Genomic DNA, 72089 nt, shown 5'->3' with positions numbered 1-72089 from the left:
GCACAAATTAGAGTGTACAACTTCACGGTAGACACACCCCGGTGGTAGCCCCGTAGTAATGCCCAATGAGCCGTCAAATCACAACCCCCCTTTCCAGCTTTAGCAGTTAGCTGGACGGACGAAGCGGCAATATTTCACTGGGCCTGAATCCCCTTCTCCCTCGTCTGCTTGTTCAGAGAAAACCCCCTCTCGGCGATTGCATAGGGTTTTCTCATGGAGAACCAGGTACAAATTCTTCATCCATCCCCGATAAACCCAATTCCCTTGGTCGCAGGTAATCCTAGGATGGCAGCTGCCGCCGTTGATGCATTTTTCTTCCTACTGAATCTAGTGTGTTTCATTTCCAGTGCCCAAAGTGCGAGTACCCTACAGGTTTCTGCGCCCTCGGCGAGATGCCACACTTGTTCCTTCTCATCCTAACATAGCATTTTGAAACACGCACAGTATGTTCCTAGAATCCTCTTTTCTATCCGGGAGGGTGGGTTTTTTTGAACATGCTGTGTTCTCATATTATTTTTCCTGCAGTGTATTATTTGCTCTGCTAGAACGCATGTACTCAAGATGCTCGTCCTTGCCATAATTGAATACACTAGTTTAATGGTCACAATGAAGACAAGCCATGGATATAAGTTCCGAGTTGGGTTCATGAACCAAGAAGATCGCTGCTTTTTTTATGGCCCAACTTGGGTAAACTTTCTCAAGTGTTACAGACTGAAAGTTGGCGCACGAATGTTGATGGAAATAGCAGAACCTGGTCTCATCTTCACTGCGATCTTCCACCCCGACGTCGTTCCAATTGTTCATCCATGTTAGTTTTGTATCTAGTTCTTGCTTGTTGCCTCGATTACTTCTTAATCCACCTATGCTGTCTAACTAATCATAATTTAACTTTAGAAGTAGCAACGAATCTCTCACGAAGATGCTACTTCTAACTAATATTTTCTTATAATTGGTGGCACGTGTAGGTTTTTTCAGAGTTAAGCAGTCTGCTCGTTTGTTACTCTATAATAACTCGGCTGTTACTAATGGCACTGAAGTTGACTGGATCGACATCCACAAGTTCCTACAATCGTCTTGAGGTCCTTGTGGGGCGTTTCAATGGTGGAAGGCCACGTGGGATATGTGTGCCACTGCTGCACTCGTTGAACAGGTCCAACTGTGTCGAGAAACTTATGGTACGAGCTGTTTTCTGTTATATATGTTGTTCATAAACTATTGCTTATACACAGTTTTACAGCTGTGATCTTCTTGAAACACGAACTGCCGAGTTCTATTGTTCCTATACAGATGCCTGACCATGGTCGGGTCAGACTTGCGCTTGGTCACAACATGATGTTTATGTCGACCTACTCAATTCCCCTTGGAGGTGAAAAGATACTTATTCATGGGTGGTCTCAAATAATGAAGGCCCGTCCATCTTGGAGAATAGGACAGAAGATTATGTTCATGCTTTTCCATGGCTCTAAAGCGAATATCCTATTTATTGACCACATTGCGAGATGAAGCCGCTTTCAGAAGGTTGTGGATGCGCGGGGTGGCGCCTGGGCCTTGTCCTGGGGCTTGGCGGCCTCACCCTTGGTTAACTGTAGGCAAAGTAGCACTGTTCGAGGCGTGCTTTGTACGGTTGAACCTGTATAAGTACTCATACTGCTTTCAGCTTTGGTTGTTAAGTGCCCCTGCTAGTTTCAGTTAAGGTTGTTAAGTACTCCTGCTGCTTTTACAGTCTGTCGTGTTTCTTCAGTCCTGTCTTCATCCAGCCGCCAAAACCGAACCGGCGCTGGCGGGGCCGCCTGCTTCCGCCTCCCACGGCTGGCTACGCCTCAGCGCACGCATCGCCACCCACCGCCTCCTAAATCGTTAACGCCGACGTCCTCCGCGCGCTTTGGTGCGCTCGCCGCGGCGCTGCCCTCTCGCGTTGTCAACATGGTCAACAAACAACAGGAATCAGCAGAAGTACGTGGAGAGGATGATAGTAGGGGCCCACCACGTTAGCGTATGGAAAAATAAAATGCTTCCTCCTAGTGTTTTCCTGACATCTGGGACCCACGACATTGTGTGCGTATATAGTCAATAGACAAGAGAACAACATAAGATCGGCTGACACCTGGGACGTAGCTAGTCGAGCAGTATCTTTTTTTGTTTGGTATTATTGAGACGGAGCAGGGTTTGAACTGGGCTCTGGCCCGTCTAGCCCAGGCTTATATTTTATGTTCACCATGTGACCAGCCCAGCTATTTTTTCTTTGTGAAAATGAGCCCAGTTTATTTTTTCTGAAGAATACCCAATCCAGGCCTACTTATTTTTCTACGCCCTGATGGGCTGAAACTCTTTCAAGACGCCTGCAAATCTTGAAAGTAATATGAAATGGGTTGTAAATATAAAAACAGATGACAAATTGGCAATTACATTATAATTACTGAATTTTATCACATTTTCAGATTCCTATTTCACCGGGCATTAACCTAATTTAAATATATCTTCAAAGTACTTTAAATCTGGCTGGACATTTTGGTATTAAAAATAGTTTGGAACCCACAGAAATATGCGAAATTGGCCCTGGCCAACCAAAAAAACGTCTGTAATAAATTGCATAAGAAGTTTCCATGACCTATATATAAATTATTAAAAAAAAGAGGGAGTGGTCTGACTTGTGGGCCTGTTTAGTTGACGCGTATGCAAGATTTTTTTAGTTATTATATACGTCAACAAACGATTCTAGCAGACATAACCGTTGGATGTCAATCCAACTGCCGTCGTGTTTCTTCAATCTCTGATCTTCTTGCTCCAGCCGCCAAAGCAGCGCCGGCGGGACCGCCTACTCCTGCCTCCCGTGGCCGGCTGTGCTACCGCGCAGGCCTCAGCACCACCTACTACTCCCACCGCTGGCCAGGGCATCCCTCTACTCTCCCACACCCCCTGTTATTCTGCGGCGACGGCAGCCTCACACCGCAGCCGAACCAGTGAACGCTCGTACTCCTCTCCGCGTGGGCATCCACTGCCGTGTCTTCCCCGGCTCTGCGTCATCCCCTTCCTATGCCTCGCCATCGTCCACCGCCGTGGTGCTCTCGGCGCGGCGTGGTCAAAGTTGTCAACGACCGACTTCCATCAGAAGAGTACTGTACGTGGAGAGGCTGACAGCTGGGTCCATGGCAGCCGCAAGGAAGTGCCTCCTTATTACGCGGAAAATAATTATTCCTCCACCTGACAGCGGGGACCCACCGGACGGGCCACCAGTATTTTGCGAAAAAATCGTTTCCCCCTATCTTCTGGGACCCATCGGATGGGCCACCGTATTTCGTGAAAAAAACATTCCCCCCACTGTCAGCTCAGACCCACCGGAAGTGCCTCCTTATTATGCACAAAAAAATGAATACTCCCCCGGCTAGCTGGGACCCACCTTGCTGGGAGGCTGACTTGTGGGCCTACTAAGTTGACGGGGACGAAGGTTTTGTCAACTTAGTCAATATGAACGATTCTAGCTCCATTGACCGTACGATGTCCATCCAACGGCCGTAGTGCTTCTTCAACCTCTGGTCTTCTTGCTCTAGCCGCCTAAAGCAGCGCCGGTCGTGCCGCATGCTCCTGCCTCCCGTGGCCGGCTGTGCTGCCGCAGAGGCCTCACCGCCCCCTACTATTCCCACCGCCGGCCAGGCCCTGCGGCGACGGCAGCCTCACACCGCAGCCGAACCAGTGAACCCTCGTAGTCCTCTCCGCGCGGGCTTCCACTGCCGCGTCGTCCCCTTCCTAGTACTCGCCGTCGTCCACCGCCGTGGTGCTCTCCGCGCGGTGTGGTCAACGTGGTCAAGGAATGCCTTCCATCGGAAGAGTATTGTATGTGGAGAGGCTGACAGCTGGGTCCACGGCCACAACCCAGTTTTTTTGTGATTTGCCAAGTAAGTCGCTTTGTCAGGCCTGTTGGGCTGCAAATCTTTCACGACAAGGAGAGCTTTCATTCGGCTGGCCGAGAAAATGGCCCATCAGTAATGAGAAATGGGTTGTACATTTTTAAAACACATCAAACCGGCAATTAGTTTCAAATATCTTTTTTTATTTCAAGATTTTAAATGACATTAATTTTTATGCGTGGAGAATTTGTTGGATTTTATATTGATATAAATTTATTTTTAAAATCAGTTTGAATATGAGTCCAAATTTCAGGATTAAAAACAGTTCGGACCGCACTGAAATATGCAAAATTTCGTATAATTTTTTAACTGTTGCCACAATATGGGCTGTAATGCTAAAAAAAAGAATATGGGCTCCAAAAAAACCTTAAGAATTAGCAAATGGGCTGCAAATTATTAGAAATAATGGCAGATGGGTTGTATGCTGTTTTCCACAGATTTGAGGCTTTCCTAAAAAAAGGTTGACCCACAAGCACTGACTGTTGGATGTCCATCCAACGGCCGTCGTGCTTCTTCAATTTCTGCTCTTTCTGCTCGAGCCGCTCAAACAAGCGCCGGCGGGACTGCCTGCTCCCTCCTCCGTGTGGCCGGATGTGCTGCCGTGCAGGCCTCACCGCCCGACCGTACTCCCATCGCTGGCCTAGCCATCCCTCTACTCACCCACACCTGCTGTTATTCTCCGGTGATGGCAGACGAACCAGTAAACCTTCGTACAGTCGTACTCCCCTCCGCATGGGAAACAACTGCCGAGTCTTCCCTGCCTCCGTGTCGTCCCCTTCCTAGGCCTCGCCGTCGTCCACCGCCCTGGTGCTCTCAGCGCGGTGTGGTCAACGTGGTCAAGGAACGACTTCCATCGGACGTGGACTGTACGTGGAGAGGCTGACAGCTGGGTCCACGGAGGCAGCAAGGAAGTGCCTCCTTATTACGCGGAAAATAATGATTCCTCCACCTGACAGCAGGGACCCACCGGACGGGCCACCGTATTTCGCGAAAAAACGTTTCCCCCTGACTGCTGGGACCCACCAGCTACACCTTCGCACGCAAGGAAGTGCGTCCGGGCAAAAAAAAACGATTCGCCCCCCTGGCTGCTGGGACCCACCAGCTACATCTTCGCACGCAAGGAAGTGCGTCCGGGCAAAAAAAAAGAAAACCAAAACGATTCGCCCCCCTGACTGCTGGGACCCACCAGCTACATCTTCGCATGCAAGGAAGTGTGTCTTGGCTAAAAAAACGATTCGCCCCCTGACTGCTGGGACCCACCAGCTACATCTTCGCAGGCAAGGAAGTGCCTGACAGTCGGGACCCACCTGGTCGAAGCGCACATAGCGTTGTCATTCTGGTTGCGAACGTGTACATACATACTGGTCGATGTAGAGGTGCGCACGTGTCATAATAGAGGCGTGCACGTGTCGTAGTAGAGGCGCGCACGTAGCATGTACACGTATGTACAGCGGCCAGGGTGCAAGAAAGAAAATACGGCCACGTATGTGTACATACGGGTGGGGTCTCGAACGCCTACTCACGCATACGTACGGCGAGGGCTCGTTGACATGGCTGGGTCGGAACGAAGAAACAGCGTCGTCGTCGTCTTCATGGGGAGGCAACGGAATGCGTGGTCGTGTTCATCGGGAGGGCTTGGGCGGAACAGGCGATGGAAACAACGCCTGGCGTATCGCAGAACGGAGGAAACGGCCTTGTGTTCGACCGGCCACGTTCGAAACAGGATCCTGTTCATGGGAGGGGTCTGGCGTACGGCAAAACAGAGGAAACGGACCTCCTATGGTCTAAACGGGGGTCCTGTTGATCGGGAGGGGTGTGGCGTACCGCAAAACGGAGGAAATGGACTTGTGTTGGAGCGCTACGGTCGAAACGGGGGTCCTGTTCATCGGGAGGGGTGTGGCGTACCGCAAAACGGGACTCCACGGGATACTGTTCATCTCCACCGTCAACCCCCTCCAGCTTCCACGAGCTACTGTTCATCCACCGTCGACCTCCTCCAGCCTCCACGGGCTCCTGTTCATCTAGCCTCCACCGCACGCTACTCCACCAGCTATTGTTCAACCACCCCTCCACCGTCTACTGTTCATCCAGCCCTCCACACCACGGGGTCCTGTTCAACCACCCCTCCACGGGCACCCCTCCACCGTCTACTGTTCATCCTGCCCTCCACATCACGGGGTCCTGTCCATCCACCCCTCCACGGGCACCCCTCCACTGTCTACTGTTCATCCAGCCCTCCACCACACCACGGGGTCCTGTTCATCTAGAGGAAACGCCACCGCTCACTGTTAATCCAAACCCCCTCGCAACGTTCACTGTTCATCCCATCGATCGGCTTCAGTTAGCAACAGTAGCCAAGGAATCACTCGATCGGGTTCAGTTAACAGCCATCGATCGATCGCTCGGTGTCGGTGTACAAAAAGGGGGTGCACTTCTTGTACCCCTATAACTGTGCACGGGCAGTCTGAGCCACGGGCACCACCACACCAAGCAAGGCAAGGGAGGTGAGCCAGGGTAAGACCGAAGCTCAAGGGAACTAGAACGACGCCAAGGCCAACACCACGAAGAGCAAAAGGGACGAAGCGGACTCCCCCGGCAAGATCCTTGCCGGGAGACAGTTTTAGCAACCCCAGCAAGACCCTTGCCGCGGCAACTCGCTCCACGCCTATGGAGCAAATTACCCCTGAGTCCACTGCCCCCATGGGGCAAGGATTCGGGAGACCCCTCCGAGGTGGCATGGTGATCTTTGTAAAGAAACATTCACAATCAGATATAGAAGATGACGACCCTTGGCGGGATCCCAGCCGAGGAAGACCACAAGACCCCCGGCAAGCGCCTTGCCGGGGATGACAGCAAGCGCCTCGGCAAGACCCTTGCCGGGGCCCCGGCAAGGCCCTTGCCGAGGACATCCGCAGGGCCACCATCAGGACCACGCCGACTAAACCTCCACCGCCGTATGCATGCAGCTGCCGACCCAACCAGCTGGGCAGGCACCTGCGTGGCGGCTTGCAGATCTTTGTGAAGACCCACCACTGTGCCACCTCAGCTGCCTGCCTACCTACATGGCATCACAGGCATCGCTGGCCAGGGCGCGTGTCGACACAAGAAGGAACGGCGACGGACGAGACGGATTTCTCCCCCGTCCCCGATAAAGCAAGGACACCTAAGCGAGACACATTAAATGCGCCTTGTCATGTAATGCGAGACATAACCTCGCGTCACTGTACCCTTTCCACCTCCTGTGTGCCACTGTGGCGACCCCTTTTTCTATAAAAGGAGGCCCGAGGCGACCAGGAGGAGGATTCGGCTTTTTGGAGCTCCTCACGCCCCATAGCTAGCTGAAGAACACAGATATACAATCCACCAAAGCAGGAGTAGGGTTTTACGCATCCTCGCGGCCCGAACCTGGATAAATGAACCGTGTGCTATCTCTTTGATCCGCTCTTCTCTCAACCCCGCGCCCCGCTAACCGTAGTAGGGATTCTTGTGATCCCATAGGTGTCGTTCGCAGCGACATCTTTGGCGCGCCAGGTAGGGGGCACAGTTGTGAGAATCGGCTTTAGCAGTTAGTTCGACGCTTCTTTGTCATCATGGCGCCCAAGAAGAAGACGACGGTGGTGGTTGGCAAGTTCGAAGCCGGACAGCCCGTTCCGACGCGGGCGAGCAGCGGACCGGTCGTAGAAAGGACCCGGGGCGCTGCTCGCGAACACCAACGCCGTCCCAGCAGCCGGAGTTTGGGAGGTGGCGATGTTTGTGCGCCTGGTAACGGCCACGCATCGCCAAATCCAAAGACGGAGCCAGGCCCTCCGCGGGTGGCGCGGGGCCTTCCAAGGTCGCTGCCGCATCACCCGAAGGCGACGCAAGGGCCTCCAAGACACCCACGCCGGCACCAACAGCGCGCTCTTCCCAAGCAGTGCGCGACGAACGGCGTCATCACGCCGAAGATCCCGGGCGTCGCCACGGGAAGAGCCCCGAGCGCCACTCCCGGGACGTAGAAGACCTGCCCGCCCACCGAAGCGCTGGTGAAAACGGCATGTGACCGCAGGATCGTGATAGAGCTCCTTCTTACATGGTCAGAAGTCGAAGCGCGTCACGATCCGTGCAGGTTTCGCTGCCGCTAACCTCAGCAGAAGCCCTGGCGCGCGCAGTTGCTCCTCGACTTTCCTCCCGCTACGGGGAAACTCGACGAATAGAGAGCCACCATCCGAAGCCTTGTTGCGGTCGCCAACAAGGAAGAACCAAGTCCAGCGAAGCCCCCGGGTCGACGCTTCGATGGAGCCCCGCGCACCAGTGGCGGGAGGACCGGCGGCGCCGCGGCCATGATGCATTCACCTCCTCCTCGCCCGGTACCGTGGGTGTCGACTCGTCGGGACGTCACGGGCGACGACATCTCCATAGCGTCGTCCGACCCACGGACCCACGGCGACCAACGTCAAGTTCTTCAGGAGCGAGCTCATGAAGACGCTCGAACCACCATCGAGCGCCGGCGCGGAGTGTGCCACCAGTCAGACAGGCGAGCAGGGCCTGCTGTGAACCGCCCAGCACCGGAGAGCCCTGGAGGTGCACCTTACAAGGTAGGCTATCCGGCTTTTACCCATGAGCTGCGACAGTTCCAGTGGCCCACTCACCGCACCTTCAAGCCTGACGTTGGCGAGAAGTACAACGGCAAGACCCACCTGTCGGAGTTCCTCGGCATCTAGACCATCGCGATACAAGCTGCCGGAGCCCGCGACGATAAGGTGCTTGCAAATTACTTCCCATTGGGTCTTAAACCCAACGCCATGTCATGGTCGATGCACTTGCCGGTAGACTCTATTTCCTCCTGGTTGGATTTGTGCCATGAGTTTGTTGGCACCTTTACTGGAGGTCACCAAGTCCATGGCCAAGCGAGCGACCTGCACGTCATCCCCCAGAAGGGAGGCGAGAGTATGCGCAAATATATACAGAGGTTCAGCCGTGTCCAGTACAATATCCATGATGTTCACCCTGCCGCCATCATCAGCGTGTTCCATCAGAACGTGCGTAACCGCAAGATGCGTGAAGAGCTGGCAATGAACAAGGTGAAAGATGTGGTGGAACTCTATGTTCTTGCTGACAGATGTGCCCGGGCTGAAGAGGGAAGGAAGTACCCCGGCGAAGATGCTGGCGTGGAAACCGACTCTTTAGATGAGGATACTGCCGCCCCGGCGAAGAAGGGCCGGCGCCACGACAGGAAGCGCAAGGGTAAAACCGTGCTTGCCGTCGAGGGATCTGATGACGCCGGCTCCGCCAAGAAAACCAAGGCGGATGACCCCGGCAAGGAAATTGCCGGATGTGTCGCCTGCCGAGCCTTGGCGGCTGCCGAAAAGCCAGGAAACTCCGACAAGCAATACTGCAAGATCCATCGCACCAAAGGCCATGATCTCCAAAACTGCCGACAGGTTGAGCTCCTTGCCGAGAAGCAGAGGGCTGAATATGAGAGGCGGGACAAGGAGAAGGGCCAGGACGGGGTTGAGGGGTCCGGCAAGAAGCGTGACGGCCAAGCAGGCCGTCGCGGCAAGGATAAACAGCAGGAGAGGCCCGCCCGGGGCCGTGATAGAAAGCCAGAAGACGACGATCACGAAGAGGACGACGAGTCCGGCGACCAAGAGTTTCAGAAATCTACGGAGGCCATGTGCGTCGATGGCAGCGCCTCGCTGCATACTTCTCACCGCCAGCTTAAACAGTGGGTGCGTGAGATTATAGTGGCGGAGCCATCATTTGGTGCCTAAAAGCCGCTGAAGTGGTCCAGCACGCCTATCATTTTTGACACTGAGGATCACCCCGATCGCACTACTGCGGTCGGGTGCTTGCCATTGTTGGTTTCACCAACAATACGCAACCTCAAGGTGACAAATATGCTAGTCGATGGCGGGGCCGGTCTGAACTTAATCTCGCCTACCGTGATCGAGAAGCTATAGTTTCCTGACGGAGACCTCGAAGAGACGGGCACATTTCAGGGGGTCAACCCGGGAAGAAGCCAACCAAAGGGGAAGGTCACGCTGCCCGTGACTTTTGGAAGGGATCTGAACTACAGGACAAAAAGGATCGTGTTCGATGTTGCCAAGATCCCCTTGCCTTACAACGGGATCCTTGGCCGCCCAGCGCTGGCCAAGTTCATGGCGGCATCACACTACGCCTACAACACCCTGAAGATGCCAGGACCTGTGACGATCATCACCATCCCCTCCGATAAGAAAGATGCACTGATTTGCGCTGACCAACTCTACCAACAAGCAGTTGCAGCAGCTGCCGCCACTAGGGCACTTGCTCCTGCCACTGGAGCCCTGGGAGGGAAGAAGAAGAAGATCGGTGAGACCTCGGACACCCACTCCGGTAAGCGCACCTCTTCGGAGTGTAGTGCTCCCGTCGAGGACGTGCCAGAGAGCTCCACCGGCAGAAACAAGAAGTCCAGGGCCACGCCGCCAAAAACCAAGAAAGTTTCTATCAAGGAGGACGGCACGGGAGGGGCTTTCACCATAAGCTCCGCCCTTGATGACAAATAGGAAGACGCGCTCGTCACCTTCCTGCGGGCGAATGTCGATGTGTTTGCATGGCAAGCATTCGACATCCCTAGCGTTCCCAGGTAGGTGATTGAGCACCACCTTGCTGTTTGTCCTCATGCGCGGCCCGTCAAGCAGAAGGTCAGGAAGCAAGCTTTAGAACGACAAGAGTTCATCACAGAGGAGATCCAGAAATTGGAAGCAGCGGGTTTGGTAAGAGGAGTGCTCCATCCATCATGGTTGGCCAGTCCAGTGGTAGTGCGCAAGGCAAATGGGAAGTGGAGGCTGTGTATTGATTACACAGATATCAATAAGGCTTGTCCCAAAGACCCTTTCTCGTTGCCGCACATTGACCAGATTGTTGACTCCACGGCTGGGTGTGACCTGTTGTCTTTCCTCGATGCCTACTCCGGCTACCACCAGATCTTCATGACAAGAGAAGACGAAGAGAAGACAGCATTCATCACCCCATGTGGTACATATTGTTTCGTACGGATGCCTTTCGGGTTGAAGAGTGCTGGCTTAATGTTTGCAAGGGCAGTCCAGATTGGTTTTGAACCCCAGATCCATAGAAACATGGAGGCTTATATGGATGATATAGTGGTCAAAACCAAGAATAGGGAAACCCTCATACCGGATCTACAAGAGACGTTTGCAAACCTACGCAAGATCAATATCAAGCTAAATCCTGAGAAGTGCGTCTTTGGCGTCCCGTCCGGCAAGCTTCTCGGGTTCTTTGTGTCACAGCGTGGGATAGAGGCCAACCGGACAAGATCAAGGCTATAGAACAGATTAAAGCACCCAAACGGGTCAAGGATGTGCGTCGGCTTGCTGGCTCCGTTGCCGCCATGAGCAGATTCATTTCCAAGTCTGCCGAGGGCGCCCTTCCCTTTTTCAAGATTTTGAAAAAGGCAGGCCCAATTTAGTGGACGCAAGAGGCCGAAGCAGCATTGCAAGATTTGAAGAAGTATCTCTCCTCCACGCCAGTGCTAGTTGCGCCCAGGCCACAGGAACCGTGTCAGGACCGGTTTTTCGGGATATTAATTTATCGGAAGAGGCCCTTATGCTCATCAGCCCCAGGATTACTGTTAGCTGATGAGTCACCAACTTCATACAGAAAACTCCAAGCAAAGTACATGATATGTAGTACAAGACCATTCTGGCCTATGGGTACAACAATTGGTTTCTAGTGGTTGTTGGTGGAAGCGGTTTGCGGATCATCAGCGTCTATGGGACTCCATTTCCCACAGGAACAGCTGACCAGGATAACTCCTATCTTTGCGAGGCTGCTATAACCATTGCGTAGGTTCCGGGGCTGTCATCGCAACGCTCCTTTCCACGCAAGAAATCTGGCCAAGACAATAGCCAGGGACAAGCCAGTGAGTACTTTGAATGTACTCGCAAACATTATGAACACAGATATAACATGCCCTAAAATATTCTATGATCACAACGTCAGTCACAAAAATAAAATCCATGATGCATGCAAGCAAGTTATTCACAATACATATGAGTAATGAAATTAGGGAGTAGAAATAGAATGCCTCAGTCGGGCGTCTGAGCGACACCACAGAAAGGGCTTATATATAAAACAAAATAACAAGCCTGCCACAGTCGGGCGTCTGTGCGACACCACATAAAGGGCTTATAATGAAATGTAAATAACAGAACGTGCCACAGTCGGGCGTCTGGGCGACACCACAGAAAGGGCTTATATATATAAAAGAAATAACAAGCATGCCACAGTCGGGCGTCTGAGCGACACCACATAAAGGGCTTATATATAAAAGGAATAACAAGCAGGCCACAGTCGGGCGTCTGTGCGACACCACATAAAGGGCTTATATATAAACATAATCACAGTGAATATCCAGGAGGTAGAACCGTCCCAGGGATATTCATTATTTCGATTAATACAAATGGTTAGTCCATAAAAATAATAATCATAACCATCATATATCACAAGTCATAATCAATGTTCTGGTTTAGTAGTTTCTCCTCCGAAGACCGACACTAAGACCGACACTTGACCCATCCCAGACTGTAATCCTTAACCATGGACACGGCTATTCGAATAGGTTTAATCTCTGCAGAGGGTGTACACTTTACCCACTAGCAACGGATTCCTTTAGTCCATCGGGACTAATTCCGTCCTTGGTCTTTCGTTCGGAAACACACCTGACCGCACACACCATCCTAACTTACCGGTGTCAGGAATCACCCTTGACACCTGTTAAGCAAAACTCTAAGTGGGGAGGCTACAACCTCGACTAGCATGGGATCACAAAATTTATACCGCGCGCAAACTAGGGGAGCTACCCCTTCGGCTACAACCGAAACACCCGTGCCCCCGGACCAGGTGGCATGCCTACCGGATGCAGCCGGTATCTTCCACCATGGCCTCTCTGTATGGTGTGTGCTAGGAAAGGGGTTGACAACTTACTGAACCGTGCCCTACCCATGGTAGGGACAAGTGGTAGCATGAAACAAGTATGTGGGTTACCGGAAAACACTCGATCTATGGTGGACTCAGGAGGTTTAGGTATTCCCTACATGATTAGTATAGCAAATATATTTCAATCCAATAGACAGAATCACCGCTCATCATACCTCATCATGCCATACCGGACGCAACTACATCGATGAGGAATTGGAGACAAGCATCGTGTCTACCCAAGACAGAGGCTTTCCCGGTTTCCTTCCGGTATGGATGAAAGGCATACGATGGTGATTACTATCACCATGTGTCCATTTCCAATAGTTCAAAATCATCAATATACACTTATGAGTATGTTCATATCATCACATAAAATAATGAAAGCTCCGAAACGAGGGGTGTTGTAACCGTATTAAACAACACACGACAATATTATGCCCGGGTTCAGAATGCTTGCCTTCAAGGTGTGGAGAGGTGAGGTGCAATCCAATACCTTTTGAAAGCTCTCTTCCCTCTCTCCAAAATCCTATTTCGAAAATATGCAAATAACACATACTTTTAAAAATAGTACAAAAAGTTGTCCTAATTATTTTTGAAATAAATCTTAAAATAAACTAGGTGAAATTTGAGAGAGGTAGGAAAACGAATCAATTCATTTGGAGTTTTATTTATAAAGATATAGCCAGTCAAAGTTTTGGTCAAATTCTGTTTTTAAAAATAAAACAGAAAAAGAAAACGTTTCAGATAGAATTACGCTTCCGGGGAAGAGGAGACGTACTTCTAAAGTTTATGCCTTCACTTAAAACACGTGGAGGCGGGGCTGGGTCACTGACAGTGGGTCCACGGGGCCCACTGGTCAGGTTTGACCAGTCGCCTCTCCCTCCTTTTCCCCTGCCCGAGCGGGGGCGGGATTCCGGTGATCATCGCTGGCGAACGGAGGCTCCTTGAGGGCACCCGAGGCCAGGGATGTATCCGCCACTCCTAGGCGGTCCTCCCGGTGGTCGACTGGCCGGCGGGGACGGAGGGAATCGCCGGCGGCGAGCTCCGCGACGGAGGGAGCTTCGGGCATGATTGGGGATTTCTCTCGGGTGGCTACCGATCAAAATTGAGCTTTGGGGTGGACTCACGAGATGAAGAGAGGGCCTCTGGTGAAGAGGGTGGAGAGGGGGAGGCCCTGGTGGCGCCGGAGTGATCGAGACAGTGGCGGCGGCTGTGGTTGCCGGAGAAGAAGACGACCACCTCTGGTCTTCCTACTGCTACGGCGGGGTCAATGAGGGAGTGAGATAAGTTGCTTGAGGGCCTGACGAGCTCGGGGGCTTCTTATATAGGCGGGCAATGGCGGTTCTGTGGGGGGCTAAGATCGTCGGCGACCGATGTTCTGTAGCTAGGGGGCGCGTGGCGATGGTTGGCGAGGTCTGGCAGGGCGAGAGGATAAGGGCGAACTGCTCAGGGGCGAGCTGGCGAGCGCTCGTGGCTTGGGCGCCGCCGTCCACGGCAGGGCGCACTGTGGCCGTCGGCGTGCCGCCAAGAGGGCCCTGGCGGCGGTGCAGTAGGGCGCCAGGGGCGAGCTGGCGTGCTTTGGTGAGTGGATGAGGTCGGGGGTGCGGCTCTGCAGGCGAGCAAGGGAGGGGGCGCGACACGGTGACCCGAGCGCACGCACTTGCAAAACGCGCGCTCTGGGCGCGCCTAGAGCATGCACGCTACGTGTTCGACAATATGCCAAGGCATGCTAGGGGGCTCCAATCCACAAGAGAGTTAGCAGGGTGGGTCTATAGGCTAGGTCAAGTCCATGGGACATGCTGGTCTGGTCAGGGGATCAAGTTCACAATGTAAACTTGAAATCATGCCAAATCTGGCTATGCACACAGGGTGTTTGACAAAATGCCAAGGGCATCTAGGCAATTCTTGGGGTGGCCAAATTCTCCAGATCAGTGTCTTCTTGGATGGACAAGCGGGTGGTGAAGTTAGTTTGACAAAATCAGAAACTTGTTAGTGCAAGCTTTGCAAAACTTCAGTTTTGGACAGAAAGGAAAAGGCATGGTTGCATGCACTAAAAATGCTCCAATGGGTCCACTCTTCTGGACTTAAGGGTTTTGTAGCATGGGCTATGAGCAAGAGAAAGCACATGGTCACTAGAGCAGAAATAATTAGGGTTGCTGTAGAAATCACCAGGTTGGACCAGAATGAAAAAGAGGTTGTTTCACTCAAATTTTTCAAGGAACATAACTGGGTTTTTGCATAAAGTTGAATAATATACTTCTATTAACATCCCATAATTTTGGTGGAAGCTTTAAAGAAATATTTAAATAGGTTGCAGTGCAAAATTGCTCTCTGGACCAGATTTGAAAACTTGGTGTAGAGCCCAAAATATCCAAAGAATGAAATATATTACTGCATAAAAGTGATTTCAAAAACATCACATGACATCTCCAAATTTTGGTTGGAATTTTAGATGAATTTATAAAAGGGTTGCAGTGCAAATGGGGCCCTAAAACCAAAGAAAACTCATTTTAAGGAATGAAACTCAGAGAGAAATAATTATGTAATTAAATCGACTTTTAATAGAAGTGTTTTTCTTGGGGGGAAAAACAAGTCCAATAATATATTTGGAAAGTTCTCACTTGGGGTAAAAACTCCATAATAACAAACAAAAAGAATGGCTCTGAAATTAAAGAAAAATCCAGAAAATAAGAGTTTGAATTTCCTGGCAAAATTTTAGTTAATAAAACAAGGTCAAAAATTGTGGGGTGTCACAACACTACCCCCTTAAGAAAAATCTCGTCCTCGAGATTTGGTAAAAGCTATTTTAAGAAAAATATGCAATAAAATGTGGCTACAGTGAGAGGGTAATAAGTGCTGTAAAACCATAGTGTGGAACACTGGCGCTGCGTGGAAAAATCTACGGTTAGGGGGAAAATGAGAGATTTCTACGTTGGATACAGTAAATTTAGAATAAATTCTAAATTTAAAATACGCTGGTCGTACCCGAGAGCACAGTGTCTCTCTGGCTGACAGGTGGACCCGAGGCTACTGTCAACCTCTTCTTCTTCCTCTGGCTCTCTCTTCTTCCTCTCCCCAGCGCGCTTTCCCACACTTTTTCCACCGGCGACGTCTAGCGCATAGGGCATCTAGGCCGTACCTACGGTAGTGCGCGGCGTGCTAGCTGCCGGTGCAGCGTGCACTCACCTCGCGGGCCAGCGTGCTGTCAGCACTGCTCGCGGATTCGCCTCCGAACACCGGCGATCGGGCGACGAGCGGCGCTGGTAGACTTCGCCCACCGTACACCGAGCTTGAGCTATAAAACGGCCGAGGTGCTTCTCTCTTCTTCCTCACACCTGGCCTCGCTCCTCCTTTTCCTCCTCCCTCCTCCATTTCTGCTTACAGAAGCTTGAGACGAGGCTCTAATTGCTGGGGCGGTGCCGGACTGGTACGTGATCCTGGTGTGCGGAGGGCTGGCGGCATTGCTGGCACTCTCCGTGCTCCTGTGTGCGATGATCCTCGATGATCATCGTGATGCTGCCGCTCGAGTGTTGGCTCTTCGCGGTGGCGGTGATCACGAGGAGTAGGTGTGGTGTCGGGTGCTAACCGTTGTCGGTATGCTGGGTAACTTGTACCTGGATGATTACCCACTAATCTCTCCTTCAGAGACTGTGGTGTATTAAGGAGATGATTAGTCAGGTGCAACACGGTTACGTGGTGTTGTGAGTAGTGTATGTGTTCGAGTGGTTGTGGTTGTGAGTCTGTTGCCGTGGTGCTGTGTGGATAAAAATCCATGTCGTGAGGAGATATATGCCGTAGTAACTCAGGGAAAAGAAATCTCACTCTAGGATTTTTCGCGACAGAAAATTAGTTAATCAAAAGTTACAGCAGCAAAAACTACTCACCACAATCGAAGCCAAATATTTAACTCATCGCACAAGATTTATAAAAACACGTATGAGTTACAACACTTAGCTAAATGTGGGAATAAAAGGACATAGTAGTGACGTCTAGAATGAAAACGACAACTGGACGGGGTCCCGAGAAAACGTCTCTTGTACTAGGGCACACTCTTCTTCTATCGGGGGAAGCGGATTGATCAGTCGATGAACGCGTCTCTCCTGGCCGGGCCTCAGTGGTCTGCCGATGGCGATCTGAGGATTTAAGTCAGCGAGGCTCTGGAGATAACCCATCACTCGCTGGGTCAAACGCTCTTGAGCGATGACATACTGGACAAGGTTGGTCAGTACTGGGTCTCTCTCAATTCGTCCCCCGGGAAAAGATGTTACTCCTCCGAGTGCTGCTCGACTCGGGAAGTAGTAATACCCTCGTTTGCTGGCATAGGGTACCGCGAATCGAAGGCGAACAAGCGCTTCGTGTGCAGCCGCTTCTATGGCCATCTGCGGAGTTGGCATAGATTTCCCCAGGAAGGAGACTTTCGTTGGGTCTTGGTTTGAGTTTACGGGAGGGATGTGCACTACTGCCCAATATTTCGAGGTGGAAGAGGTGATCCTCGATTTGAGCAGATCGTACTGGGGTGGCTGGGTAGAACCCATGGTACTGCAGGTAAAGTCCCACAATAGTTTAACGAAACTACCCGGTGTTGCATCTGGGGTTCTCAGATAAATGCTAGGGCTCGGCATGGCAAGAAGTGGTTGTGAGGGTTGTGCACAAGATGAGGGGTACTCGGCAAGGTCACGAGGTGGCCTTTTATATAGTGACTGGGCTGGGTTATTTACCGCGGTGAGGGGCACTAGCTTGCTGGTTCTACTCCCATGGGGGTCGGGGTCAAAGCCATAGATACACACATCTCACAAAAGTGACGAGTTACTATGGGTGCCGTCGGGGTTGGTTTTGGTAGCTACGCCCGGAATTAAAAATGTAACCGTACATCAATACGGCTACTATTTAAATAAGGGGCGCACATGCAGATAACATTGCGGTAATACAAGATCACACAACTACAGGTTGTGGACATATTGAGACTCGGTACTACTCGAGCGACTTAGTCCACCTCGTTTATATCTAGGCGGGCGTGCCTTGTGGCTGTCGAGGTTTCTCCATGGACTTCACCGTCGGAGTTAGCTGCAGGGGGGTTGAGGAACTGCAGGGTCGGGGTAGCGATGATGACCATCGCGGGGATTGTTGGCCACAATCCCGTTGGAGTGTGTTCCAAAAAGGCAACGAAGCACTTCTAGGGTCATCAAAGCACCTTGGTTGATGGCTGGGGCTGACCTCAAGGTCTCGATCGGTTGTCCGAACAACACGACTGGGTTGTCGGCGTCGGGCTCATCTTCTCTTCTTGCCGGGGCTCGGCGGGGCAGTTCTCCACGAGCTGCGATCAGATCAAGGGTGATTTGATCGAACAGTCCCTCTAGTGTACTTACATAGCGCACCGGATGCAATAATGCAGGATCCGTCTCGTGATCACCATTGGCAACTTGGGGTGGTCTACCATACCCGTCACGGCTGGGGTAGTAGTAGAATTAGCGATAGTTAACTCTGGGCGACAAGTGCCGGAGTTGAACTATAGCTTCTCGAGCAGCTAGTTTGATGGCGTGTGGCTCAAAGGAAGTTGTCCTTCCGGTGAACCTGTAGGGGCGTTCTGGCGATAGACCCCTACCATAGACGTGCACAGTGGCCCAAAATTGACGGCTCTCACCGCTCATGGACCCTTGGTACACAACATATTCTGGGGGCTCTTCCAATGGAAAGGCACGGCGGGTGAGGTTTGCTAGCACGGTCACAAAACCTCCATGGTTGGTTGCTGTGGTCTCATTGTGAACAATGGGTCCTGGCATTTTAGCTTGGTTTGGGGTAGAGGCTGTGCTGTGCTGGGTCGAGGCTAGCGTGCCCTTTTATAGAAAAAGGGACAGAGTCTTCCTTCTCACGCTTGCGAAAAAGACTATTCAGGGGCCGGTCACTGGCGTGTGATCGACATGCTAGGCTGATAGGTTGGGCACCGACTGCCAAAAGGTGTCGGGTCACTGTGTGGCTATCTTACATGAGAAGCTTAGCCGGGGTTTGGTTAAGGTCTGGTGGGTTGGTTTACCTAGGTTTTTCGACCTGGCTAAGATAGGATTAGCCAATGGTCAGCCTGGCTCTGATACCAAGTTTGTTAGGACCGGTTTTTCAGGATATTAATTTCCCAGAAGAGGCCCTTATGCTCATCAGCCCCAGTATTACTGTTAGCTGATGAGTCACCAACTTGATACAGAAAACTCCAAGCAAAGAACATGATATGTAGTACAAGACCATTCTGGCCTATGGGTACAACAATTGGTTTCTAGTGGTTGTTGGCAGAATCGGTTTGCGGATCATCAGCGTCTATGGGCTCCATTTCCCACAGGAACAGCTGACCAGGATAACTCCTATCTTTGCGAGGCTGCTATCACCATTGCGTAGGTTCCGGGGCTTTCATCGCAACGCACCTTTCGATGCAAGAAATCTGGCCAAGACAATAGCCAGGGACAAGCCAGTGAGTACTTTGAATGTACTCGCAAACATTATGAACACATGTATAACATGTCCTAAAATATTCTATGATCACAATGTCAGTCACAAAAATAAAATCCATGATGCACGCAAGCAAGTTATTCACAATACACATGATTAATGCAATTAGGGAGTAGAAATAGAATGCCTCAGTCGGGCGTCTGAGCAACACCACAGAAAGGGCTTATATATAAAAGAAATAACAAGCCTGCCACAGTCGGGCGTCTATGCGACACCACATAAAGGGCTTATAATGAAATGTAAATATCAGAACGTGCCACAGTCGGGCGTCTGGGCGACACCACAGAAAGGGCTTATATATATATAAAAGAAATAACAAGCATGCCACAGTCGGGCGTCTGAGCGACACCACATAAAGGGCTTATATATAAAAGGAATAACAAGCATGCCACAGTCGGGCGTCTGTGCGACACCACATAAAGGGCTTATATATAAACATAATCGCAGTGAATATCCAGGAGGTAGAACCGTCCCAGGGATATTCATTATTTCGATTAATACAAATGGTTAGTCCATAAAAATAATAATCATAACCATCATATATCACAAGTCGTAATCAATGTTCTGGTTTAGTAGTTTCTCCTCCGAAGACCGACACTAAGACCGACACTTGACCCATCCTAGACTGTAATCCTTAACCATGGACACGGCTATTCGAATAGGTTTAATCTCTGCAGAGGGTGTACACTTTACCCACTAGCAACGGATTCCTTTAGTCCATCGGGACTAATTCCGTCCTCGGTCTTTCGTTCGGAAACACACCTGACCGCACACACCATCCTAACTTACCGGTGTCAGGAATCACCCTTGACACCTGTTAAGAAAAACTCTAAGTGGGGAGGCTACAACCTCGACTAGCATGGAATCACAAAATTTATACCGCGCGCAAACTAGGGGAGCTACCCCTTCGGCTACAACCGAAACACCCGTGCCCCCGGACCAGGTGGCATGCCTACCGGATGCACCCGGTATCTTCCACCATGGCCTCTCTGTATGGTGTGTGCTAGGAAAGGGGTTGACAACTTACTGAACCGTGCCCTACCCATGGTAGGGACAAGTGGTAGCATGAAACAAGTATGTGGGTTACCGAAAAACACTCGATCTATGGTGGACTCAGGAGGTTTAGGTATTCCCTGCATGATTAGTGTAGCAAATATATTTCAATCCAATAGACAGAATCACCGCTCATCATACCTCATCATGCCATACCGGACGCAACTGCATCGATGAGGAACTGGAGACAAGCATCGTGTCTACCCAAGACAGAGGCTTTCCCGGTTTCCTTCCGGTATGGATGAAAGGCATACGATGGTGATTACTATCACCACGTGTCCATTTCCAATAGTTCAAAATCATCAATACACACTTATGAGTATGTTCATATCATCACATAAAATAATGAAAGCTCCGAAACAAGGGGTGTTGTAACCGTATTAAACAACACACGACAATATTATGCCCGGGTTCAGAATGCTTGCCTTCAAGGTGTGGAGAAGTGAGGTGCAATCCAATACCTTTTGAAAGCTCTCTTCCCTCTCTCCAAAATCCTATTTCGAAAATATGCAAATAACAAATACTTTTAAAAACAGTACAAAAATTTGTCCTAATTATTTTTGAAATAAATCTTAAAATAAACTAGGTGAAATTTGAGAGAGGTAGGAAAAAGAATCAATCCATTTGGAGTTTTATTTATAAAGATATAGCCAGTCAAAGTTTTGGTTAAATTCTGTTTTTAAAAATAAAACAGAAAAAGAAAACGTTTCAGATAGAATTACGCTTCCGGGGAAGAGGAGACGTACTTCTGAAGTTTATGCGTTCACTTAAAACACGTGGAGGCGGGGCTGGGTCACTGACAGTGGGTCCACGGGGCCCACTGGTCCGGTTTGACAAGTCGCCTCTCCCTCCTTTTCCTCTGCCCGTGCGGGGGCGGGATTCCGGTGATCGTCGCCGGCGAACGGAGGCTCCTCGAGGGCACCCGAGGCCAGGGATGGATCCGCCACTCCTAGGCGGTCCTCCCGGAGGTCGATTTGCCGGCGGGGACGGAGGGAATCGCCGGCGGCGATCTCCGCAGCGGAGGGAACTTCGGGCATGATTGGGGATTTGTCTCTGGTGGCTCCCGATCAAAATTGAGCTAGGGGGTGGACTCACGAGATGAAGAGAGGGCCTCTGGTGAAGAGGGTGGAGAGAGGGAGGCCCTGGTGGCGCTGGAGTGATCGAGACAGTGGCGGCGGCTGTGGTTGCCGGAGAAGAAGAAGACGACCACCTCTGGTCTTCCTACTGCTACGTGGGGGTCAGTGAGGGAGTGAGATAACTTGCTTGAGGGCCTGACGAGCTCGGAGGCTTCTTATATAGCCGGGAAATGGTGGTTCCGCGGCGGTCGGGGATAAGATCGTCGGCGACCGACGTTCTGTAGCTAGGGGGTGCGTGGCGATGGTTGGCGAGGTCTGGCAGGGCGAGAGGATAAGCGCGAACTGCTCAGGGGCGAGCTGGCGAGCGCTCGTGGCTTGGGCGGCGCTGTCCACGGCAGGGCGCACTGTGGCCGTCGGCGTGCCGCCAAGAGGGCCCTGGTGGCGGCGCTGTCGGGCGCCAGGGGCGAGCTGGCATGTTCTAGTGAGTGGATGAGGTCGGGGGTGCGGCTCTCCAGGCGAGCAAGGGCCGGGGCGCGACGCGGCGACCCGAGCGCACGCACGTGCAAAACGCGCGCTCTAGGCGCGCCTAGAGCACACACGCTACGTGTTCGACAATATGCCAAGGCATGCTAGGGGGCTCCAATCCACAAGAGAGTTAGCAGGGTGGGGCTATAGGCTAGGTCAAGTCCATGGGACATGCTGGTCTGGTCAGGGGATCAAGTTCACAATGTAAACTTGAAATCATGCCAAATCTGGCTATGCACACAGGGTATTTGACAAAATGCCAAGGGCATCTGGGCAATTCTTAGGGTGGCCAAATTGTCCAGATCAGTGTCTTCTTGGATGAACAAGGGGGTGGTGAAGTTAGTTTGACAAAATCAGAAACTTGTTAGTGCAAGCTTTGCAAAACTTCAGTTTTGGACAGAAAGGAAAAGGCATGGTTGCATGCACTAAAAATCCTCCAATGGGTCCACTCTTCTGGACTTAAGGGTTTTGTAGCATGGGCTATAAGCAGGAGAAAGCACATGCTCACTAGAGTAAAAATAATTAGGGTTGCTGTAGAAATCACCAGGTTGGACCAGAATGAAAAAGAGGTCATTTCACTCAAATTTTTCAAGTAACATAACTGGGTTTTTGCATAAAGTTGAATAATATACTTCTATTAACATCCCATAATTTTGGTGGAAGCTTTAAAGAAATATTTAAATAGGTTGCAGTGCAAAATTGCTCTCTGGACCAGATTTGAAAACTTGGTGTAGAGCCCAAAATATCCAAAGAATGAAATATATTATTGCATAAAAGTGATTTAAAAACATCACATGACATCTCCAAATTTTGGTCGGAATTTTAGATGAATTTATAAAAGGGTTGCAGTGCAAATGGGGCCCTAAAACCAAAGAGAACTCATTTTAAGGAATAAAACTCAGAGAGAAATAATTATGCAATTAAATCCACTTTTAATAGAAGTGTTTTTCTTCGGGGGGGGAAACAAGTCCAATAATATATTTGTAAAGTTTTCACTTGGGGTAAAAACTCCATAATAACAAAGAAAAGAATGGCTCTGAAATCAAAGAAAAATCCAGAAGATAAGAGTTTGAATTTCCTGGCAAAATTTTAATTAATAAAACAAGGTCAAAAATTTTGGGGTGTCACAAACCGTTGCTGCTGTACCTGGCGGCGATGAACCAGGTGTTCAGCGCCGCGCTAGTGGCACAGAGAGAAATTGGCGACGAGGTGATAGCAGCGACAGAGCCTGATGCCATTGGTACAAAGACGACACAGCCGGTTGGAGTGCCGCCAAGGAAGAAAATGATGCAGCACCCGGTCTACTTTGTTAGCTCCCTCTTACAGGGAGCTAGATCAAGGTACTCCGGTGTGCAGAAATTGCTCTTCGGCCTTCTTATGGCCTCGAGGAAGCTGCGTCACTACTTCCAGGCACACGAGATCACTGTCGTCACTCGCCTCCCCCTGCAACGGATACTGCACAATCCAGATGCAACGGGGAGAATTGTAGAGTGGGCACTGGAGCTGTCCAGCTTTGGCCTCAAGTTTGAAAGTACCTCGACGATTCAAAGCCGAGTCCTGGCGGAGTTCGTTGCAGGATGGACCGCGACGCCTGATGAAGAAGCCCAGGAGACTGCTCTCCCTGGCAAAGAGGCATGTTGCGACTGGATCATGTACTTTGATGGAGCTTTCTCCTTACAGGGCGCCGGGGCTGGCGTACTGCTTGTTGCGCCCACCAGAGAGCACCTCAAGTACGTGGTCCAGATGCACTTCCCCAGGGAGGTATCAACGAACAATACTGCTGAATACGAGGGGCTGCTTGCTAGTCTTAGGATCGTGGCAGACCTCAGAATCAAGAAACTCATTGTCAGGGGCGATTCGCAGCTTGTCGTCAAACAAGTCAACAAAGATTACCAGGGCCCGTTGATGAAGGCCTACGTCGATGAAGTGAGAAAGCTGGAAGAGCGTTTTGATGGTATATAGGCGGAGCACGTTCCCCGAGCGGAGAACGACATCGCCGATTACCTGTCAAAGCGCGCTGCCCTCAAGTTACCTGTGGAACCAGGTACCTTTGTGCTTCAGCTAACTCAGCCATCCGTTGATCCATCAACAGAGCAAAACAAGAGGAGGAAATCAGGGCCCGGCAAGTACTTTCCCGCCGAGCTCCCCAGAGCCGCCGGCAAGGATGTTGCCGGGGACACTGAGCCCGCCACGGGACGGCTAGATCCGGCGGAGCGTCAAGCTCTTGTCGTCGAGACAGCCGCTCCTATAGCGGAGGAGATGCCTTTAGTCCTCGCCGTCGAGCCCCAGGCTCCAGCGTGGGCACAACATACCATCTGATTCCTCCAAACTGGGGAACTTCCTGAGGAATAGGAAGAAGCGGAAAAAGTAGCCCGTCGATCTGCTATGTACAAGTTCGTTGATGACGTCCTATACAGAAAGAGACCGAACAGCGTGAAATTGAAGTGTATTCCTCAAGAGGAAGGACTGGGGCTGTTGGCAGAGATACATGGAGGCATATGTGGATCCCACATAGGGTCAAGAGCCCTTGCTGGCAAGGCATTTCGGTAGGGCTTCTTCTGGCCCACTGCCCTCCAGGATGCGACGGCACTAGTCACTAGGTGTGAAGCGTGCCAGTTCCATTCAAAGAAGCTTCATCAGCCGACTCAAGCCCTTCAAACCATTCCTCTCTCCTGACCCTTCTCGGTCTGGGGGCTCGACATACTGGGCCCTTTCCCCCGCGCTGTCGGGGGCTTTGAGTACTTGTACGTCGCAATCGACAAGTTCACAAAGTGGCCAGAAGTGGAGGCAGTGAGGAAGGTCACAGCTCAGTCAGCCGTCAAGTTCTTCAAAGGACTGGTGTGCCATTTTGGTGTACCCAACAGGGTCATCACCGACAACGGCACACAGTTCACAAGCCGCACCTTCATGCAATATACCCAAGACCTCGGCAGCAAAGTCTGTTTCGCTTTCGTTGCTCACCCACGAAGCAATGGTCAAGCTGAGAGGGCAAACGCTGAAGTGCTGCGAGGCCTAAGGACAAAGACCTTTGACAGGCTGCACAAGAGTGGAAGGCGCTGGATTGATGAGTTGCCGACGGTTCTTTGGTCGATCAGAACGACGCCAAATCGAGCCACCGGCCAGACACCCTTTGCCCTAGTATACGGGGCAGAAGCAGTTCTCCCCACTGAACTCATATACGGGCCACCTCGAGTGCTCGCTTATGATGAGCTTGAGCAAGAGCAACTGCAGCAAGATGATGCAACGCTCCTCGAGGAAGATCATCTTCGGGCGGCTGTGAGAGCAGTGCGCTACCAGCAAGCCTTGCGCCGCTACCATAGCCGCAAGGTTCATGCCCGAAGCTTTGAGGAAGGTGACCTTGTTCTTCGGCGCGTTCAATCGGCCAAGAATTCCAACAAGTTGACGCCAAAGTGGGAAGGCCCGTATCGGGTAATACGAGTCACCAGGCCTGGCGCAGTCCACCTGGAGACCGAAGATGCCGTTCCGGTGAGTAACTCCTAGAACAATGAGCATCTTCGCAAGTTTTACCCGTGAGGCGCGGCTTGCCAGGCCCCCCGGCAAGACACCTTTTGTACGAGCCTTGCCGATGATGCATGTGACCCTTTGTACAAAGCCAGGAGCAGACACTGAGCATAAATAAATGAAGCGCTCGTGCCCTAAGTTATAGCATGCATGCTAGGTGAAGTCTCGTCCTCGATTAGGGTTGATAGAGCTTAGCAGCGACTAACCCCTAGCTTAGAGGTCGAGTGTGCGTCTCTTTGTATTTCTTCTTTGGTTCGCAGGACACACAGATATCCTTGCCAAACCACCTGAAAAGGAGAGGAACATACCAGCATCTGGGCCCCGGCAAGCCAGTATTGCCGGGGGCTGCAAGAGCAAAGATTCACCCACGGCAAACCAGGGTCGCCGGGGACTGCGACTTCAGATAAGTTCTTCATCCCTTATCATGCATTCCATTATGGACTGAGGTATGTGAAACCTCGTTTTTCCCTAAGCTACCGTGCTCCCCTAACTCTAGGACCTAGGGATCGATCCTGGGGCCAAGTTTGGTCGTAGTCGCGGCAGCGAAAGGATGAAACAAGGAGCCTGGACCCGCCTCGTCCCTGCCTCCGCCAAACGCGTGAGAAAGGTCGAGCAGAGTGGGGAGAGGGCAAGGCCTGTTGCCGGGCAAGGAAATGTTTATCTTAGAGATATCAAGGATTTACTCCTTGTCGTGGGTTTCACCCACAAACAAATGACCCGGCAAACATCCCTTTTTCATTAAAAACATTCCACTCAGGTACAGTCCATAGGGAATGAAAAACATGAATGATGGGATTACAAGATTTAAGGTGCCCGTAATCCCTTTCTTGTCCCTCTCCCCAGGAGGCAGGTCAAGGAGGCGGAAAGGGCGAAAGGAGCGCCTAGCCGAGCTACGGGTGGCAGAAGACACCAAGAGAACATCTCGGTGGTCGTCCGAAGGCTGGGTGGTGATGGCGGCGCCGGAAGCAGAGCTCGAAGACGAGGCAGCAGGACGTCAGCACGCGTCGAAGGCGTCGGTGCCCGCGTACTCCGACTTGATGGCCTTGCCGCCCGCCCTCTTCCTCTTCCGTAACCTCCCAACGCCAGCCGCCCAAGGAGACGACCCCGAGAAGTTCAAGGGGCCGGCCACACAGATGATGGGGTCGCCGGTGCCGTACGGAGCGGCGTCCGACACCTAGTCGGACCCGTCATCCTGCCGCCTACCGCCCTCGTCGTCGCTGCCGCTGTCCTCCTCGTCACTCCCACCCAAGGAGGAGTCTTCACTATCAGAAGAGCTCTCCACGCAGCACCTTGCACGGTTCCCGAAGAGCCCGTAGACCTTGAAGGAGAGAAGGCCACCCTCCATCAGCTTAAAATGGAGAGTGAGCCCCTCCATCAAGCGGTGGATATGAGCAAACGTCTTCCATCCCCGACGAAGATACATCACGTGAGGAGCGGGGAAGTCGACACGGACCCGCGTGCCGCTGATCCCGCAACCCCTCATGTGCAGTCGCAATGACTCCGGCGGATCCAGCTCCATCTCCCGCGCAAATGGAGTTGGGAGATGAAGGCGACGGCGCGGCGGCCGGCGCAGCCTGACGAAGAACTCACAAGGGTCGGCCCCAACATGGCCCACCATTGGAGGAGGAACTGCTGGCGGAGGCGAGGCCGGCGCGCCACCCCATCCTCCTCTTCCCCGAGCGCCCCGGCCTCGCCCACGGCCTCACCCCCTCCCCCTTCCCCTCGCGGCCGGCTCTGCCACCGCAGGCGCGGGAGAAGGAGGGACGCGTTGTTGAGCGGCGACCCTCGCCGCCACCATTGAAGGACCAAGATTCCCTCTCTCCATGACAGATGGAAGGGAGGAGCAGAAGCTGAAGGAAGGAGAAGATAGAAGAATGCGGGGTGCCATCCTCCCTCCCCGCTCCTTATAAAGGAGCGGGGTTGGGACTCGGCCGCCCCGCCCGACCAATCAAGACGAGAGAGGCGCAGGGAACCAGGACCGACCCGCTGCCCCAACCAGCGACGACCCAGTTTCCCGCCTCCATCATCACCACCCCAAGCGCATGGGAGACGCGTGGCAGACGTGTAGAACCGAGGGGATGGGTGAGGCGACCTCTCCCCACCCCCTGGTCGTGGGGAGTGGACGCCTTGAGGACCGCGCCTCGGCCCCATTCAGTAAATGGGCCGCGCCTCCACGCCTCCCTCTGTTTATGGGGAAGGCGCAAACCGCCCCTTTACTACGACGTGACGCATGCCTGCGGAGACCAACCCCACGCATGCCGCCCACATCACACACGCCTCCCCACGCCGCGCCATGCCTGCCCGCGCCAGTCGTGGGGAGCGCAGCGCGCGAAGAATCTTACCATGGCGAAAACCGCCCCGCCTGCCCGCGCACCGCTTTTGGGCCTAGCCCAACAAAACGTTGCGTTTATGTGTGGCCCAGGCCCAGGGGCTCCTGTCGGTGTACAAAAAGAGGGGTATACTTTTTGTACCCCTATAACTGTGCACGGGCAATCTGAGCCACGGGCACCACCACACCAAGCAAGGCATGGGAGGTGAGCCAAGGTAAGACCGAAGCTCAAGAGAACTAGAACAACGCCAAGACCAAGACCACGAAGAGCAAAGGGGATGAAGCGGGCTCTCCCGGCAAGATCCTTGCCGGGAGACAGTTCCAGCAAGCCCGGCAAGACCCTTGCCGCGGCAACTCGCCCCACACCTACGGAGCGAATCACCCTTGAGTCCACTGCCCCCATGGGGCAAGGATTCAGGAGACATCCCCGTGGTGGCATGCAGATCTTTGTGAAGACATTCAAGATCAGATACACACTATAAAAGATGACGACCCTTGGCGGGATCCCAACCAAGGAAGACCACAAGGCCCCCAGCAAGCACCTTGCCGGGGATGACAGCAGGCACCTCGGCAAGACCCTTGCCGGGGCCCCGGCAAGGCCCCTGCCGAGGACGTCTACGGGCCACCATCAGACCCATGCCAACCAAGTCTCCACCGCCATACGCATGCAGCTGCCGACCCAACCAGCTTGGCAGGCACCTGTGTGGCGGCATGCAGATCTTCATGAAGACCCACCACCGCGCCACCTCAGCTGCCTGCCTACCTACGTGGCACCACGGGCATCGCTGGCTAGGGCGCGTGTCGACGCGAGGAGGAGCGGCGACGGACGGGACAGGCTTCACCCCCGCCCCCGATAAAGCAAGGACACCTAAGCAAGACGCATTAAATGCGCCTTGTCATGTAATGCGAGGGATAGCCTCACATCACTATACCCTTTCCACCTCCTGTGTGCCACTGTGGCAACCCCTTTTTCTATAAAAGGAGGCCCGAGGCGGCCAGGAGGGGGATTCGGCTTTTTGGAGCTCCTCACGCCCCATAGCTAGTTGAAGAACACACATATACAATCCACCAAAGCAGGAGTAGGGTTTTACGCATCCTCGCGGCCCGAACCTGGATAAACGAATCGTGTGCTGTCTGTTTGATCCGCTCTTCTCACGACCCCGCGCCCCGCTAACCGTAGTAGGGATTCTTGTGATCCCATAGGTGTCGTTCCCACCGACAAAAAGTCTCACCCTGGACTGCATCGCTATCGATGATCGAAGGGGCCATCAAGCCTGACGATGACGACACAGAGGAACTCTCAATGAAAGCACCAATGTCGGTGTCAAAACCGGCGGATCTCGGGTAGGGGGTCCCGAACTGTGCATCTAGGCGGATGGTAACAGGAGACAAGGGATACGATGTTTTTTACCCAGGTTCGGGCCCTCTCGATGGAGGTAAAAACCTACTCCTGCTTGATCAATCTTGATGATATGAGTATTACAAGAGTTGATCTACCATGAGATCAAAGAGGCTAAACCCTAGAAGGTAGCCTATGGTATGATTGTTGTTGCTGGTCCTACGGACTAAACCCTCCAGTTTATATAGACACCGGAGGGGGCTAGGGTTACACAGAGTCAGTTACAAGGAAGGAGATCTACATATCTGTATTGCCAAGCTTGCCTTCCACGCCAAGGAGAGTCCCATCCGGACACGGGACGAAGTCTTCAATCTTGTATCTTCATAGTCCAACCATCCGGCCAAATCTTATAGTCTGGCTGTCCGGATACCCCCTAATCCAGGACTCCCTCACCTCTGCTATCTTCAAGAATGCTTGGTGGCAGTATCGGAATTACCTGAAGAAAACGTACTTCACCGGCAAAGAAACTCATCAAATTCCCTTACGTTCTCCTGAGACACATTTACTGGACGATGATTGGGAACGCCTTGTTTTGTACTGGTCCCGAACCAAGAATGTGGTAAGGTCTATGAGCTCATTTTCTATTTTTAAGTACTATATTCTTGCGTCTTACTGTACTCTGTTCATGTAGAACAAGTGCCTAAACCTAAAGAACAACTGTTCTAATTTAAGATTTTGTTGCTATCATAGTTCAAAAAAGCGCTAGGCATTAATTGTGCATTTTGCCACCGCCTTGCGCTTTACTGACCAAAGCGCATGCTTATGCGCAGTTATGCACAGACTAAGCGTAGTTATGAGCATTGTGTTTCACCAACGCCTAGAGCCTAGGCGCGCTTAAGCGCTTACTTAGGTGCGCCTTTTTAACTATGATTGCTATCGTGCATACTGTTTTGCTCTTGTATCACTGTATTTACTCATACAAACTTATTTTTAAATTGAAGGGTCCAATCGAAACTCCAATGGAACAGTAGGTATGTTCACGCATGTTTCTTTAACATGCTTGCTCTTATCAATAGCTCTGTTGATTTCAATTTCAATTGTGTATACAGTTGACTTCTCATATCATGCACATTACTTGTCAGGACCGGATTTTCGGGGTATTAATTTCCCAAAAGCGGCCCTTGTGCTCACCAGCCCCAGGATTACTGTTAGCTGATGAGACACCAACTTGTTACAGAAACTCCAAGCAAAATACAAAAATATGTAGTACAAGACCATTCTGGCCTGTGAGTATAACAAATGGTTTCTAGTGGTTGATGGCGGAAGCGGTTTGTGGTCATCAGTGTCTATGGGACTCCATTTCCCACAGGAACAGCTGACGAGGATAACTCCTATCTTCGCGAGGCTGCTATCTCCATTGCGTAGGTTCCGGGGCTGTCATCGCAACGCTCCTCTCCACGCAAGAAATCTGGCCAAGACAATAGCCAGGGACAAGCCAGTGAGTACTTTGATTGTACTCGCAAACATTATGAACACAGGTATAATATAACAAATGATAATCGTGCCCTGAAGTATGCCATGATCACTACGTCAATCACGAAATCAGATATATGTTGCACACAAACAAGTTAATCATATAGCACATGAACAACAACCCGAGGGATGAAATAAATGCACCGATCGGGTGTCTGAAGCGACGCCTCGAAAGGATAATAATATAAAGCATGCCTCAGTCGGGCGTCTGTGCGACACCACATAGAGGGCTTATATATATAAACATAATCACAGTGAATATCCAGGAGGTAGAACCGTCCCAGGGATATTCATTATTTCAATTAATACAACTGGTTAGTCCACAATAATAATAATCGTAACCATCATATATCACAAGTCATAATCAATGTTCTGGTTTAGTAGTTTCTCCTCCGAAGACCGACACTTGACCCATCCCATACTATAGTCCTGAACCATGGACACGGCTATTCGAATAGATTTAATCTCTGCAGAGGGTGTACTCTTTACCCACTAGCAACGGATTCCTTTAGTCCATCGGGACTAATTCCGTCCACGGTCTTTTGATTGAAAACACACCTGACCTCACACACCAGCCTTGACACCTGTTAAGCAAAACTCTAAGTGGGGACTCTACAACCTCGTCTAGCATGGGATCACAAAATTTATACCGCGCGCAAACTAGGGGAGCTACCCCTTCGGCTACAACCGAAACACCCATGCCAACGGACCAGGTGGCATGCCTACCGGATGCAGCCGGTATCTTCCACCATGGCCTCTCTGTTCGATGTGTGCTAGGAAAGGGGTTGAGAACTTACTGAACCGTACCCTACCTATGGCAGGGACAAGCGGTAGCACGAAACAAGTATGGGGGTTACCGGAACAAGACTCGATCTATGGTCGACTCAGGAGGTTTAGGCATTCCCTGCATGATTAGCATAACAAATATATTTCAATCCAACAGGCAGAATCACCCCCCATCATACCTCATCATGCCATACCGGACACAACTATCTCGACAAGGAACTGGAGACAAGCATCGTGTCTACCCAAGATAGAGGCTTTCCCGGTTTCCTTCCGGTAGGTATGAAGGCTATATGAGGGTGACCACTATCACAACATATCAATGTTCAAAAGCACGGTATCATTAACATACGCTTACTAGTAGGATCATATCACCCTAATAAATAATGGAAATTTCGGGACACGGTGGTGTTGCAACCAAGTCAAACCACACACGGCAATATTATGCCAGGGTTCAGAATGCTTGCCTTCAAGGTGTGGAGAGGTGAGGTGCACTCCAATACTTTTTGAAAGCTCTCTTCCCTCTCTCCAAAATCCTATTTCGAAAATATGCAAATAACACATACTTTAAAAACAGTACAAAAAGTTGTCCTAATTATTTTTGAAATAAAGCTTAAAATAAACTAGGTGAAATTTGAGAGAGGTAGGAAAAAGAATCAATTCATTTGGAGTTTTATTTAAAAAGATATAGCCAGTCAAAGTTTTGGTCAAATTCTATTTTTAAAATAAAACAGAAAAAGAAAACGTTTCAAGTATCATTACGCTTCCGGGGCAGAAGAGACGTACTTCTGAAGTTTACGCCTTCACTTAAAACACGTGGAGGTGGGGCTGGGCCACTGACAGTGGGTCCATGGGGCCCACTGGTTAGGTTTGACCAGTCACCTCTCCCTCCTTTTCCTCTGCCCGAGCGGGGGCGGGATTCCGGTGATTGTTGCCGGCGAACGGAGGCTCCTTGAGGGCATCGGAGGCAGGGATGTATCCGCCACTCCTAGGCGGTCCTCCCGGTGGTCGACTGGCCGGCGGGGACGGAGGGAATCGCCGGCGGCGAGCTCCGCGGCGGAAGGGGCTTCGGGCATGATTGGGGATTTGCCTCCGGTGGCTCCAGATCAAAATTGAGCTTGGGGGTGGACTCACGAGATGAAGAGAGGGCCTCTGGTGAAGAGAGTGGAGAGGGGGGGGCCCTGGTCGCGCCGGAGTGATCGAGACAGTGGCGGCGGCTGTGGTTGCCGGAGAAGAAGAAGACGACCACCTGTGGTCTTCCTACTGCTACGGGAGGGTCAGTGAGGGAGTGAGATAAGTTGATTGAGGGACTGACGAGCTTGGGCTTCTTATATAGGCAGGCAATGGCGGTTCCGTGGCGGCCGGGGATAAGATCGTCGGTGACCGATGTTCTGTAGCTAGGGGCATGTGGCGATGGTTGGCGAGGACTGGCAGGGCGAGAGGATAAGCGCGAACTGCTCAGGGGCGAGCTAGCGAGCGCTCGTGGCTTGGGCGGCGCCGTCGCCCGAGGCACGCACGTTGCAAAACGCGCGCTCTGGGCGCGCCCAGAGCACGCACGCTACGTGTTCGACAATATGCCAACCCGTGCTAGGGGGCTCCAATCCACAAGAGAGTTAGCAGGGTGGGGCTATAGGCTAGGTCAAGTCCATGGGACAATTCTGGTCTGGTCAGGGGATCAAGTTCACAATGTAAACTTGAAAACATGCCAAATCTGGCTATGCACACAGGGTGTTTGACAAAATGCCAAGGGTATATAGGCAATTCTTGGGGTGGCCAAATTCTCCAGATCAGTGTCTTCTTGGATGAACAAGGGGGTGGTGAAGTTAGTTTGACAAAAATCAGAAACTTGTTATTGCAAGCTTTTCAAAACTTCAGTCTTGGACAGAAAGGAAAAGGCATGGTTGCATGCACTAAAAATCCTCCAATGGGTCCCCTCTTCTGGACTTAAGGGTTTTGTAGCATGGGCTATAAGCAGGAGAAAGCACATGGTCACTAGAGCAAAAATAATTAGGGTTGCTGTAGAAATCACCAGGTTGGACCAGAATGAAAAATAGGTTGTTTCACTCAAAATTTTCAAGGAACATAACTCGGTTCTTGCATAAAGTTGAATAATATACTTCTATTGACATCCCATAATTTTGGTGGAAGCTTTAAAGAAATATTTAAATAGGTTGTAGTGCAAAATTGCCCACTGGATCAGATTTGAAAACCTGGTGTAGAGCCCTAAATATCCAATGAATGAAATATATTTTTGCATAAAAGTGATTTTAAAACATCACATGGCATCTCCAAATTTTGGTTGGAATTTTAGATGAATTTATAAAAGGGTTGCAGTGCAAATGGGACCCTAACACTAAAGAAAACTGACTTTAAGGAATAAAGCTCAGAGAGAAATAATTATGCAATTAAATCCACTTTTAATAGAAGTGTTTTTCTTCGGGGGAAAAACAAGTCCAATAATATATTTGGAAAGTTTTCATTTGGGGTAAAAACTCCATAATAACAAAGAAAAGAATGGCTCTGAAATCAAAGAAAAATCCAGAAAATAAGAGTTTGAATTTCCTGGCAAAATTTTAGTTAATAAAACAAGGTTAAAATTTTTGGGGTGTCACAACACTACCCCCTTAAGAAAAATCTCGTCCTCGAGATTTGCTAAAAGCTGTTTTAAGAAAATATATGCAATAAAATGTGGCTACAGTGAGAGGGCAATTAGTGGTGTAAAACCACAGTGTGGAACACTGGCGCTGCGTGGAAAAATCTACGGTTAGGGGAAAACGAGAGATTTCTACGTTGGATACAGTAAATTTAGAATAAATTCTAAATTTAAGATACGCTGGTTGTACCCGAGAGCACAGGGCTCTCTCTGGCTGACAGGTGGACCCAGGGCCCACTGTCAGTCTCTTCTTCTTCCTCTGGCTCTCTCTTCTTCCTCTCTCCCGTGCGCGTTCCCGCGCTTTCTCCACCGGCGACGTCTATCGCGTAGGGCATCTAGGTCGTACCCGCGGTAGTGCGCGGCGTGCTAGCTCCCGGTGCAGAGTGCACTCACCTCGCGGGCCAGCGTGCTATCGGGACTGCTCGCTGATTCACCTCCGAACACCGGCGATCGGGCGACGAGCGGCGCTGGTGGACTTCGCCCACCGTACACCCATCTTGAGCTATAAAACGGCCGAGGTGCTTCTCTTTTCTTCCTCACACCTGGCCTTGCTTCTCCTTCTCCTCCTTCCTCCTCCATTTCCGTTTACAGAAGCTCAAGATGAGGCTCTAATGGCAGGGGCGGGGCCGGACTGGTACGTGATCCTGGTATGCGGAGGGCTGGCGGCATTGCTGGGGCTCTCCGTGCTCCTGTGTGCGATGATCCTCGATGATCGTCGTGATGCTGCCACTCGAGTGTTGGCTCTCCGCGGTGGTGGTGATCATGAGGAGTAGGTGTGGTGTAGGTTGCTAACTCTTGTCGGTATGCTGGGTAACTTGTACCCGGCTGACTACCCACTAATCTCTCCTTCAGAAACTGTGGTGCATTAGGGAGATGATTAGCCAGATGCAACACGGTTACATGGTGTTGCAAGTAGTGTATGTGTTCGAGTGGTTGTGGTTGTGAGTCTGTTGCCGGGGTGCTGCGTGAATAAAAATCCATGTCGTGAGGAGATATATGCCGTAGCAACTCAGGGAAAAGAAATGTCACTCCAGGATTTTTCGCGAGAGAAAATTAGTTATCAAAATTTACAGCAGTAAAAACTACTCACCACAATTGCAACAAAATTTTTATCTCATCGCACAAGATTTAGAATAACACGCATGAGTTACAACACTTAGCTAAATGCGAGAATAAAAGAACATAGCAGTGACGTCTAGAATGAAAACGACAACTGCACGGGGTCCCTAGAAAACGTCTCTGGTACTGGGACGCACTCTTCTTCTATCGGGGGAAGCGGATTGATCAGTCGATGTATGCGTCCCTCTTGGTCCGGCCTCAGTGGTCTGCCGATGGCAATCTGAGGATTTAAATCAGCGAGGCTCTGGAGATAACCCATTACTCGCTGGGTCAAACATTCTTGAGCGATGACATACTGGACAAGGTTGGCCAGTACTGGGTCTCTCTCAATTCGTCCACCGGGAAAAGATGTCACTTCCCCAGATGCTGCACGGCTCGGAAAGTAGTAATACCCTCGTTCGCTGGCATAGGGTACCGCAAATCGAAGGCGAACAATCGCCTCATGTGCAGCCGCTTCTATGGCCATCTGCGGAGTTGGCATAGATTTCCCTAGGAAGGAGACTTCCGTTGGGTCTTGATTTGAGTTTACGGGAGGGATGTGCACTGCTGGCCAATATTTTGAGGTGGATGAGGAGATCCTTGACTTGAGCAGCTCGTACTGGGGTGGCTGGGTAGAACCCATGGTACTGCAGGTAAAGTCCCACAATATTTTAACAAAACTACCCGTGGTTGCATCTGGGGTTCTCAGATAAATGCTAGGGCTTGGCATGGCAAGAAATGGTTGTGAGGGTTGCGCACAAGACGAGGGATACTTGGCACGGTCACGAGGTGGCCTTTTATATAGCAACTGGGCTGTGTTATATACCGCGGTGAGGGGCAACTTTTTTGTCGGTTCTGCTCTCATGGGGGTCGGGCTCAAGGCCACAGATACACACATCTCACAAAAGTGACGTGTTACTATGGGTGCCGTCGGGGTTGGTTTTGGTAGCTACGCCCGGAAAAATGTAACCGCACATCAATGCAGCTACTATTTAAATTAGGGGCGCACAAGAAGATAACATTGCGGTGATATAAGGTCACACAGTTATAGGTGGTGGACATACTGAGACTCGGTACTACTCCAGTGATTTAGTCCACCTTGTTTATGTCTAAGCGGGCGTGCCTTGTGGCTGTTGAGGTTTCTCCACGGGCTTCGCCTTCGGAGTTAGCTGCAGGTGGTTTAGGCAATGCAGGGCCGGGGTAGTGATGATGACCATCGCGGGGATTGTTGGCCACAATCCCGTTGGAGTGTGTTCCCAAAAGGCGACGAAGCACTTCTGGGGTCATCAAAGCACCTTGGTCGATGGCTGGGGCTGATCTCAAGGTCTCGATCAGTTGTCCGAACAGCACGACTGGGTTGTCAGCGTCGGGCTCAGCTCCTCTTCTTGCCGGGGTTCGGCGAACCAGTTCTCCACGAGCTGCGATCAGATCAAGGGTGATTTGATCGAACAGTCCCTCTAGTGCACTTACATAGCGTACCAGATGCAATAATGCAGGATCCGTCTCGTGATCTCCGTTGGCAACTTGGGGTGGTCTACCATACCCGTCACGGCTGGGGTAGTAGTAGAAGGAGCGACAGTTAACTCTGGGCGACAAGTGCCAGAGTTGAACTATAGCTTCTCGAGCAGCTTGTTGGATGGCTTGTGGCTCAAAGGAAGTTGTCCTTCCGGTGAACCTGTAGGGGCGCTCTGGTGAAAGACCCCTACCATACTCGTGCACAGTGGCCCAAAATTGACGGCTCTCGCCGCTCATGGACCCTTGGTACAGAACATATTCTGGGGGCTCTTCTAATGCAAAGGCACGGGGGTTGAGGTTTGCTAGCATGGTCACAAAACCTCCAAGGTTGGTTGTTGCGGTCTCATTGTGAACAATGGGGCCAGGCATTATAGCTCGGTTTGGGGCAGAGGTTGTGCTGTGCTGGACTGAGGCTAGCGTGCCCCTTTTTACAGCAAAAGAGGACGGAGTCTTCCTTCGCACGCTTGCGAAAAAGACTATTTATGGGCCGGTCACTGGCGTGTGATCGACAGGCTAGGCTGATAGGTTGGGCACCGACTGCCAAAAGGTGTCGGGTCACTGTGAGGCTATCTTACACGAGAAGCTTGGCCGGGGTTTGGTTAAGGTCTGGTGGGTTGGTTTACCTAGGTTTTCGACCTGGCTAAGATAGGATTAGCCAATGGTCAGCCTGGCTCTGATACCAAGTTTGTCAGGACCAGATTTTCGGGGTATTAATTTCCCAAAAGCGGCCCTTGTGCTCACCAGCCCCAGGATTACTGTTAGCTGATGAGACACCAACTTGTTACAGAAACGCCAAGCAAAATACAAAAATATGTAGTACAAGACCATTCTGGCCTGTGAGTATAACAAATGGTTTCTAGTGGTTGATGGCGGAAGCGGTTTGTGGTCATCAGTGTCTATGGGACTCCATTTCCCACAGGAACAGCTGACGAGGATAACTCCTATCTTCGCGAGGCTGCTATCTCCGTTGCGTAGGTTCCGGGGCTGTCATCGCAACGCTCCTCTCCATGCAAGAAATCTGGCCAAGACAATAGCCAGGGACAAGCCAGTGAGTACTTTAAATGTACTCGCAAACATTATGAACACAGGTATAATATAACAAATGATAATCGTGCCCTGAAGTATGCCATGATCACTACGTCAATCACGAAATCAGATATATGTTGCACACAAACAAGTTAATCATACAGCACATGAACAACAACCCGAGGGATGAAATAAATGCACCGATCGGGTGTCTAATGCGACGCCTCGAAAGGATAATAATATAAAGCATGCCTCAGTCGAGCGTCTGTGCGACACCACATAGAGGGCTTATATGTATAAACATAATCATAGTGAATATCCAGGACGTAGAACCGTCCCAGGGATATTCATTATTTCAATTAATACAACTGGTTAGTCCACAATAATAATAATCATAACCATCATATATCACAAGTCATAATCAATGTTTTGGTTTAGTAGTTTCTCCTCCGAAGACCGACACTAAGACCGACACTTGACCCATCCCAGACTGTAGTCCTGAACCATGGACACGGCTATTCAAATAGATTTAATCTCTGCAGAGAGTGTACTCTTTACCCACTAGCAATGGATTCCTTTAGTCCATCGGGACTAATTCCGTCCACGGTCTTTTGATTGAAAACATACCTGACCGCACACACCAGCCTAACTCACCGGTGTCTGGAATCACCCTTGATACCTGTTAAGCAAAACTCTAAGTGGGGAGGCTACAACCTCGTCTAGCATGGGATCACAAAATTTATACCGCGCGCAAACTAGGGGAGCTACCCCTTCGGCTACAACCGAAACACCCATGCCCCCGGACCAGGTGGCATGCCTACCGGATGCAGCCGGTATCTTCCACCATGGCCTCTCTGTATGATGTGTGCTAGTAAAGGGGTTGACAACTTACTGAACCGTACCCTACCTATGGCAGGGACAAGCGGTAGCAGGAAACAAGTATGGGGGTTACCGGAACAAGACTCGATCTATGGTCGACTCAGGAGGTTTAGGCATTCCCTGCATGATTAGCATAACAAATATATTTCAATCCAACAGGCAGAATCACCCCCATCATACCTCATCATGCCATACCGGACACAACTATCTCGACGAGGAACTGGAGACAAGCATCGTGTCTACCCAAGATAGAGGCTTTCCCGGTTTCCTTCCGGTAGGTATGAAGGCTATATGAGGGTGACCACTATCACAACATATCAATGTTCAAAAGCACGGTATCATTAACATGCGCTTACTAGTAGGATCATATCACCCTAATAAATAATGGAAATTTCGGGACACGGTGGTGTTGCAACCAAGTCAAATCACACACGGCAATATTATGCCAGGGTTCAGAATGCTTGCCTTCAAGGTGTGGAGAGGTGAGGTGCACTCCAATACTTTTTGAAAGCTCTCTTCCCTCTCTCCAAAATCCTATTTCGAAAATATGCAAATAACACATACTTTAAAAACAGTACAAAAAGTTGTCCTAATTATTTTTGAAATAAATCTTAAAATAAACTAGGTAAAATTTGAGACAGGTAGGAAAAAGAATCAATTCATTTGGAGTTTTATTTAAAAAGATATAGCCAGTCAATGTTTTGGTCAAACTCTCTTTTTAAAACAAAACAGAAAAAGAAAACATTTCAGGTATCATTACGCTTCCTGGGCAGAAGAGACATACTTCTGAAGTTTACGCCTTCACTTAAAACACGTGGAGGTGGGGCTGGGTCACTGACAGTGGGTCCACGGGGCCCACTGGTTAGGTTTGACCAGTCGCCTCTCCCTCCTTTTCCTCTGCCCGAGCGGGGGCGGGATTCCGGTGATTGTCGCCGGCGAACGGAGGCTCCTTGAGGGCACCGGAGGCCAGGGATGGATCCGCCACTCCTAGGCGGTCCTCCCGGTGGTCGACTGGCCGGCGGGGACGGAGGGAATCGCCGGCGGCGAGCTCCGCGGCGGAGGGGGCTTCGGGCATGATTGGGGATTTGCCTCCGGTGGCTCCCGATCAAAATTGAGCTTGGGGGTGGACTCACGAGATGAAGAGAGGGCCTCTGGTGAAGAGAGTGGAGAGGGGGAGGCCCTGGTGGCGCCGGAGTGATCGAGATAGTGGCGGCGGCTGTGGTTGCCGGAGAAGAAGAAGACGACCACCTCTGGTCTTGCTACTGCTACGGGAGGGTCAGTGAGGGAGTGAGATAAGTTGCTTGAGGGCCTGACGAGCTTGGGGGCTTCTTATATAGGCAGGCAATGGCGATTCCGCGGCGGCCGGGGATAAGATCATCGGTGACCGACGTTCTGTAGCTAGGGGCGCGTGGCGATGGTTGGCGAGGTCTGGCAGGGCGAGAGGATAAGCGCGAACTGCTCAGGGGCGAGCTGGCGAGCGCTCGTGGCTTGGGCCGCGCCGTCCATGGCAGGGCGCACTGTGGCCGTCGGCGTGCCGCCAAGAGGGCCCTGGCGGCGGCGCTGTAGGGCGCCAGGGGCGAGCTGGTGTGTTCTGGTGAGTGGATGAGGTCGGGGCTGTGGCTCTGCAGGCGAGCAAGGGCCGGGGCGCGACGCGGCGACCCGAGCGCACGCACGTGCAAAACGCGCGCTCTGGGCGCGCCCAGAGCACGCACGCTACATGTCCGACCATATGCCAAGGCATGCTAGGGGGCTCCAATCCACAAGAGTTAGCAGGGTTGGGCTATAGGCTAGGTCAAGTCCATGGGACATGCTGGTCTGGTCAGACGATCAAGTTCACAATGTAAACTTCAAAACATGCCAAATCTGGCTATGCACACAGGGTGTTTGACAAAATGCCATGGGTATCTAGGAAATTCATGGGGTGGCCAAATTCTCCAGATCAGTGTCTTCTTGGATGAACAAGGGGGTGGTGAAGTTAGTTTGAGAAAAATCAGAAACTTGTTAGTGCAAGCTTTGCAAAACTTCAGTCTTGGACAGAAAGGAAAAGGCATGGTTGCATGCACTAAAAATCCTCCAATGGGTCCACTCTTCTGGACTTAAGGGTTTTGTAGCATGGGCTATAAGCAGGATAAAGCACATGGTCACTAGAGCAGAAATAATTAGGGTTGCTGTAGAAATCACCAGGTTGGACCAGAATGAAAAAGAGGTTGTTTCACTCAAATTTTTCAAGGAACATAACTGGGTTCTTACATAAAGTTGAATAATATACTTCTATTGACATCCCATAATTTTGGTGGAAGCTTTAAAGAAATATTTAAATAGGTTGTAGTGCAAAATTGCCCACTGGACTAGATTTGAAAACCTGGTGTAGAGCCCTAAATATCCAATGAATGAAATATATTTTTGCACAAAAGTGATTTAAAAACATCACATGGCATCTCCAAATGTTGGTTGGAATTTTAGATGAATTTATAAAAGGGTTGCAGTGCAAATGGGACCCTAAAACTAAAGAAAACTCACTTTAAGGAATAAAGCTCAGAGAGAAATAATTATGCAATTAAATCCACTTTTAATAGAATTGTTTTTCTTGGGGGAAAAACAAGTCCAATAATATATTTGGAAAGCTTTCATTTGGGGTAAAAACTCCATAATAACAAAGAAAAGAATGGCTCTGAAATCAAAGAAAAATCCAGAAAATAAGAGTTTGAATTTCTTGGCAAAATTTTAGTTGATAAAACAAGGTCAAAATTTTTGGGGTGTCACATTACTAGAGCCAATAGTGTTGTTGTACATGTAGACCCGTGGTACCCATCTGAAATCTTGTTGTGTCGTGTAGTTTCCCATGCTTTGTATTCTTTCACTGTTGCTTTGTCTTGAACTGATATGATTTGAACCGTGTCTCTATTTTGATTTAGCAAGACAATGCAGTGTCCATAGGACATAGATATATGTTTGTTTGATGCTTTTATTATGTACTAGTACTTGGCAATATAAGACTTGGTATTTTAATGCTGTCCACCTTACTAATGAACTGGTTAACCGAAATGAGCTTCATATACTAGTACATGCTAAACCTGTTATGTGTCTGCTTGTTTCTTCTTTTAGAATGCTGACAGAATATTGGGCAAGAGTGCCTTATTAAGCAATGGTAAAGGAAGTAATGCAGATAAGGTTCAGGATAGTGACACATCCTTGTTGGTCTCCAACAAAGCTGATAAAACAGCTAAGGAAGACTCTCTCGAAGACAGTGAGACAACCCCAAAGTCCTGTCTTGGTTTAGTGTTCGAGTTACTGGCCACTACCGCTTGCACAAGCTATTCAAACTCACTGTCTGAATCAGTTCGGTTTCTTCAGTCTCAACTACAAGCTGAAAGACATCGATCAGCTGTGCTGCGACAAGAAGCAGAAGGACTGAGGAAGGCCCTGGAGCATTCAGATGCATACTTTCTAGTGCAACAACAAGCATTGGAGGATTTTAGCGCCAAATAGGACAAAGCTAATAAGCTTGCTAAGCTTATTGCCAGCATGGTGGATACCACGTTCCTTGAGCTCTTCTGAAGTTGTTTCTGTTATGCTCTTGTTTTGCTGACGCATTTATTTGCACTGGTGGCTAATTTTGACAGCCAATGTATGTAATATGCTGCTTTGTTCCCTATATTTGCACTGGTGGCGAACTCTGATGCCCAGTGGATGTAATATGTGTAATAGCGGTGATAGGCTAGCGTTAATTGCTTGCTTATTTATTTCCTTATTGTCTTGTTTAGTTGTTTGCTTATAGTCACTGCAGTTCTTTTTCTATGTTTTTCTAGTGGCCACAATAACCTATTTTTGGAAACTAGGCCAAAATAATCATGGCAACACACGGACTGTTGTAACCATGGGCCTCCTGCTGGCCGTATGATCCATGGGCCTTCAACGGGCCGTAGGATCCATTGGCCTTCTATACGGGCCGTAGGATCCATGGGCCTTCTACGGGCCGTAGGATCCATGGGCCTTTTACGGGCCGTAGGATCCATGGGCCTTCTACGGGGCGTATCATCATTTTGCCAATCATGGGCCGTACTATTCGTGGATAATAACGGGCCGTTTATAGGCCGTATTTGATAACTCTATGAAAACATCCCAACGGGTTTTTTCGACATGAAAACGGCCCAACGTATTAACGGGCCACAAACGGGTCCACTGTAACCACAGGCTGAATTTGGCCCACAAGAAGAAAATGATAGTAACGGGCCATAAGTAACCGAATGCTGGAAATGATCTCAAGAATAAATGGGCCTTGAGAAGGCCGAAAGATAACATGGGCTGGAAACGGCCCAACGGAATAATGGGCCGTTAATGGGTACAAAATGATACACTGTTCATTACGGGCCAGTTTTACCACGGGCTGTTAAGGGGCCGAGGGTTACTAAGGGCCTCATATGGGCCGAAAGACGTCATGGGCCATACAAGGGCCGGAAGTTAAAACGGGATGGAATTATATTGGACGGCCCAGATGACGCTACTGGGCCTAATTTGGATAGGCAGTAAACGGGGACTGGGATAGCGGGCTGTAAATAGGATATATGCGAACAGGCCGTTAACAGGCTTGCCGTGGGCCGGCCCGCCACCTTTTGACCAAGTCAAACGGGCCAGCCTTTTCACAGGGATGGGCCTCTGTTGGGCCATGCCACATGTCGACGTATCATAGGTGCTTTGGGTCCAATGAGTGGATGACATCTGTCCTAGCGGTGAGCCGACACATGTTCCCTCCAGCCAATGATGATTTTACACGTGGAAAATCCCCATTGGTCGGGGCTTTTAACGAGTTATGGGATCCAAAACCGGACCCGATAGCTTAACGACGTTCCGTTACGGTGGATGCCACGTGTCGGTCGCCCTTGACGAAAGCACTTCTGTGACGCGTGATTTATCGTCATGGAAGTGGACACTTCCGTGATGATAATTTTGGTAATGTCATGGAACACTTCTACGACAGCACAAGTATGACTATCTTTCATTTTGTCATAAATTTGTCATGGATGTACATGCATGACACAAAACGTGACCTACTATGACAAACACGTATCATCACGGAAGTGTATTTTTTGTAGTGTTTGTCTATGTATTCACACATGTACTAAGTTTTCGGTTAATACAATTGTAGCATGAATAATAAACATTTATCATGATATAAGGAAATATAAATAACAACTTTATTATTGCCTCTAGGGAATATTTCCTTCAGTCTCCCACTTGCACTAGAGTCAATAATCTAGATTACATAGTAATGATTCTAACACCCATGGAGTCTTGGTGCTGATCATGTTTTGCTCGTGAGTAAGGCTTAGTTAACGGGTCTACAATATTCAGATCCTTATGTATCTTGCTAATCTCTATGTCTCCCTCCGTGACTTGATCGCGGATGGAATTGAAGCATCTCTTGATGTGCTTGGTTCTCTTGTGAAATCTGGATTCCTTTGCCAAGGCAATTACACCAGTATTGTCACAAAAGGTTTTCATTAGACCCGATGCACTAGGTATGACACCTAGATCGGATATGAACTCCTTCATCCAGACTCCTTCATTTGCTGCTTCCGAAGCGGCTATGTCCTCCTCTTCTCACGTAGATCCCGCCATGACGCTTTGCTTAGAACTGCACCAACTGACAGCTCCACCATTCAATATAAACACGTATCCGGTTTGTGACTTAGAGTCATCCGGATCAGTGTCAAAGCTTGCATCGATGTAACCATTTACGACGAGCTCTTTGTCACCTCCAAAAATGAGGAACATATCCTTAGTCCTTTTTAGGTATTTCAGGATGTTCTTGACCGCTGTCCAGTGATCCACTCCTGGATTACTTTGGTACCTCCCAGCTAAACTAATAGCAAGGCAAACATTAGGTCTGGTACATAGCATTGCATACATGATAGAGCCTATGGCTGAAGCATAGGGAACACCTTTCATTTTCTCTCTATCTTCTGCAGTGGTCGGGCATTGAGTCTAACTCAACTTCACACCTTGTAACACAGGCAAGAACCCTTTCTTTGCTTGATCCATTTTGAACTTCTTCAAAACTTTATCAAGGTATGTGTTTTGTGAAAGTCCAATTAAGCGTCTTGATCTATCTCTATAGATCTTGATGCCCAATATATAAGCAGCTTTACCGAGGTGTTTCATTGAAAACTCTTATTCAAGTATCCTTTTATGCTACCCAGAAATCCTATATCATTTCCAATCAACAAAATGTCATCTACATATAATATTGGAAATGCTATAGAGCTCCCACTCACTTTCTTGTAAATACAAGCTTCTCCAAAAGTCTGTATAAAACCACATGCTTTGATCACACTATCAAAACGTTCATTCCAACTCCAAGATGCTTGCACCAGTCCATAAATTGATCGCTAGAGTTTGCACACTTTGTTAGCATCCTTTGGATCAATAAAACCTTCAGGTTGCATCATATACAACTCTTCTTCCAGAAATCCATTCAGGATTGCAGTCTTTACATCCATTTGCCAAATTTCATAATCATAAAATGCGGCAATTGCTAACATGATTCAGACGGACTTAAGCATCGTTACGGGTGAGAAGGTCTCATCGTAGTCAACTCCTTGAACTTGTTGAAAACCTTTCACAATAAGTCGAGCTTTGTAGACGGTAACATTACCGTCAGCGTCTGTCTTCTTCTTGAAGATCCATTTATTCTCGATGGCTTGCCGATCATCGGGCAAGTCAACCAAAGTCCACACTTTGTTCTCATACATGGATCCCATCTCAGATTTCATGGCCTCAAGCCATTTTGCAGAATCTAGGCTCATCATCGCTTCCTCATAGTTCGTAGGTTCATCATGGTCAAGTAACATGACCTCTAGAACAGGATTCCCGTACCACTCTGGTGCGGATCTTACTCTGGTTGACCTACGAGGTTCGGTAGTGACTTGATCTGAAGTTACGTGATCATCATTATTAGCTTCCTCACTAATTGGTGTAGGAGTCACAGGAACAGATTTCTTTGATAAACTGCTTTACAATAAGGGAGCAGGTATAGTTACCTCATCAAGTTCTACTTTCCTCCCACTCACTTCTTTCAAGAGAAACTCCTTCTCTAGAAATGATCCATTCTTAGCAACGCATGTCTTGCCTTCAGATCTGTGATAGAAGGTGTACCCAACTGTTTCCTTTGGGTATCCTATGAAGACACATTTCAACGATTTGGGTTCGAGTTTATCAGGTTGAAGCTTTTTCACATAAGCATCGCAACCCCAAACTTTAAGGAACGACAACTTTGGTTTCTTGCCAAACCATAGTTCATAAGGTGTCGTCTCAACGGATTTATATTGTGCCCTATTTAACGTGAATGCAGCCGTCTCTAAAGCATAACCCCAAAACGATAGCGGTAAATTAGTAAGAGACATCATAGATCGCACCATATCTAGTAAAGTATGATTACGACGTTCGGACACACCATTACGCTGTGGTGTTCCGGGTGGCGTGAGTTGTGAAACTATTCCGCATTGTTTCAAATGAAGACCAAACTCATAACTCAAATATTCTCCTCCCCGATCAGATCGTAGAAACTTTATTTTCTTGTTACGATGATTTTCCACTTCAATCTAAAATTCTTTGGACTTTTCAAATGTTTCAGACTTATGCTTCATCAAGTAGATATACCCATATCTGCTCAAATCATCTGTGAAGGTGAGAAAATAACGATACTCGCCGCGAGCCTCAACATTCATTGGACCACATACATCAGTATGTATGATTTCCAACAAATCTGTTGCTCTTTCCATTGTTCTGGAGAATGGAGTTTTAGTCATCTTGCCCATGAGGCATGGTTCACAAGTACCAAGTGACTCATAATCAAGTGATTCCAAAAGTCCATCAGAATGGAGTTTCTTCATGCGCTTTACACCAATATGACCTAAACGGCAGTGCCACAAATAAGTTGCACTATCATTATCAACTCTGCATCTTTTGGCTTCAATATTATGAATATGTGTATCACTACCATTGATATTCAATAAAAATAGACCATTCTTCAAGGATGTATGACCATAAAAGATATTACTCATATAAATAGAACAACCATTATTCTCAGATTTAAATGAATAACCGTCTCGCATCAAACAAGATCCAGATATAATGTTCATGCTCAACGCTGGCACCAAATAACGATTATTGAGGTCTAAAACTAATCCCAAAGGTAGATGTAGAGGTAGTGTGCCGACCACGATCACATCAACTTTGGAACCATTTCCCACGCGCATCATCACCTCGTCCTTAGCCAATCTTCGCTTAATCCGTAGCCCCTGTTTCGAGTTGCAAATATTAGCAACAGAACCAGTATCAAATACCCAGGTGCTACTGCAAGCATTAGTAAGGTACACATCAATAACATGTATATCACATATAACTTTATTCACTTTGCCATCCTTCTTATCTGCCAAATACTTGGGGCAGTTCCGCTTCCAGTGACCAGTCCCTTTGCAGTAGAAGCACTCAGTCTTAGGCTTAGGTCTAGACTTGGGCTTTTTCAATTGAGCAGCAACTTGCTTGTTGTTCTTCTTGAAGTTCCCCTTCTTCCCTTTGCCCTTTTTCTTGAAACTGGTGGTCTTGTTGACCATCAACACTTGATGCTCCTTCTTGATTTCTACCTCCGTAGCCTTTAGCATCGCGAAGAGCTCGGGAATTGTCTTATCCATCCCTTGCATGTTATAGTTCGTCGCAAGCTCTTGTAGCTTGGTGGCAGTGATTGAAGAATTCTGTCAATAACACTATCATTCGGAAGATTAACTCCCAGTTGAATCAAGTGATTGTTATACCCAGACATTTTGAGTATATGCTCACTGACAGAACTATTCTCCTCCATCTTGCAGTTGTAGAACTTATTGGAGACCTCATATCTCTTAATCCGGGCATTTTCTTGAAATATTAACTTCAACTCCTGGAACATCACATATGCTCCATGACGTTCAAAACATCGTTGAAGTCCCGGTTCTAAGCCATAAAGCATGGCACACTGAACTATCGAGTAGCCATCAGCTTTGCTCTGCCAGACGTTCATAACATCTGGCATTGCTCCTGCAGTGGGTTTGGCACCTAGCGGTGCTTCCAGGACGTAATTCTTCTGTGTAGCAATGAGGAAAATCCTCAAGTTGCTACCATCATCTTTCAACTTAGCTTTCTCTAGGAATGCATTAAAATTCAATGGAACAACAGCACGGGCCATCTATCTACAACAACATAGACATGCAAAATACTATCAGGTATTTAGTTCATGATAAATTAAAGTTCAATTAATCAAATTACTTAAGAACTCCTACTTAGATAGACATCCCTCTAATCATCTAAGTGAGGACGTGATCCATATCAACTAAACCATGCCCGATCATCACGTGAGATGGAGTAGTTTTCAATGGTGAACATCACTATGTTGATCATATCTACTATATGATTCACTCTCAACCTTTCTGTCTCAGCGTTCCAAGGCCATATCTGCATATGCTAGGCTCGTCAAGTTTAACCCGAGTATTCTGCGTGTGAAAAATTGGCTTGCACCCGTTGTATGTGAACGTAGAGCTTATCACACCCGATCATCACGTGGTGTCTCGGCACGACGAACTTCCGCAACAGTGCATACTCAGGGAGAACACTTATACCTTGAAATTTAGTGAGAGATCATCTTATAATGCTACCGTCGAACTAAGCAAAATAAGATGCATAAAAGTCACATGAAATCAATATAAGTGATATGATATGGCCATCATCATCTTGTGCCTTTGATCTCCATCTCCAAAGCACCGTCGTGATCACCATCGTCACCGGCACGACACCTTGATCTCCATCGTAGCATCATTGTCGTCTCGCCAACTATTGCTTCTACGACTATCGCTACCGCTTAGTGATAAAGTAAAGCAATTACATGGCGATTGCATTTCATACAATAAAGCGACAACCATATGGCTCCTGCCAGTTGCCGATAACTCTGTTACAAAACATGATCATCTCATACAATAAAATTTAGCATCATGTCTTGACCATATCACATCACAACATGCCCTGCAAAAACAAGTTAGACCTCCTCTAATTTGTTGTTGCAAGTTTTACGTGCCTGCTACGGGCTGAGCAAGAACCGTTCTTACCTACGCATCAAAACCACAACGATATTTTAACCTACACAAGGACCGGGCGTAGCCACACTCGATTCAACTAAACTTCGAGAAACTGACACCCGCCAGCCACCTGTGTGCGAAGCACGTCGGTAGAACCAGTCTGGCGTAAGCGTGCGCGTAATGTCGGTCCAGGCTGCTTCATCCAACAATACCGCCGAATCAAAGTATGACATGCTGGTAAGCAGTATGACTAGTATCGCCCACAACTCACTTGTGTTCTACTCGTGCATATAACATCTACGCATAAACCTGGCTCGGATGCCACTATTCAGGAACGTAGTAATTTCAAAAAAATTCCTACGCGCAAGTAAGATCACGGTGATGCATAGCAACAAGAGGGGAGAGTGTTGTCCATGTACCCTCGTAGATCGTAAGCGGAAGCGTTATGACAATGCGGTTGATGTAGTCATACGTCTTCACAATCGACCGATCCTAGTACCGAACGTACGTCACCTCCGCGATCTGCACACGTTCGGCTCGGTGACGTCCCACGAACTCACGATCTAGTAGTGCTTCGAGGGAGAGCTTCATCAGCACGACGGCGTGATGATGGTGAAGATGACGCTACTAGCGCAGGGCTTCGCCTAAGCACTGCAACGATATGATCGAGGTGGAATATGGTGGAGGGGGGCACCGCACACGGCTTGGAACAATCAACTTGTGTGTCTATGGGGTGCCCCCTCCCCCGTATATAAAGGACTGGAGGAGGGGGAGGGCCGGCCCTCCTATGGCGCACCCCTTGGGAAGTCCTACTCCCACCGGGAGTAGGATTCCCCCCTTCCATGTAGTAGGAGTAGGAGAGAAGGAAGGAGGAGAAAGGGAGAAGGAAAGGGGGGCGCCGCCCCCTTCCTAGTCCAATTCAGACCAGAGGAGGAGGGGGCACACGGCCTGCCCTGGCAGCCCCTCTCTCTCCCCACTAAGGCCCATTAAACTCCCCGAGGGGTTCCGGTAACCCCCCTGGTATATGCCCGAACTCACTCAGAACCCTTCCGATGTCCAAACATAGTCTTCCAATATATCAATCTTTATATCTCGACCATTTCGAGACTCCTCGTCATGTCCGTGATCATATCCGGGACTCCGAACTAACTTTAGTACATCAAAACACATAAACTCATAATACCAATCGTCACCTAACGTTAAGCGTGCGGACCCTACGGGTTCGAGAACTATGTAGACATGACCGAGACACGTCTCCGGTCAATAACCAATAGCGGAATCTGGATGCTCATATTGGTTCCCACACATTCTACAAAGATCTTTATCGGTCAAACCGCATAACAACATAGGTTGTTCCCTTTGTCATCGGTATGTTACTTGCCCGAGATTCGATCGTCGGTACCTCAATACCTAGTTCAATCTTGTTACTGGCAAGTTTCTTTACTCGTTCCGTGATGCATCATCCCGCAACTAACTCATTAGTTACATTGCTTCCAAGGCTTATAGTGATGTGCATTACCGAGAGGGCCCAGAGATATCTCTGTGACAATCGGAGTGACAAATCCTAATCTCGATCTATGGCAACTCAACAAGTACCATCGGAGACACCTCTAGAGCACCTTTATAATCACCCAGTTACTTGTGACGTTTGGTAGCACACAAAGTGTTCCTCCGATATTCGGGAGTTGCATAATCTCATAGTCATAGGAACATGTATAAGGAATGAAGAAAGCAATAGCAACATATTAAACGATCAAGTGCTAAGCTAACGGAATGGGTCAAGTCAATCAAATCATTCTCTAATGATGTGATCCCGTTAATCAAATGACAACTCATGTCTATGGCTAGGAAACTTAACCATCTTTGATTCAACGAGCTAGTCAAGTAGAGGCATACAAGTGACACTCTATTTGTCTATGTATTCACACATGTACTAAGTTTCCGGTTAATACAATTCTAGCATGAATAATAAAATTTTATCATGATATAAGGAAATATAAATAACAACTTTATTATTGCCTCTAGGGCATATTTCCTTCACCTCTCTGGGCAGTTTTACGATCTCTATGCTTAGCCTCGCCGAGCTCAACAACACCCTTACTGTCTTGTTAATAAAGAGGGAAATCTCGATCAAGATCAAGCACATTCGCCTGATATATTTGTCGTATAGCTTTGGTAGGTTTTTTCAAAGCCACTTGATCTTTACGCCGTACATTGACTCCCCAGGTTGATCAAGGAAAATCATAGCGCCTTCATTCACGACTGCTCCATTCATGACAACTTCTGTATGGTTTAGCTCACCGCCAGGGGCGAAATTGGGCCTGGGGCAGTTGGGGCTATAGCCCTAGAGGTGGCCCAACTAGTGCAGATACCTCTATTGGTAATTTTCTTTAGAATTTCGTGTTATAGATGCCCAGCCCCAGCCGTGCTAACCCAGCCCCAAGTTTCAACGATGGACATGCACGTTCTTAGCCCTCTCTTGATCCGCCAATCGCTAATGGAACGAAGAATAGCCCAGCGATACATTCAACTCGCCTAATCAAAGAAAATCTCGCTCGATCGGAAATAAACCCTAAATTACAGCTGTGTCGCTTCCCCTCGTCAAGGCGGCTCGACACTAATCAAAGAGCAGCCCCTGTCGCATGCCTGGGCCCTAACAATCTGCTTCACTACCTCTCAATTGCCCACACCAAACCAGGTTATTATCCGATGGTTCCTCTGTTCCTTGTATAATTTTTTCTGGTACATGTGTTTCTAGTACATACAATGACCTGAACAGGTAATTTCTACCATGCATTTATATGTATTTATGAATTTTCATGTATATTTATGAGTTTTCTCTTGTTTTTATTATTTATGGAGTTTATATTTCCATCGAATCATGAATATGTAGTGTTCATACAATGGCTATTTTTTTGTAGCCTCTTAGGTTTAGACCTAGGCTTTGGAAATGGAACCAAGAAGTTAGAAATGGGACCAGAAAAGGCTTCCCATGTGCCTTCTCGCTGCTCCCGTGCACCTACGTCAGCCTCCCCTTATGGTTCAAGAAAATTTGCAAGGTCCACCTGCAGCCTCTTCTAGACAAAGTTCTCAATCGCATCAACCGCATCCCCACATGTATGCTAATATGGTCGACATTGGAGGTTGGCTCATGCTGGTCAAAATGGTGGTTCTCTCCATCCAAATTTGTGAATCAACATGTTTTTTTTAAGTTTGGCAACTTAATTCAAACAACTAACATGTCCTTTACTAGAAATGGAACCAGGAAGTTAGGAGGATTATCTCTTCAGAACTCACAAGATATCTCAATGGAACTAAAGCGAGCAAGTTCATGTGAAACCTCAATTGCTTCTTGTCCGTAGTATCATATAGTCGCCCTATCAAAGCTACTCGGCATGTCTCTTGCCCATAGTGCCTTATAGTCAACATCCACTAGTGCAGAACCGGGCAATAGCACTGGTTCGTAAGGCCCTTTAGTGCCGGTTTAGGAACCGGCACTAAAGTTTCGGCACTAAAGGCCCCCCCCCCTTTAGTACCGGTTCAGCACGAACCGGTGCTAAAGGGCAACCACGTGGCACGAGCCAGCTCCGGGGGCCGGGAGCCCTTTAGTACCGGTTGGTAACACCAACCGGTACTAAAATGTTTGGGGGGGGTTTTTGGTTTTATGATTTCTTTTTCATTTAATTTTGTGTTTTCCATTTTAATTCTTTTTCGTTTGCTGGTATTTTACGGTACTACACATTGTACACGTTATGCATATATATATATATATAAATAGAATTTCTAGTAGAACCAATCATATATATATCATCAATGTCTCACAAACCATATTAATTCACACATACACACATGTATAGCTATAAACAATTTCTCCTACATATGCATGTTGCCTTCGAAGCCAGTGGCATTAGCCTAATTGGTGCCTTCGGAGCACGATGACAATTGGAAGTGGTTCATGACCTGGTCGATGGGGGCGGTAGCGGGTAATAGTATTCTCCCTTCGGATTTATGACCTGGTCGAGCAAAAATCCCGCTATTTCCTCTTGAAGTGCTTCTACGCGCTCCGTTTCTAGGAGCTTGTCCCGCACCTCTTTGAACTATTAAGAAGGAGATCAATATGCATGTGTATTAGTTGTGTGACTAGATATCGATAATGGTGTAAAAATTGTGAATAGTGTTCTGACAAGCGTACCCATTCCTGTCTTTGAGATCTGCTCCTTTCGGACGCCATCATGCGAATGTTCTCGCAAACGCAGAATGCACACAGATCAGTCCCCTGCGCCTACTTCAGGGCCTTTATTACGAGAATGGAATTTAATTTGATCAGATAATAATTAATCAAGCATGATAATTAAAGAGATGGCAGCTAGCTAGCTAGCTAGTACTACTTAATTACTTACCTTGGATCGAAACCATTTCAGCTTTGGTTTCCATTCGCCTTCCGTGACGCTGATGAACCTTGCCCAAGCCCTGCCCGCCGACAAAGAAAATGAATAAAGGGGTTATTAAATAGTTCATATCATGAAATGACGAATTACTTAATAGGCCGAGATATATAGTTAATAATGATTGAAATTACCTGTTGACTATCCCAAACAAGATGTTATAGTCACTTTGTTTTTTAAGTAGCGAGTCCAGTATTTCAACTATTCTGGCGTCAACTTTAATGATACACAAGATCAAGTGAAATCTGCATGCACACACGTTTGCATGTCTTAATTAAGCGGGCATATGTAAGCAAAAACATGTAGCTAGCTAGCTAGTAGGCAAAAACAGAGAATTTGTAGTACAAGAAAGTGTGACTCACTGGAAGTTGTAAGGAAGTAGTATATCTTCATTGTATTTGAGGTGCTTCAAGAACTCTAGCATGCTGTCCTCTACCTCTTTTTCATGATGCTTGTTTATTTTCCATGTGTATTCATTAACGGTGTTTGGGTCAATGAACCCAATGCCATAGCGTCCACCTTTTCTCATTTCATACATCTTCATCCTGCATAATACCACAGAAAAGAATATAGTGAGGATAATTACAGGTAATGATTGATCAAAAGGATCACTACAGCTAGCTTGAGACTTAAATTACAGAAAGAAATCACTTACAGACAATAGCAACTGACAATAGATTTGTCGAGTGCGTCTTGATTGTATAACTGAAACAGTTCAGGATACTCAACGGCCACAGCTTTCTCATGGTAGTAATCATCCTTCTTGACATACACCATGAGGGACTCTCGATCGGATCTCTTGGTAATGTCCATGTACCATTGATGCAATTCATACATTCTCGTTGGGAGCTTGTTGACATCTTCTGGCTCGACCAAAGGATGGCCCCGGACATATTTCCGTTTTATTTCCTCCTCTATAATCCCAGGCATGTCCTCGATCTCGAGGAGTTGTCCAACATTGATCTTGAGTTCTTCAGCCTGCATTATATGCTCCTGGGTTATTACCACATTGCCCACCTCGGGAACGTAAACTGTTTGGCCACAAAAATACTGGGCGCGTGTACTGTCATGTATTGTTGGCGGCACAACAAGCGGGGGGATCGATTGCGCCACCTATTTTCCCAGCTGGGTAACGGTTTTCCCGCATTTTTTGACAGCTGCTTGTTGTTTGCTCGAGCTCGAGCTCGCCTCCTTCTGTAGACGTCGTCGATGTAACTTCCTGATGTGGCGCTCATAGTTTGTGTCAACAGGCTTAGGAGCTGGTGGTTGAGCCATACGAATGAAGTGGTCAACTACTTCCACAGGCACTTTCTCCCTTAGCGGCGGTGGCGGTTTCGGTCCAAAATGGGCGTCGAGTTCTGCCTGCACTATGGCATTGGTTTGCTCCTCGGTCCTGTCGTAAGCCCTCACAGGAAGAGGAGTAGTGAGGTTTGGACCATATTTATATCGCTTGCCTCCGCCTGTACTTCCTATACTATGACCTCGACTCGTACCGCTACACACCATAGCTGCGGGGTGTCTCTTCTGCGATTGCTGAGGCGGCAGAGACGGCTGACAGGGCTGAGTTGGACGAGGAGGAGTGGCTTGAAGCTGTGTCGGACTTGCATTGGCCTGAGGTTGTGCCGGACTTGGAGGAGGAGTGGACGTCTGACGCTGTGTCGGACTTGGAGGAGGACTGGCCTGACACTTTGCCGGACTTGGAGGAGGAGGAGTGGCCTCACGCGTTGGTGGACTTGGAGGAGCGGGAGTCTGCTGACTCGGTGGCGGACTTCGACGAGGAGTCGGGTGACACGGTGTCGGTGGCCTTCGAAAGATGATGCAATCCTTTCTCCATAGGATGACATCTCCCAATGTGTGCTCGTCGTCACCTCCAAGAATGTCAAGCTGTAGCTCCGAATATGGGTCCACCACCTCATCAACCAATACACGAGCATAGCCCGCTGGAATCGGGTTGCAATGGAAGGTTGCCTCGGGGGAATTTGAAAAAGCAACGGCGTCCGCCACCTTCATGGATATGTTCTTCATTTTGAAGTGTAGCTCGCAGTTAGTGTTCTCCGTGATGTCATCCACGGGGTATCTATCCAGCACTACTGCGTCGCCCGGGGCGGAACCCACGCTGCTTCTCGGCATGGATGGGGCAGTGGTATCCAATGCTGGATCATCCGCTAGCTGTTGCAGCTGCTGAGACCCCCTTTGCTGGCTAAGTGAGTCGATCTGCTCCTGCTGCCGCTGGAATTTAGCAGCCAATTCCACTTGACTTGCTTCTAGGCCTTGAAGGCGTTCATAGTCCCGCTTCCTCTGCTCCTCCTCCATCTTCCTCTTCTTCTCCTCCGCAATCTTCTTTCTCGCACGGGTTCTGTAGTCGGCGTTCCAGTCCGAAAACCCCTCATACCACAGAATAGCGCCCTTGCCTCGTGTTCTTCCCGGGTGTTCAGGATTTCCCAGGGCACGCGTAAGCTCGTCGTTCTCTCTGTTGGGCTGGAACACCCCCGATCGAGCCTCTTCTATTGCAACAAGTAGTGCATCGTCGGCTCCGTTCAGACATGCCTTCGTCGAAACATTGCCTGTGTTTGGGTCCAACTCCCCCCCATGCGCATAGAACCAAGTCCTGCACCTGGGGGGCCAGCTCTTAGTAACCGAAGTGACACTTGCATCCTCCATCTCTTTCTCAGACTTATCCCACTTAGGCATTGCCACCGCGTAGCCACCTGGCCCCAGCTTATGGAACTTATCCTTTTTTCGGCATTCTTCTTGTTTATTCTCGACCATTCCTTAGCTAATTCTGAATCCTTGAATTTCACGAAATTGTCCCAATGAGCACTTTGATTCTCTAGTATCCCCTCGAATACTGGAGTCTTCCTTCCTCCCTTGATGTACTTCTCCCACGTCGTTCTCTTGTGGTTCTTGAATGCAACCGCCATCTTCCTAAAAGCAGTGTCCTTGACTTTCCGCACATCTGCTTCTGTGAAATTATTTGGTAGGGTGAAATGTTCCATGAGAGTATCCCAAAGTAGTTTTTTTATTCTCGTCGACAAAAGTAACATTTGGACATGGCTTTGCTGGCTTTCTCCATTCTTGAAGGGAGATCGGGAGTTGGTCCTTCACAAGAACTCCGCACTGACGAACGAACTTGTCCTCAATCTTCTTAGGCGCTAATGGTTCGCCATTAGGTTTGAATGCCTCGATATTGTACTTTACGCCCTCCTTCAACTTTTTGTTCGGGCCTCGTTTCGTCCTTTTGCCTGAAGATTTGCTCGATCCGGATGGCTGAAAGAGGAAAGATCGATTCGTTAATATATCTTCAACTCATTTAAAACATGCGATGATCACCAGATTCCTGCTTATATAAATATATATACCTCGCCAGTGTTTGTTGTTTCAGGATCAACATGTTCTTCGTCGTAGTTCATGACTTCATCTTCTCGGTCGTCGCGATCGAATATCATATCACCCTCTTCGGTGTTGTTTAGAAATTCGGAGCCGTCAAAATCTTCTTCATTCTGATCATCATCTGGCCCGCGTATGATATCGAACATGGTCTGTTCTCTCTCTCTGTCGGTATTGTCCGCCATAGCTTTTATTTAACTATGCCAAAAGAAATATAAAAAATTTAGTATAATCTCGAATAATAGATATAATCTCGAATACATCGTCTCGAATAATAGATATAATCTCGAATACATCGTCTCGAATAATAGATTTAATCTCGAATACGTCGTCTCGAATAATAGATATAATCTCAAATACATCGTCTCAAATAATATATATAATCTTGAATAAATCATCTCGAATATTATATATCGAATACATCACTAGCTAGCTAGCTAGCTAATAAAGATCGAATACTAGAGAGTAATCTAGGCGGTGGACAACCAAAGTGAAGGAACCATCACTGAATCATAGCTCGGGTGATCTCCCCAAAGAACCTGCCAGGTATTGGAGAACCTGACGTCCATAGCAGCCATGTAGCGATGGACGTGCTCGTCCTCCTCCCTGACACGGCGACGTACCACCTCCGGCGGGGCCGGCTCCCTCCGCACCGAAAGTGGCCCACGCGAATGCCACCAAAGGAGATGAGGGTCGACGACGGGACCCGGGGCTGGGTTCCTCACCAAGCGTCGCGCCCCTGAAGGTAGCACCTCCCAGTGCCAGCCCGGCGGAGCCCAGTCCCGGACATGGGTCCTCTGAAGCAGGACGTCGTCGCGAACGGGTCGACGGCGAGGATGTGGGCCGGGCATCGTCGACAACAAATACTAGATGCAAATGTAACACTAATTATGCTATCATTGCATACGTCAAAATTCTATATGCTATTTCATACTAATTAAGCATCTAACACTAAAAACAGAAAAAACAACTTCTATACATCCATTAAAAACAGAAAAACAACATTATATAAAAAAATTCCATACTAATTAAGCACTAATTATATCCATCTAACATGCATTCATACATATATACTAGTGAAAAAATAATAATCTGAAAAATCTAAACTAATTAAACATACAAAATACGTATATACTAATTAACTTAAGGAAATGTGCGTGTGTGTGTGTGTTCATCATGCTTGTGTGTGTGTATGGGCTCGGGGAGGGGCGCGCCCATGGTGGCCACCGGGGGCGAGGGAGAGGGGTTAGAGGGTGAGAGCTCACAGCGGGGCAACGGCGACAGCGAGGCGACGGCCCGGGGCGGTGATGGGCCGGGGCGTTACGGGGCGGCGACGCGGGGACGGGCCCGGGGCGGCGACGGAGACGAGGGCGGCGACGGCGACGGGGGCGGCGACGGGGACAGGGGCGGCGACGGGGATGAGGGCGGCGATGAGGATGGGGGCGGCGACGGCAACGGCGCGCGACGGGGGCGGCGTAGGACGGGGGCGGCGACGGCGTCGATCGGGGAAACAGAGGAAGAAACAGAGGGAGAATGAAATTTTTCGAAGTGATGTATATATAGAAGGTACCTTTAGTACCGGTTGGAGCCACCAACCTGTACTAAAGGCCTGTTTTGGCCAGGCCAAGCGGCGGGAAGCACTCCCCTTTAGTACCGGTTCGTGGAACCAACCGGTACTAAAGGCCCCCTTTAGTACCGGTTGGTGCCACGAACCGGTACTAAAGGGGGGTACGCTGCCAGGCGAGGGGCACAAAAGTTTAGTCCCACCTCGCTAGCCGAGGGGCACTCGCACCTGCTTATAAGCCGCGCCGTCGCTGCTGTCTCGAGCTCCTCTCTTAAGCAGGCCTTCTGGGCCTACCTCTTCTGCGATGCCCTGTTGGGCCTACTGGGCTAGCGGGCCTGCATCCTGGCCCAACTTGAATTTGGGTTTCTAGTCGTATGCAGGCGGCTGTGGCCTAGTAGGTGGGCTTTTTTTCTTATTTTTTTTGCTTTATTTATTTTTGTGAATAACTTAACTTTGAAAATAGATTTTTCAGTGATTCTTTTTTCTTATGTTTAATATTAGTGTGTTTTATCATTATATTCAATTTGGTAATGCTTAGGTTATTTAAAAAATGAAATGCCTTTGTAATGGATGAGTTTTCGTCCGAAACCCTGATACTTCGAAACAGATTGTCCATTTTGTACACGAAGTGCATACAGTTTTTGCGGTAACCCTCTCTACTTTTTTGCACATGCTATGTGGGTGAAATTATGATACCATGCCAACTTTCATCCTTTTCTGAGTTCATTTGAAATGCTTTTCAATTTCAGGGTCATTTAGCTGAAAAAATCAGTAAATGCATGAAAGAATTTGCTTGCACATAAAATTTCTTCGCGTTTCAAATGCCAAAACACATAACTAGCTACCCTAACTATTACAGAGATTCCCTCCTGGGTGTGAAACACAGAAGAAAGTGATGATAGTTAAGCCGATCACATCCCAGATCTTTGGGTGTGAAACTTTTTCTTCGCGTGTGTCCCTTTGCGTCGTAGCCATGGAAAATCTTCATCATTTAACAGGATGCTCGGGTCAATATTCACTGTGAATGGAGCAATTTCATCAAACTTTTCATAGTCTTCTGACTTGTCTGTCTTGTCATCCACTCCCATGATGGTTCTCTTCCCAGAAAGAACTATGTGCCGCTTTGGCTCTTCATACGATGCATTCGCTTCCTTATCTTTTCTTTTTCTTGGCTTGGTAGACATGTCCTTCACATAGAAAACCTGTGCCACATCATTGGCTAGGACGAATGGTTCGTCTGCATACGCAAGATTGTTGAGATCCACTGTTGTCATTCTGTTCTGCGGGTCTTCCGTTACCCCGCCTCGTGTCATATTGACCCATTTGCACCGAAACAAAGGGACCTTCAAACCACGTCGATAGTCAAGTTCCCATATGTCCTGTATATAACCATAATATATTTCCTTTCCCGTCTTGGTTTCTGCATCAAAGCGGACACCACTGTTTTGGTTGGTGCTCTTCTTATCTTGGGCGATCGTGTAAAATGTATTACCATTTATCTCGTACCCTTTGAAAGTCATTATATTCGAAGATGGTAACTGGGACAACAAGTACAGGTCATCTTCAATAGAGGTGTCATGCATGGTACGTGCTTGCAACCAGCTGCGGAACTCCTGGTTTGTTCACGTGTATTCCAGTCATCAGACCGCTCCGGGTGTTTGGAGCGTAGCAAATTCTTGTGTTCATCCATATACGGAGCCACCAAGGCGGAATTCTGTAGAACTGTGTAGTGTGCTTCAGTGAGAGAATGTCCATCCATACATATTATTTGTTCCCCTCCTAGCATGCCTTTTCCATCCAGTCTGCCCTTATGCCGCGATTCAGGAACACCAATCGGCTTAAGGTCAGGAATAAAGTCAATACAAAACTCAATGACCTCCTCATTTTGACGGCCCTTGGAGATGCTTCCTTCTGGCCTAGCACGGTTATGAACATATTTCTTTAAGACTCCCATGAACCTCTCAAAGGGGAACATATTGTGTAGAAATACAGGACCCAAAACGTTAATCTCTTCGCATAGGTGAACTAGGACGTGCGTCATGATGTTGAAGAAGGATGGTGGGAACACCAACTCGAAACTGACAAGACATTGCACTAAATCATTCTGTAACCTTGGTATGATTTCTGGATCGATTACCTTCTGAGAGATTGCATTGAGAAATGCACATAGCTTCACAATGGCTAATCGAACGTTTTCCGGTAGAAGCCCCCTCAATGCAACCGGAAGCAGTTGCGTCATAATCACGTGGCAGTCATGAGACTTTAGGTTCTGGAACTTTTTCTCTGCCATGTTTATTATTCCCTTTATATTCGACGAGAAGCCAGACGGTACCTTAATACTGAGCAGGCATTCAAAGAAGATTTCCTTCTCTTCTTTGGTAAGAGCATAGCTTGCATGACCCTGATGTATGCCGTATTTTCCGTGCATACGTTGCTGGTCCTCCCGTGCCTCAGGTGTATCTTTTGTCTTCCCATACACGCCCAAGAAGCCAAGCAGGGTCACACAAGGATTCTTCGTCACGTGCATCACGTCGATTGCGGAGTGGACCTCGAGGTCTTTCCAATAGGGCAGGTCCCAAAATATAGATTTCTTCTTCCGCATGGGTGCGCGTCCGTCAGCGTCATTCGGAACAGGTTGTCCACCAGGACCCTTTCCAAAGACCGCCTTCAAATCCTTGACCATATCATGTACATCAGCACCAGTACGGTGGCGAGGCTTCGTCCGGTGGTCCGCCTCACCTTTGAAATGCTTGCCTTTCTTTCTTACGGGATGCCTGTGTTGGGGAACGTAGCAGAAATTCAAAATTTTCCTACGTGTCACCAAGATCTATCTATGGAGAGACCAGCAACGAGGGGAAGGAGAGTGCATCTACATACCCTTGTAGATCGCTAAGCGGAAGCGTTCAAGTGAACGGGGTTGATGGAGTCGTACTCGTCGTGATTCAAATCACCGATGATCAAGTGCCGAACGCACGGCACCTCCGCGTTCAACACACGTACAGCCCGGTGACGTCTCCCACGCCTTGATCCAGCAAGGAGAGAGGGAGAGGTTGAGGAAGACTCCATCCAGCAGCAGCACAACGGCGTGGTGATGGTGGAGGAGCGTGGCAATCCTGCAGGGCTTCGCCAAGCACCGCAGAAGAGGAGAAGAACTTGGGAGAGAGGGAGGGGCTGCACTAAAGGCAAAAAGGTGTGTTTGAGAGGCCCTCCTACCCCACTATATATAGGGATCCCAAGGGGGGTGCGCCAGCCCCTAGGAGATCCAATCTCCAAGGGGCGGCGGCCAGGGGAGGTTTCCCTCCCCCCCAAGGCACCTAGGAGGTGCCTTCCCCTACTAGGACTCTTCCTTTAGGGTTTCCCCAGGCGCATGGGCCTCTTGGGGCTGGTTCCCTTGGCCCATGTTGGACAAGGCGCACCCCCTACAGCCCATGTGGCCCCCGGGGTAGGTGGCCCCACCCGGTGGGCCCCCGGGACCCTTCCGGTGGTCCCGGTACAATACCGATGACCCCGAAACTTGTCCCGATGGCCGAAACAGGACTTCCTATATATAAATCTTTACCTCCGGACCATTCCGGAACTCCTCGTGACGTCCGGGATCTCATCTGGGACTCTGAACAACATTCGGTAACCACATACAAGCTTCCTTTATAACCCTAGTGTCATCGAACCTTAAGTGTGTAGACCCTACGGGTTCGGGAGACATGCAGACATGACCGAGACGTTCTCCGGTCAATAACCAACAGCGGGATCTGGATACCCATGATGGCTCCCACATGTTCCACGATGATCTCATCGGATGAACCACGATGTCAAGGACTTAATCAATCCCGTATTCAATTCCCTTTGTCTAGCGGTATTGTACTTGCCCGAGATTCGATCGTCGGTATACCGATACCTTGTTCAATCTCGTTACCGGCAAGTCTCTTTACTCGTTCCGTAACACATCATCCCGTGATCAACTCCTTGGTCACATTGCGCATATGATGATGTCCTACCGAGTGGGCCCAGAGATACCTCTCCGTTTACACGGAGTGACAAATCCCAGTCTCGATTCGTGCCAACCCAACAGACACTTTCGGAGATACCTGTAATGCACCTTTATAGTCACCCAGTTACGTTGTGACGTTTGATACACCCAAAGCATTTCTATGGTATCCGGGAGTTGCACAATCTCATGGTCTAAGGAAATGATACTTGACATTAGAAAAGCTATAGCATACGAACTACACGATCTAGTGCTATGCTTAGGATTGGGTCTTGTCCATCACATCATTCTCCTAATGATGTGATCCCGTTATCAACGACATCCAATGTCCATAGTCAGGAAACCGTAACCATCTATTGATCAACGAGCTAGTCAATTAGAGGCTTACTAGGGACATGGTGTTGTCTATGTATCCACACATGTATCTGAGTTTCCTATCAATACAATTATAGCATGGATAATAAACGATTATCATGAACAAGGAAATATAATAATAATCAATTTATTATTGCCTCTAGGGCATATTTCCAACAGTCTCCCACTTGCACTAGAGTCAATAATCTAGTTCACATCGCCATGTGATTAACATTCACAGGTCACATCACCATGTGACTAACACCCAAGAGTTTACTAGAGTCAGTAGTCTAGCTCACATCACTATGTGATTAACACTCAATGAGTTCTAGGTTTGATCATGTTGCTTGTGAGAGAGGTTTTAGTCAACGGGTCTGAACCTTTCAGATCCGTGTGTGCTTTACAAATCTCTATGTCATCTCCTAGATGCAGCTACCACGTTCTATTTGGAGTTATTCCAAATAACTGTTCTACTATACGAATCCAGTTTACTACCCGAATAATCTGGATTAGTGCCAAAGTTTGCATTGGTGTAACCCTTTACGACGAACTCTTTTACCACCTCCATAATCGAGAAAATTTCCTTAGTCCACTAGTTACTAAGGATAACTTTGACCGTTGTCCTGTGATTCATTCCTGGATCACTCTTGTACCCCTTGACTGACTCATGGCAAGGCACACTTCAGGTGCGGTACACAGCATAGCATACTGTAGAGCCTATGTCTTAAGCATAGGGGACGACCTTCGTCCTTTCTCTCTATTCTGCCGTGGTCGAGCCTTTAAGTCTTAACTTCATACCTTATAACTCAGGCAAGAACTCCTTCTTTGACTGATCCATCTTGAACACCTTCAAGATCATGTCAAGGTATGTGCTCATTTGAAAGTACTATTAAGCGTTTTGATCTATCCTTATAGATCTTGATGCTCAATGTTCAAGTAGCTTAATCCAGGTTTTCCATTGAAAACACTTTCCAAATAACCCTATATGCTTTCCAGAAATTCTACGTCATTTCCGATCAACAATATGTTAAAACATATACTCATCAGAAATTCTATAGTGCTCCCACTCACTTCTTTGGAAATACAAGTTTCTCATAAACTTTGTATAAACCCAAAATCTTTGATCATCTCATCAAAGTGTACATTCCAACTCCGAGATGCTCACTCCAGTCCTCAGAAGGATTGCTGGAGCTTTGCATCCTTATTAGCATCTTTTCAGGATTGACAAAACCTTTTGGTTGTATCACATACAACCTTTCCTCAAGAAAATCGTCGAGGAAACAATGTTTTGACATCCTATCTGCAAGATTTCATAAATAATGCAGTGACTGCTAATATAATTCCAACAGACTCTTAGCATCGCTACGAGTGAGAAAATCTCACCGTACTCAACTCCTTGAACTTGTCAGAAAACATCTTAACGACAAGTCGAGCTTTCTTAATGGTGACATTTACCATCATTGTCCGTCTTCCTTTTAAAATCCATCTACACTCAACAGCCTTACGACCATCAAGTAGTTCGTCCAAAGTCTACACTTTGTTTTCATACATGGATCCTCTCTCGGATTATATGGCCTCAAGCCATTTATCGGAATCCAGGCCCACCATCGCTTCTCCATAGCTCGTAGGTTCATTATTGTCTAGCAACATGACTTCCAAGACAGGATTACGTACCACTCTGAAGTAGTATGCATCCTTGTCATCCCACGAGGTTTGGGAGTGACTTGATCCGAAGTCTCATGATCAATATCATAAGCTTCCACTTCAATTGGTGTAGGTGCCACAGGAACAACTCTTTGTGCCCTGCTATACACTAGTTGAAGTGACGGTTCAATAACCTCATCAAGTCTCCACCATCCTCCCACTCAATTCTTTCGAGAGAAACTTTTCCTTGAGAAAGGACCCGATTCTAGAAACAATCCTTTATTGCTTTCGGATCTGAGACAGGAGGTATACCCAACTGTTTTTGGGTTGTCCTATGAAGATGCATTTATCCGCTTTGGGTTCGAGCTTATCGGCCTGAAACTTTTCCACATAAGCGTCGCAGCCCCAAACTTTTAAGAAATGACAGCTTAGGTTTCTCTAAACCATAGTTCATACGGTGTAATCTATCAGAATTACGTGGTGCCCTATTTAAAGTGAATGTGGTTGTCTCTAATGCTTAACCCAAAAACTATTGTGGTAATTCGATAAGAGACTTCATGGTATGCATCATATCCAATAGGGTGCAGTTATGATGTTCGGACACACCATCACACTATGGTGTTCCAGGCTGTATTAGTTGTGAAACGATTTCCACAATGTCTTAATTTTTGTGCCAAACTCGTAATTCAGATATTCATCTCTATGATCATATCATAGATCTTTTATCCTCTTGTCATGACGATCTTTCAACTTCACACTGAAATTACTTGAACCTTTCAATAATTCAGACTCGTGATTCATCAAGTAAATGTACTCAACATCTACTCAAATCATCTGTGAATAAAGAACATAACGATATCCACTACATGCCTCAGCACTCATTGGACTACACACATCAAAATGTATTACTTCCAACAACTTGCTTTCTAGTTCCATTTTACTGAAACCGAGGCTTTCAGTCATCTTGCCCATGTGGTATGACTTGCATGCCTCAAGTGATTCAAAATCAAGTGAGTCCAAACGGTTCATTTGCATGGAGTTTCTTCATGCATACACACCAATAGACATGGTTCGCATGTCTCAAACTTTTCAAAAATGAGTGAGTCCAAAGATCCATCAACATGGAGCTTCTTCATGCGTTTTATACCGATATGACTTACGTGGCTGTGCCACAAGTAGGTGGTACTATCATTACTATCTTTTGGCATGAACATGTGTATCACTACGATCGAGATTCAATAAACCATTCATTTTAGGTGTAAGACCATTGAAGGTATTATTCAAATAAACAGTGTAACCATTATTCTCCTTAAATGAATAACCGTATTGCGATAGACATAATCCAATCATGTCTATGCTCAACACAAACACCAATCTCGATGGTAGAAGGAGCGTACGATATTTGATTATATCAACATTGGAAACACTTCCAACACATATCATCAGCTCACCTTTAGCTAGTCTCCGTTTATTCCGTAGCTTTTATTTCGAGTTACTAACACTTAGCAACCGAACCGGTATCTAATACCCTGGTGCTACTAGGAGTACTAGTAAAGTACACATCAACACAATGTATATCCAATATACTTCTATCGACCTTGCCAGCCTTCTAATCTACCAAGTATCCAGGGTAATTCTGCTCCAGTGGTTGTTCCCCTTATTACAGAAGCACTTAGTCTCGGGTTTGGGTTCAACCTTGGGTTTCTTCACTAGAGCAGCAGCTGAATTGCCATGTCATGAAGTATCCCTTCTTGCCCTTGCCCTTCTTGAAACTAGTGGTTTCACTAACCATCAACAATTGATGCTCCTTCTTGATTTCTACTTTCGCGGTGTCAAACATCGCGAATATCTCAAGGATCATCATATATGTCCCTGATACATTATAGTTCATCACGAAGCTCTAGCAGCTTGGTGGTAATGACTTCGGAGAAACATCACTATCTTATCTGGAAGATCAACTCCCACTTGATTCAAATGATTGTTGTACTCAGACAATCTGAGCACAAGCTCAACAATTGAGCTTTTCTCCCTTAGTTTGCAGGCTAAGAAAATTGTCGGAGGTCTTATACCTCTTGACGTGGGCACGAGCCTGAAATCCCAATTTCAGCCCTCAAAACATCTCATATGTTTCGCGACGTTTCAAAACGTCTTCGTTGCCTCAATTCTAATCCGTTTAACTGAACTATCACGTAGTTATCAAAATGTGTATGTCAGATGTTCGCAACATCCATAGACGACGTTCGAGGTTCAGCACACTAAGCGGTGCATTAAGGACATAAGCCTTCTATGAAGCAATGAGGACAATCCTCAGTTTACGAACCTAGTCCGCACAATTGCTACTATCAAATTTCAACTAAATTTCTCTAGGAACATAACTAAACAGTAGAACTGAAGCGCGAGCTACGACATAATTTGCAAAGACCTTTTGACTATGTTCAGGATAATTAAGTTCATCTTATGAACTCCCACTCAGATAGACATCCCTCTAGTCATGTAAGCGATTACATGATCCGAGTCAACTAGGCCGTGTCCGATCATCACGTGAGACGGACTAGTCATCATCGGTGAACATCTTCATGTTGATCGTATCTTCTATACGACTCATGCTCGACCTTTCGGTCTCTGTGTTCCGAGGCCATGTCTGTACATGCTAGGCTCGTCAAGTTAACCCTAAGTGTTTTGCATGTGTGAAACTGTCTTACACCCGTTGTATGTGAACGTAAGGATCTATCACACCCGATCATCACGGCGTGCTTCGAAACGACGAACTGTAGCAACGGTGCACAGTTAGGGGAGAACACTTCTTGAAATTTTAATGAGGGATCATCTTATTTACTACCGTCATTCTAAGTAAACAAGATGTATAAACATGATAAACATCACATGCAATCAAATAATAGTGACATGATATGGCCAATATCATATAGCTCCTTTGATCTCCATCTTGGGGCTCCATGATCATCTTGTCACCGGCATGACACCATGATCTCCATCATCATGATCTCCATCATCGTGTCTCCATAAAGTTGTCACGTCATCTATTACTTCTACTACTACAGCTAATGGTTAGCAATAAAGTAAAGTAATTACATGACGTTTATGTTGACACGCAGGTCATGAATAAATTAAGACAACTCCTATGGCTCCTGCCGGTTGTCATACTCATCGACATGCAAGTCGTGATTCCTATTACAAGAACATGATCAATCTCATACATCACATATATCATTCATCACATCCTTTTGGCCATATCACATCACATAGCATACCCTGCAAAAACAAGTTAGACGTCCTCTAATTGTTGTTTGCATGTTTTACGTGGCTGCTATGGGTTTCTAGCAAGAACGTTTCTTACCTACGCAAAGACCACAACGTGATATGCCAATTGCTATTTACCCTTCATAAGGACCCTTTTCATCGAATCCGATCCGACTAAAGTGGGAGAGACAGACACCCGCTAGCCACCTTATGCAACTAGTGCATGTCAGTCGGTGGAACCAGTCTCACGTAAGAGTACGTGTAAGGTCGGTCCGGGCCGCTTCATCCCACGATGCCGCCGAATCAAGATAAGACTAGTAACGGCAAGCATATTGAACAAAATCAACACCCACAACTAATTTGTGTTCTACTCGTGCATAGAAACTACGCATAGACCTAGCTCATGATGCCACTGTTGGGGAACGTAGCAGAAATTCAAAATTTTCCTACGTGTCACCAAGATCTATCTATGGAGAGACCAGCAACGAGGGGAAGGAGAGTGCATCTACATACCCTTGTAGATAGCTAAGCGGAAGTGTTCAAGTGAACGGGGTTGATGGAGTCGTACTCGTCGTGATTCAAATCACCGATGATCAAGTGTCGAACGCACGGCACCTCCGCGTTCAACACACGTACAGCCCGGTGACGTCTCCCACGCCTTGATCCAGCAAGGAGAGAGGGAGAGGTTGAGGAAGACTCCATCCAGCAGCAGCACAACGGCGTGGTGATGGTGGAGGAGCGTGGCAATCCTGCAGGGCTTCACCAAGCACCGCAGAAGAGGAGAAGAACTTGGGAGAGAGGGAGGGGCTGCACTAAAGGCAAAAAGGTGTGTTTGAGAGGCCCTCCTACCCCACTATATATAGGGATTCCAAGGGGGGGTGCGCCAGCCCCTAGGAGATCCAATCTCCAAGGGGCGGCGGCCAGGGGAGGTTTCCCTCCCCCCCAAGGCACCTAGGAGGTGCCTTCCCCTACTGGGACTCTTCCTTTAGGGTTTCCCCAAGCGCATGGGCCTCTTGGGGCTGGTGCCCTTGGCCCATGTAGGCCAAGGCGCACCCCCTACAGCCCATGTGGCCCCCGGGGTAGGTGGCCCCACCCGGTGGGCCCCCGGGACCCTTTCGGTGGTCCCGGTACAATACCGATGACCCCGAAACTTGTCCCGATGGCCGAAACAGGACTTCCTATATATAAATCTTTACCTCCGGACCATTCCGGAACTCCTCGTGATGTCCGGGATCTCATCCGGGACTCTGAACAATATTCGGTAACCACATACAAGCTTCCTTTATAACCCTAGCGTCATCGAACCTTAAGTGTGTAGACCCTACGGGTTCGGGAGACATGCAGACATGACCGAGACGTTCTCCGGTCAATAACCAACAGCGGGATCTGGATACCCATGATGGCTCCCACATGTTCCATGATGATCTCATCGGATGAACCACGATGTCAAGGACTTAATCAATCCCGTATTCAATTCCCTTTGTCTAGCGGTATTGTACTTGCCCGAGATTCGATCGTCGGTATACCGATGCCTTGTTCAATCTCGTTACCGGCAAGTCTCTTTACTCGTTCCATAACACATCATCCCGTGATCAACTCCTTGGTCACATTGCGCATATGATGATGTCCTACCGAGTGGGCCCAGAGATACCTCTCCATTTACACGGAGTGACAAATCCCAGTCTCGATTCGTGCCAACCCAACAGACACTTTCGGAGATACCTGTAATGCACCTTTATAGTCACCCAGTTACGTTGTGACGTTTGATACACCCAAAGCATTCCTACGGTATCCGGGAGTTGCACAATCTCATGGTCTAAGGAAATGATACTTGACATTAGAAAAGCTATAGCATACGAACTACACGATCTAGTGCTATGCTTAGGATTGGGTCTTGTCCATCACATCATTCTCCTAATGATGTGATCCCGTTATCAACGACATCCAATGTCCATGGTCAGGAAACCGTAACCATCTATTAATCAACGAGCTAGTCAACTAGAGGCTTACTAGGGACATGGTGTTGTCTATGTATCCACACATGTATCTGAGTTTCCTATCAATACAATTATAGCATGGATAATAAACGATTATCATGAACAAGGAAATATAATAATAATCAATTTATTATTGCCTCTAGGGCATATTTCCAACAGCCTGCTCGGAAGAAATCGACGATGTCCCAGGTACACATTCTTATTAGCCAAATATATACTGTCGGTATAGTCCAAACAGTGCGTGCATGCGCGGTATCCCTTGTTTGTCTGTCCTGAAAGGTTACTGAGAGCAGGCCAATCATTGATGGTCACGAACAGCAACGCCTTTAGGTCAAATTCTTCCCCCATGTGCTCATCCCACGCACGTACACTTGTTCCATTCCACAGTTGTAAGAGTTCTTCAACTAATGGCCTTAGGTACACATCAATGTCGTTGCCGGGTTGCTTAGGGCCTTGGATGAGCACTGGCATCATAATGAACTTCCGCTTCATGCACAACCAAGGAGGAAGGTTATACAAACATAGAGTCACAGGCCAGGTGCTATAGTTGCTGCTTTGCTCCCCAAAAGGATTAATTCCATCTGCGCTTAGACCAAACCATACGCTCCTTGCGTCATCTGCAAACTCCTTCCCGTACTTTCTTTCGATTTTTCTCCACTACGACCCGTCAGCGGGTACTCTCAACTTTTCATCTTTCTTACGGTCTTCTCTATGCCATCGCATCGCCTTGGCATGCTCTTTGTTTTGGAACAAACGTTTCAACCGTGGTATTATAGGAGCATAGCACATCACCTTGGCAGGAATCTTCTTCCTGGGGCGCCGGCCCTCGACATCACCAGGGTCATCGCGGTTGATCTTATAGCGCAATGCACCACATACCGGGCAAGCGTTCAAATCCTCGTACTCACCGCGGTAGAGGATGCAATCATTAGGGCATGCATGTATCTTCTGCACCTCTAACCCTAGAGGGCAGACAGCCTTCTTTGCTTCGTACGTACTCTCGGGCAATTCGTTGTCCTTTGGAAGCATATCCTTTATCATTACCAGCAACTTTCCAAATCCCTTGTCAGATACACCATTCTCTACCTTCCATTGCAGCAATTCCAGTGTGGTGCCCAGCTTTTTCTTGTCACCTACGCAATTCGGGTACAACATTTTTTTGTGATCCTCTAACACGCGCTGCAACTTCTTCTCCAAATCACTTGCGCAGTTTCTCTTTGCATCGGCAATGGCCCGACCTAGATCATCAACGGGCTCATCTGATGCCTCTTCTTCAGCTTCTTCCCGCATTGCCGGCTCAGCTTCTTCCCCCATTGTTGTATCATCGTATTCAGGGAACCCATGGCCAGGATAGCTGTCGTCGTCCTCTTCTTCATTGTCTTCCATCATAACCCCTCTTTCTCCGTGCTTGGTCCAAACATTATAATGGGGCATGAAACCGGACTTAAACAGGTGGACGTGAATGGTTCTTGACGTAGAGTAATTGTGACCATTCTTACAGCGAGCACATGGACAAGGCATAAAACCATCCACCCGCTTGTTTGCCTGAGCCGCAAGCAGAAAAGTATGCACGCCCTCAATGAACCGCGGAGAGCATCGGTCATCGTACATCCATTGCCGGCTCATCTTCATTACACAACACCGAATAGACCAAATTAATACAAGTTCATACATAAAGTTCATACAACACTTAAATGCAACAAACAAATAACTCTCTAGCTAAAGCATTTAAATGCAACAACAAATACGATCAAGATCGCAACTAAGGTAACAATGGATCCAACAACATAATGATACCAACCCTCACTATCGATGGCATATTTTCTAATCTTTCTAATCTTCAAGCGCATTTTCTCCATCTTCATCTTGTGATCATCGACGACATCGGCAACATGCAACTCCAATTCCATCTTCTCCCCCTCAATTCTTTTCAATTTTTCTTTCAAGTACTCGTTTTCTCTTTCAACCTCTCGGCAATAGGGTCGGTTGGAATTTCCGGTTCACATACCTCCTAGAAAAAATTTCTATGTCAACTTGATGGGCATAATTTGTCATAAACACGAAATGCAACTAGTTTTAAAAGAGAATATACATACCACATCCGAATCATAACAAGGACTAGGGCCGACGGGGACGGATATCAAAACCATGGCACTATATGTATAACAAACAACGTACGGGTAAGATAATTATACGAGTAACTATATATCCAAATCACACAATCATCAATTTTTATATAAAATTTCATGAACAAGAGGCTCACCACAAGGTGGTGCTGGCGACGGGACGGTGCGGGCGATCGACGGTGGCTACGATGGAGATTTAGAAGGCACTAAGTAAACCACACCTACATATGCAAACTAAGGTTATTTTTGACCTCAAATTGCATATAAATCAAATACTAGCACATATATATATATATATATATATCCTCCCAAATTACTAAACTCACAAATTAATCACTATATAAAGCATTGCAAGAGCTAATCTAGCAATGAGAGATGAAAGGACAAAGTTGCTAACCTTTGTGATCATTTGAATGGATGGGGGCCTTCAAATCTTGACAAAGTTTGGGCAAAATGTGTGATGAGCTCGAGAGGAAGAGGGGAAGAACAGAGAGGAGAGGGGAAAGGGGAAGAACAGAGCGAGCTCGGGTGGACGAA

This window comes from Triticum urartu, chromosome 7, assembly GCF_003073215.2.
Source record: "Triticum urartu cultivar G1812 chromosome 7, Tu2.1, whole genome shotgun sequence".
Classification (NCBI taxonomy): domain Eukaryota; kingdom Viridiplantae; phylum Streptophyta; class Magnoliopsida; order Poales; family Poaceae; genus Triticum; species Triticum urartu.
The sequence above is the reverse complement of the archived record's forward strand: the minus strand, read 5'-3'. Positions refer to the sequence as shown.